The sequence below is a fragment of the Triticum urartu genome, chromosome 5A, assembly GCF_056163025.1.
Source record: "Triticum urartu cultivar PI428250 chromosome 5A, HENAU_Tu73, whole genome shotgun sequence".
In the NCBI taxonomy this organism is placed as follows: Eukaryota; Viridiplantae; Streptophyta; class Magnoliopsida; order Poales; family Poaceae; genus Triticum; species Triticum urartu.
This window is the reverse complement of record NC_141877.1, coordinates 550,865,430-550,928,337: the sequence shown is the minus strand read 5'-3', so window position 1 is coordinate 550,928,337 and position 62,908 is coordinate 550,865,430. Positions and strand designations below refer to the sequence as shown.

The 62,908-nt window shown below is 44.2% G+C and overlaps 5 protein-coding genes across 5 annotated transcripts; all 5 read right to left on the bottom strand.

Annotated features, from left to right (window-relative positions):
* Positions 1–10,286: 10,286 nt before the first annotated feature.
* Positions 10,287–27,112, bottom strand: EMB3012 (embryo defective 3012). The gene is made up of 36 exons (XM_087521680.1): positions 26,765–27,112; positions 25,825–26,090; positions 25,150–25,319; positions 24,826–25,042; positions 24,050–24,396; positions 23,030–23,209; positions 22,741–22,879; positions 22,506–22,654; positions 21,050–21,161; positions 20,362–20,960; positions 20,147–20,270; positions 19,731–20,011; positions 19,390–19,506; positions 19,243–19,305; positions 18,961–19,152; positions 18,596–18,655; positions 18,432–18,500; positions 17,696–17,821; positions 17,500–17,619; positions 17,125–17,244; positions 16,768–16,923; positions 16,605–16,667; positions 16,415–16,542; positions 15,673–16,081; positions 14,804–14,906; positions 14,601–14,731; positions 14,161–14,232; positions 13,667–13,748; positions 13,191–13,298; positions 12,739–12,880; positions 12,073–12,156; positions 11,774–11,984; positions 11,642–11,696; positions 11,467–11,561; positions 11,326–11,386; positions 10,287–11,028 (listed from the first exon to the last, which is right to left on the bottom strand). Exons 1-36 carry the CDS (start codon positions 26,962–26,964, stop codon positions 10,676–10,678), a joined length of 5,904 nt encoding a protein of 1,967 aa, XP_087377806.1. The 5' UTR covers positions 26,965–27,112; the 3' UTR covers positions 10,287–10,675.
* Positions 27,113–28,130: 1,018 nt separating this feature from the next.
* On the bottom strand, positions 28,131–31,420 carry LOC125510476 (Tetratricopeptide repeat (TPR)-like superfamily protein). The gene is made up of 4 exons (XM_048675669.2): positions 30,968–31,420; positions 30,514–30,666; positions 29,382–29,587; positions 28,131–28,711 (listed from the first exon to the last, which is right to left on the bottom strand). Exons 1-4 carry the CDS (start codon positions 31,334–31,336, stop codon positions 28,504–28,506), a joined length of 936 nt encoding a protein of 311 aa, XP_048531626.2. The 5' UTR covers positions 31,337–31,420; the 3' UTR covers positions 28,131–28,503.
* A 2,079-nt stretch (positions 31,421–33,499) lies between these two features.
* Positions 33,500–34,699, bottom strand: LOC147972777 (uncharacterized). Its single transcript, XM_087524452.1, has one exon. It carries the CDS (start codon positions 34,697–34,699, stop codon positions 33,500–33,502), a length of 1,200 nt encoding a protein of 399 aa, XP_087380578.1.
* A 1,428-nt stretch (positions 34,700–36,127) lies between these two features.
* Positions 36,128–37,008, bottom strand: LOC125507324 (dehydrin DHN1-like). The gene is made up of 2 exons (XM_048671939.2): positions 36,633–37,008; positions 36,128–36,552 (listed from the first exon to the last, which is right to left on the bottom strand). The coding sequence occupies exons 1-2, from the start codon at positions 36,837–36,839 to the stop codon at positions 36,337–36,339; spliced, it is 423 nt and encodes a 140-aa protein (XP_048527896.2). The 5' UTR covers positions 36,840–37,008; the 3' UTR covers positions 36,128–36,336.
* A 4,608-nt stretch (positions 37,009–41,616) lies between these two features.
* On the bottom strand, positions 41,617–42,449 carry LOC147972776 (dehydrin DHN2-like). Its single transcript, XM_087521679.1, has 2 exons — positions 42,145–42,449; positions 41,617–42,048 (listed from the first exon to the last, which is right to left on the bottom strand). Exons 1-2 carry the CDS (start codon positions 42,349–42,351, stop codon positions 41,824–41,826), a joined length of 432 nt encoding a protein of 143 aa, XP_087377805.1. The 5' UTR covers positions 42,352–42,449; the 3' UTR covers positions 41,617–41,823.
* Between the last annotated feature and the right edge of the window lie 20,459 nt (positions 42,450–62,908).

Genomic DNA, 62,908 nt, shown 5'->3' with positions numbered 1-62,908 from the left:
CCCGGGAATTCTTAAAACGTTTTTAAATTTAGAAAATGTTTTTGAATTTCAGGAAATGTTCCTCGCTATACAATCTTGAATTAAAAAATATTCATGAATCCGGAAAATGTTCTCGGATTGCAAAAGAAGTTCCCCGAAATTCAGAATTGTTCAAAAAATAAAAATACTCATGAATTTAAAAAATGTTCATGAATTTAAAATTTTGTTTATCCATCAATATAGTAGTGCCACGTCAGTGTGTGAATAAAAATCCAACCGTAGCCCAAAGTGGATCCACTTTATGACATGTGGGTTCCATAAATGCAAAAACCACCGGCAAGACACAGGCTGCGACACTCAATGCCAGATGTGTGCGTGGCTGTGTGCATATGCAAGAGTTAGGTTCGAAGGCATCGATTTGGGCCAACCAGCTTGTGCCTGGACCTTGATGGCTTCACCTTTAGACTCAAAATGAAATACTCCCTCTGTTCTTAAATACTTGTCTTTCTAGGCATTTCAACAAGTAACTGCATACGAAGTAAAATGAGTGAATCTACACTCTAAAATATGTCTACATACATCCGTATGTACTAGTCATTTGAAATGTCTAAAAAGACAAATATTTAGGAACAGAGGGAGTACATGGTAACAAATCTTGTACCGCAAAACACACTTCTGGATCCAGCTTGCACCCTTAAAAAATTTCAGTTTATACCAAGGCTTACTCACACTGACCAGTGGGGTCCACCATGAGGCCAAAGCCTGGATCACTCACGGCTCCCTATTTCCAGGGAGCTTAGTATCTCTAGTGATGCGAGAACACAGGGTGGCACAAACAAAGTTGCGGTCAAGTGGTGCCACATGCACAACCGTTGCTCGTTTTCAGACACAACTAACAACACGCGACCTGCTCGTTGTTTGTCTCACCAACCTCTTCTCAGGAACTCTGTCTTTCTGTCCTGACACTTGACAATAGTTGAGAACAGTTTGTGCTTACTCACCAGTCACCGGCTTCTGTTCCAGCCGCCCAAGTCAGTCTATTCTTGCACTTGGACTAAATCATGCGAGTTAGTGCCCGGGTTCAACAAAACTAGCTTAAGTTGTTCTTAATTACTTCCGACAAGCATGATTTTGAGCACCGATTCAAATCTGGATACCGAATAGCATCGAACTTATAAAAATGTACTTCCTCCTGTCCATATTACTTGTCGCTTAGGCGGATGTATGTAGCATTGAAATATATCTATATACATCCATTTCAGCGATAAGTAATCTGGATCCGTCCTACAACATATGGCTTAGCAATGGTGCAACCGCACCTTATGATTTGATATTGATTAACTAACTGAGTAGCACAGTAACTAAGTTACCACATGTAAGGCAGGGTCCTCCAAGGCATGCACAAGCTTGCAGGAATTGGTAAGTGTGGGATCACACGACTGCAACACAATCATTGATCAAAGTGTTGGATGTCATTTCAAGCACGATTATTCCCAGGATAGAAGGCCTTTGAAATTTCAACAGGTTTTCAAAAATATACCTCATTTGTGCTTATTATAGGCAATTTAGAATTGTTAGAATGACTGTCTCTTTAGTCAAACAAATATTTCAATATTTTGGCTGGTTATCTTTCGGGTTACATCCTGGATCTTTACGTGTCCATTACTTTAGCGTGTGGACACTCAAAAGTATAAGATCTTTGGGTGCAGCTGTGTGGCCTTAGCCGCCTCCCGCGTGTGGCATTTCCTTTTGATGTCCAATACATTTTTTTACGGAACAACATGCTTTTTATTGCTTAACGAGGCTCATAGAAGTTGCTACAATGTCATGAGGCTCCACGAGCCAAACATGTCTACCAAAATTCAAAGACAAAGAAAACTTAGCTAAATTATCTGCTTCAAAATCCCTCCTCTTGCTTTTGTGAATGAAATACATGCTTCAAATCTCCCACTCGAGCATTCAAAAGTTACTTACCAACGATGATCAGAGGTAGTGAACCAGTGGTTGGATGGTTAGGAAGATAGTGGTATCTCTAATCCATCAGAGTTCAAGTACTGGTGCTCGCATATTCCTAGATTTATTTCAAAATTTCGGCGATGCTTCTACAGTGCCTTTGTAAATCTCAAGATGATATACCGGCCCAGTCTCTCGAATGTGCTCATAGGGGTAGGATCTACATGCGTACGTTTATAGAAACGAGTGTATGCGCATATATATGAGCGTCTGTGTTTATACTGTATTAAAAAATAAGCGATGATCAGAGGTAAACACCATTTCCGTCACGGCAAACATGATGTTTTGGCGTTCAATACGTGAAATTGCACGTTCGTGGGCCGGCCCATTTCGGGTTTTCTACTGTGCCCAACAATTTTACTTGTATTTCTTTTCACTTTTAGCATGTATTCAATCGGAATTCATCCATGAAAATATTTCAGGATACACTTTCAGCTGCGGAATTCATCCAGGTTGCAATTACTCTGTGGGCTCTCTGGTATGCTCGTCGGCAGGCTCTCCATGAAAATATCTTCCAAAGCCCACTTTCCACGCATAATTTTATCATGAGATATATTAGAGAGTTGGAAGATTGTAAACCCAAGAAGATTGGGCCGCCTGCAACTAGAAGCACGGAACAACCAAGGCAAAGGTGGATTCCACCACCGCCGGGTCTCTCGAAGATCAGGGTAGACGGTGCGGTTTCCAGAGATAACCTGTATGGCTCCTTCAGCGCCATATGCAGAGATTCTTCGGGTCAGTTCTTGGGTGCTTCAGTAATCAAAACATATGGCATCACGGAGCCTGCAACCCTCGAAGCGCTAGCTTGCCGGGAGGCGCTTGCGCTAGCTTCAGATTTGGCACTGTCCGATTTCATTGTTGCTTCTGACTGCCAAGGTGTAATAAATGATATCAAGCATGGTATGGGAGGGACATATGCAAGCACAGTCAAGGAGGTTGTTGAGACATCAAGAGAATTTCATCAGTGTACCTTCATCTTCGAAGGTAGAACCACCAATATTGAGGCGCACAGCCTCGCTAAACATGCTTTCGGTCTAGATATTGGGCGCCACTTGTGGCTAATAAACCCACCAGACATTCATTGTATCCCTATGAACTTATGTGATTAATAAAGTGTGTTTAGACTAAAAAAAATGTATTCGATCGGCAAGAAGGTAAAAGCAAAATGAAAATAGCTAGATTGGCAGCCACGTCGCGTGTGGCCGACACAGAGCAATTTCCTTGTAAGCATGCGTTGCATTCAGCAATTGCCTTGTAATTTGGAAAGCAATCGATCTGAGCGATTCATATGTACGCCATGCATATGCACATCTACCATAGCAACGAACAAACGAAGCAAAAAAGAACTTCCATTGACTTCTCTAGATCGAGGAGACACAGGCCATCCATGCCGTGGCGGCATCCCTGCGTTTACGTTTGCACCTCCATGGTGCTCATCGCCATGGTGGCCGTCGTCGCCGGCACCGTGTGGCTGCTAGACGAGAGCCACCACCGGCCGCCGCCGAGGTACTATGCAGCGGTCCTTGCCGCCGACATCAGCGAGACGTCGGCGTCGTTCGTCCTCTCCCTCGGCGTGGCGCTGCCGGGCCCGCTCCTCACGAGCGGCGGGAGATGCCTGGAAAGCGGCACATCCGTGGCGGTAGGATATGGCGGCGTGCCGCTCGGGCGCGCGCTGGTCGCCGGCCGGGAGGAGGTCTGCGCCGAGTGGTGGCGGCCGCCGCGGATGCCGCGATGGACAAGGGTCACCGCGCGGGGGAGTAATGCCACCGGCGACGCCGTCGCGCGAGGTGTACGAGTGTTCGACGTGTCGCTCTGGACGGCGGACGGGAGGGCGGTGTGGTGCGGGGCGCGGCGGGTCGGCGACGACAGCAAGGCGGCGGCCGCCTGCGACGTGCACTAGCTGGGAGCGTAGCACGTTCGTTGTCTGATTGTGCATGCTGACATGTTATGTACCACACGGATCGATCGAATATGTATGGAGTTAGGTTTTCTAGCTAGCAGCTGATTTTTCTTGCATTTGTTTATGCTTGGTACTTGTTTCTTTTCTTGGTTTTGCTATTCATTTTTTTATGTATAATATGGTGGAGAAATGCTAGTAATCTCAAGCGTAGTCTCTTTCACCTTTTTTCTTTACTAGCTGAATGCCCGTGCGTTGTCACGTAACAATAAACTTAGACATGAGACATTGCTAAAAAAATCAAATAAATTTTCATTCATATATGTTTTGAGAATAGAGTTGGATGTGCCATACATGTATTTCTTGCAATCAATTCAAAACAAATCAAACATATATCCCTTCCATGTAGTTCTTTGGGAAGTCAATTCGCTGCATGCAAGAAAATTAGAAAGTAGGTAGTTGGCTAAGGTTTAAAATGTAGAACCGGCAAACTTGATGATATGCATGCTCATAGTTTCATGTCGATGGTGTGTTGCTCCTCTAGTTATTGAACATCCGATCTTGTTGCCAGCCTCTTGAATAAGTAGATTCATTTGCAAAAGCTTAGCTTCTTAGTGTCTGAATTCAGGAGGAATTGTACATAAGTACTTGGGCTGGTGTAGTAGCAGTACACACGTAGCACGTTTTCCACTCATATCTAGACACGACATAATGCTCGCTATCTTTGAACATTGTCCATTCTGCAAGGCTATTTGACTGTCGTCAATATGACTGCACTTGGTGGCATTGGTATTGGTACCAACAAAGGAAAGTGATTTTTACCAATTCATTATCCCATCTGAAACAAACCATGTGGCAAACAACTAAAAAAGCACATCTCACTTCAAAATACTTAAACTATATTTGTTCCTGATTTAAAAAAATATAAATTTTATATGTGATGAGTCAAATATAAAAATTATCCCATTTGATACACTACAATCACAACCCTAATATTACACATCAACTTTCAGTTACTCTGATCCAGAAGACTGGTTACAAACTGGTCAAAGAAGCAAACAAAAGAAAAACTCATCACTGAAACAAAAAATGAATATGATTTAAACTTCGTTATGCAGTTACTGTCTTTCGCTCCAAGGATGTTGAGAATTATATAAAATATGGTTATGGTTTATCTATATTAGCAAGACCACAAATGACCCCTCACTTGAGAGTACCACAAAAGTCCAAAACAATTGTTCTCGGAGGGCTCTTCTCGGGGTGAATTAAACTTTTTCCGCCTGCACTATGCAATAAATTAAAATTTCTCAACAGTTTTTCAATGGCACGAGAGTTTTAGTACTATCCTCCTAGAACTAATTTTGGTACTATCATGTTTGTTACTAAAGGCAAGTTAAGAGGAGGTCATAATATACTCCCTCTGTTCGATATTAGTTGTCGTTTATTTAGTACTTGAACTAAATCAACAATAACTAAAAAGGAGTGTCGAAGGCTTCATGTAACTTCAGTATACACTCAAAATTTGAAACGAGATTTATCTTCTATTTCTACATGCAGTTGAATACATTTCGCAATCAACAAAAATAATATGGGCTTAAAATAGACTATGACAACCATAGAAATAAAAAAATGGGAAATATTTTTGTCCTTACCTTGATACCTCAGCAGCCAAATTACTATTCCATCGCCAAACACAACCTAAAGAATGAATCACATTACTGCTATAGTTGGTGAGATGTTGTCAAGCTTAGTGACAAACAAAAAGATCAAAATGTACCATACCTTCAGCTGGTGACCTCTTGAAGTTAAATAAAGATAATTTCTAAAACGAAAAGTGAGATGTTGTATCTGGTGCCTCACCCAAATATACTTATGTTCGTTCTCTTGTAAGAACTGTATATATTCAGTAGCCTGCAATAGAAAATGGTGTCAAGAAAACCCAGCTTAATAAAATGGGTTGCAGCGTATAATCAATAACCTTCTAGGTGTGTGCCATATTACTTTTATGAAAACCAGAACAAAGTTATTTATATGCATCTCTAATTAGAACCCAACCGAAATTAATAAAATATCTGAGGCGAAGAACACATACAAATTAATGGACTAAAAAAATAGCAGGATTGAGCAGAACAACCCCACTGTTGCTTGTTGGAAAGGGTAATCATTAAGACTTTAAGGTCGACCCGTCACGAATCAAAGCCTGCACAAATGGTCAAATTCTGTACAAAAAAATCAATACAGACTACCGTTAACTAATACCTCAGGGAGCACTTTGAAGCAGGGAAAATATCATGACAGCTTTATTAACATGATTCTCGACAAGTCGGGTATTATACATTTTTCAAGCTTGACCTCCTATATGGAGTATCTTATATAGCAGACAAGGTAGAAATAACAACTGGGATAATAAAAGGAATTACTACTCAAGTCGACCGACCAAAAGCTAATTCAAATATGTGATTTCAGAATCCGCTCTATTTGCTAAAAATGGAAAAGCAAAACATGGATTATATCAATAACCTTTAAAATAGTTATGTTACATTTACATGATAGCTTAGAACATGTTTAATGAAAGCTCTTCTACGCGTCCTCGTACCCCATCTGCTCCGTCACATGTGTCCTCCCCATGGCCACCTGCGATGAAGACGACCCGTCGAATTCACATAGAGGACGCACACCCTCGGACCCTCCTCGCATAGTTCATGCCTGCCACAAACCCAAATCGTGGAAGCTGACGGCCGCGGAAGACGTCTTGGAGCAAGTGGATGGAGGGCGGAGGCGGAACATGGCTCAACAGCGAGAAAGCCAGACGGCGAGCCGTCGGCCATCTTCGCCACGGCCGAGTCGAGTGAAGTTTCTCGGGAGAGATTAGATTGGAATCGAGGGGGGTGGAGGGAATTGAGACGGAGAATAGATGATCCTCATGCAGATGGGAGTGCCGGGCCGGTGGCGACGTCCACGGCCAGGACCGCAGCCACGACGACCAGGAGAGGACGATGAGGGGAGCAGCGGCGGCGAGTTTCTCGAGAGCGGAGAGATTGGTTGGGTTGTTTCTCTTTTCTTTGGGGTGAGGGGAGATGGAGGATGGGACGTGTGTTCGTGGGTGGGTCGTGGGCTCTGTTTTTCTTTCCTTTCTCTGCACTGTTTTTTCCGAAGCGGTGGGTAGTTTTCCTGATTTTTCTTAACGTACGAAGGGTGGGGGAAGGAGTATCGATAAAGTAGGAGGTCGAATCATCACGACGTTCGATCCTCCGTTAATAATAGAGATAACGAAGCTATCTCTTTTAGTACGTGCTTTGATCTATATATGACTGTTCCTCTAATTGTTGGCCCCTTTACCTTTGGTCGATGTATCACTATTTTCTTATTTCTAGATCAACGGTCGATCTTTCTAGAAACAAAGATGGTTAGAGCTTTTTTGCATAACTAATGGACCGTGTTATAAATCTGATGTTAAACTTTTAAACATGGCAAATCAAACATTTTATGAAAATTATGTGTCCCGAGCCTGGCAATTCTCTTCAGCAAGCATGGCAAATCCTGACATAATTTTTTCTCAACATTTGTCAATGCTTGCTCAAGGGAATTCTCATGCTCGCGACATGAAAATTGTTATAAAAACATTTGATTTGCCATGCTTAAAAATCTGGCTTAAGATTTTAGCATTTCTGAATTGTTGTCACTGCCAGCGGATCCCCTTACATGTGGGTGATGGGGAACGTAGTAATTTCAAAAATTTCCTACGCACACGCAAGATCATGGTGATGCATAGCAACGAGATGGGAGAATGTTGTCCACGTACCCTCGTAGACTGAAAGCGGAAGCGTTAGCACAACGCGGTTGATGTAGTCGTACGTCTTCACGATCCGACCGATCAAGTACCGAACGCACGACACCTCCGAGTTCTGCACACGTTCAACTCGATGACGTCCCTCGAACTCCGATCCAACCGAGTGTTGAGGGAGAGTTTCGTCAGTACGACGGCGTGGTGACGATGATGATGTTCTACCGATGCAGGGCTTCGCCTAAACACCGCTACGATATGATCGAGGTGGATTATGGTGAAGGGGGGCACCGCACACGGCTAAGAGATCAAGAAATCAATTGTTGTGTCTTTGGGGTGCCCCCTGCCCCCGTATATAAAGGAGTGGAGGAGGGGGAGGGCCGCCCCTCTCTATGGCGCGCCCTAGGAGAGTCCTACTCCCACCGGGAGTAGGATTCCCCCTTTCCTAGTAGAACTAGGAGCCCTTCCAAGTATTAGGAGTAGGAGGGAAGTAAAGGGAAGGGAAAAGAAGAAGGAAGGAAGGGGGCGCCCCCCTCCCCCTCCCTAGTCCAATTCGGACCAGCCCATGGGGAGGGGTGCGGCCACCCTTTGAGGCCTTTCTCTCCTTTCCCGTATGTCTCATTAAGGCCCAATACGAATTCCCGTAACTCCCCGGTACTCCTGAAAATATCCGAATCACTCGGAACCTTTCCGATGTCCGAATATAGTCGTCCAATATATCGATATTTATGTCTTGACCATTTCGAGACTCCTCGTCATGTCCCCGATCTAATCCGGGACTCCGAACTCCTTCGGTACATCAAAACACATAAACTCATAATATAACCGTCATCGAACTTTAAGCGTGCGGATCCTACGGGTTCGAGAACTATGTAGACATGACTGAGACGCGTCTGCGGTCAATAACCAATAGCGGAACCTGGATGCTCATATTGGCTCCTACATATTCTATGAAGATCTTTATCGGTCAAACCACATAACAACATACGTTGTTCCCTTTGTCATCGGTATGTTACTTGCCCGAGATTCGATCGTCGGTATCTCAATACCTAGTTCAATCTCGTTACCGGCAAGTCTCTTTACTCGTTCCGTAATACATCATCTCGTAACTAACTCATTAGTTGCAATGCTTGCAAGGCTTAGGTGATGTGCATTACCGAGAGGGCCCATAGATACCTCTCCGACAATCGGAGTGACAAATCCTAATCTCGAAATACGCCAACCCAACAAGTACCTTCGGAGATACCTGTAAAGCACCTTTATAATCACCCAGTTACGTTGTGATGTTTGGTAGCACATAAAGTGTTCCTCCGGTAAACGGGAGTTGCATAATCTCATAGTCATAGGAATATGTATAAGTCATGAAGAAAACAATAGCAACAAACTAAACAATCAAGTGCTAAGCTAACGGAATGGGTCAAGTCAATCACATCATTCTCGTAATGATGTGATCCCGTTAATCAAATGACAACTCATGTCTATGGTTAGGAAACATAACCATCTTTGATCAACGAGCTAGTCAAGTAGAGGCATACTAGTGACACTCTGTTTGTCTATGTATTTGCACATGTATTATGTTTCCGGTTAATACAATTCTAGCATGAATAATAAACATTTATCATGATATAAGGAAATAAATAATAACTTTATTATTGCCTCTAGGGCATATTTCCTTCAGTGGGTGCCTACGCAGGTGAGGTGAGGGCAGCCCCAATTTGGATTTGGTTGAAGATTGGGTTAACCATGTTGTTCGATTCATGCAATGGTCTATCGTCCTCACCGCAAAAGCAAATTATAAGTTCATACAACTCCGGTCAATAAATAAGCAAATATATAAGTTCATAAAGCTTGAGATATCCATTGGTTGAATTTGACTCTGTCGGTTTTTGTCCTAACGTGAACACACGTCAATACTTGGTTGAAAAATTATTCTTGATGTAAGATATTTTTTCAAAATAGTGACCTAGTGATGTCTGTACTCAACGATTGTTGTTGAAAAATAGCATGCTTAGTCACGAGTGAGGATGTCCTGAACCCATTTTTTTAAAATGCATTTTAAACATGTTTTAAAATGTTAAAAAATCCAAAACAAAATTCCACGCATACATCTTCACAAAATGTGTGCATGGCACAAAGTTTTTTAGTTTGCCTCCATGAAAAAGACAAATTTCAGTTCTAAATAGCATTCCACAATAATTTTTTTGTCATTTTTGCACAAGCCAAAGAAAAAGTTGTTTTCCATGAAACTTTGTGCACGGACATAGAATATGAAGATGTACACTTGCACCTTTTTTTTTCAAAATTCTCTAGCATTTAGAAATGTGTTTTTCAAAGTAGGTTTATACGTACCCAGGCTCATAACGCACACATTTCAGAACCGCTTTGCACAAGTAACACCTTCTACGGCGTTTTCCAAAAAAAAAGGTGCATGGAAAATACATATCTAACACATTATATACATATCTAATGGCTTACAGCGAGAGGACAAGTATATACTCCCTTCCTTTTAAAATAGATGACCCAACTTTATACTAACTTTATACTAAAGTTAGTACAAAGCTGAGTCATCTATTTCGAAACGGAGGGAGTACATATCTAACACACAACGTCCAAGAAAGATAAAAATGTCCTGGTGCACACTAACACATTAATGGCTTCTCGACCAAATTAAGCAGGTTCCATAAGATAAAACAGGGCTGGGTGGTGCTTGGGAGAGGTGGAAGAGACACTCCATTTACATACAGAGCTCCCAGGCTCTTACAATTACAAAGCTATTACAAAGAGGAACTGCTATTGGTTGAATGATCTCTCTAGCTCTATAGCTCTAAGCAAAAACAGAACCAACCATTGCTCGTACAGATGCCGCCACGACTCGAAAATTGACAGCGTAGTATCAACAATACACGGATTTTACAGTACAGGGATAACAGGGCTACCCGTCTAAATCATACACTAAGGGGGAAACATGCCAGAAGCGACTCTACTGCCCAGTTTACATGCGCTCAGTACGTATTTTGAGGGTTGAATCGCCTCCTCGCGTCACGCTTGTAGTAAGGCGTGTCGTCGACAGTCTTCCTCACGTACTCCATGAAAGGCTGGGGCGTGCGAGGAGAGAACTCGCCGATAGCCGGGGAGGCAGGGTCAGGCGCAGCGGCAGGCCCCGCTGCTGGTGCCGGCGCGTGCCGTGGTGGTGCCTGTCGGGCCGGTTTCTCCAGCAGCTTCATGATGACCCAGAGTGTACCTGCTGGCACGATGATGCATGTGAGGATAAGACCAAATGTGGTTAAGCCTGACGACGACGATGGCTCTGTTCTGTCTCCTGTAACATAATTAACTTCTAATTCTTCAGTCTGGCCTGCACAAGGGGAAAACAATTTAATCGAGTTAATCATCATGGAGCAATTCCTGTTGGTCAGCAAAAACTCAAATCAAATCTTAAAAATATACTATTAGGGGGAGTTTTTCATCCAAATATTAGGTGGACTTGGTATGGAAATAAGTTTTACCAATCGACAAGGTTCAAGAATCAGAACGATGTTTTTTTTAGGTCAGGAATGATGCTCATCAGACCACGAGATGCAATTTCCAGATAGCCAGTCAGCTTGTTACAAGGATATGGCCAAGAAGATGCGAAGAAGATAGAATGGCATACCAGTGGCTGGAAGAATTATAGTGACCTTGTCAGCGAAAGGTTGCCTTTTGAGTGCTTCAACCTGGAAAAGGATGGAAATCAGAATTTGTTTACAGCATTAAGCATTGATGCAAAAATGATGATTTGTCATCTGTGGCTCACCCGGTAAACAACTTGACTAGGACCACCAATGTTCTCATTTGTGTCAACAAGACTGACCGACATTAAATCTTTAGCACTCCAAAATAACTCAACATCTGGGGGAGGAATACAACTGGAGCTTTAGAAACAAACACAGCCAAAGGTAAGTTTGCAGAAATAATAGGCTTTGTAATACCAGTGTTCCCTCCAATAATGATGACGCTATGGTTGCAGCTTGGAGTCAAGTTTAACTGCATGAGATAGACAACTAAGAGTCAGTTGGAATAAACAGACGAGCTTGTGTGAGAGGTTGGGAAAGGGCGGCTACCATTCCAGGTTCTTTAATGTAAAACCCTTTGACAAACAGTGCATGTGCAGATCCGGTCACCATTGAATCTTCTTTTAGATTTGCACGAACTGAAATGTGTAAAATTCCGTCTTTTGGGTTCGACTTAACAGGCAACAGCTGTGCAGGCGAGTACGGATGAAATACACAGTATGATTTCTTCACAGCACGGTCACTCCATGGCTCAACAAACCTAAGGAGAGAAAACAGTGAGACTTCCATGTATCCCTGAACAGAATAACGAGGCACAGGTGGTCGAATGGCCATTATGGGAAACTTACCCAACAAAAGAAGGTTCGACCTTGCAGTCAAATGGGGCATTTATCTGATTCACAGAGGACTCTGTGCTATGCCCGGCTGAATCACTACTTTCAACAAGGGAATAAAAGGTTAATCTCCATGGACCACAAGTAAATCCAAGAGTATCAAAATGTAAACAGAAAAAAAGTTAGTTTACTGCATTCCTTTTAGACTGGAGGTACTAACAGTGATTATATTGTTTATAAAGACTATTATATAACACAGGAGTACTGGCCTAGTTTTCATTACAACTAAATGCTTCTCTGCCCTCTCACTCTTATGTAGCGATAATTATATTTGCTGAGTATGACCTAATGCATATCTTATGCTACCTATTTTATACATATTATGTCTGAAACCTCTAGTCTCAGATCATATTAGCAGGCAGTATCAAAAGCAGCATTATGATGACATCAGGGCCCGTTTTTGTAACATTAAAATTCTGGAATACAGAATGTCAGTTTGATATGCTTATGCTGCACCACAAACCTATGATAACCTATTGTTACATTATTCTCACATAAGATCATATCTAATTTATGATGCTAGTATAAACACCAGGACAATCTACCCAGTAGTGACTTTGAATTTGACTACATATTAATCAACACATGTGGAAGGAGTATGATGATATGAGCACTACAGACCTTAATTTCACAGAGAACTTGTATCCATCAGGTGGGGCAGCAGCATTCGTCAGAATCTCCGCAGGAGCATCAACAACTATCTGGTTCACCTTGAGCACATTGACAGTTGTTCGCAACTTCAGATTTGGGCCTTTAAAAATCACTGTACAAGGAAAGAGCTTATCAAAACCCAAAGTACTAGGAATGAACTGTGTCGAAGTTCAACAATGCATTCTACTCCCTCCATTCCATAATGTAGTGCATATAGATTTTTTGAGAAGTCAAAATTTGCAAACTTTGACCAAGTTTATATATAAAACTATTTATATCTACAATATCAAATATATAAAATATGAAACTACATCTTATGATGAATCTAATGTTTGTGAGGTTTGACTTTTTCGAAAAATATATATGCACTACATTATGGAACCGAGGGAGTACTAAGCAAATATAGGTTTTTACTTCCATACCTTCTGCTATACCTTCACCACGTGCATGTGCTTCACCAGTTATTTGATTAACATGCATAACTTTTTCATTGGTACTTAACCACTGGCCAGGTCCACGCGCATCCATGCCTACAACAACAATTGGCCATGGTTAGGAAAACAAGAAAAATTGACAAACTCAGAACATTGCACCAACTGTCTACTTCGTGCAGGATATTAAACTAAACATATTTTGCTCCCTTTCTCTAGCAACGCCTTTTGCTTTATGAATCATGTATTAACTACCAACTTCTGTGCATTTATAAAGTATTCAAAAGATCACTGCATAGCGCTAACTAGAATGCAATCACTGCATGGTGCTAACTTGGAATGCAACAAGCAAAGTGCACAAATAAGGTTAAGCACACCGAAATGATGTGACCAGAGATAATATCTGATACAATATTAAAAGATAATCACAACAACTACTAGTAAGAAAATGGATTCAGTGAACATACGGTCCCCGATAATAGTAAAGTTCAGGTGTTGGCCAGAATGAATCACCACATCTCTAGGATACATTCGCGCACCAACAGATACCTGAGAGTTAAAAAACAAGTGTTAGTCAGTATATGTCACCACTTCAATACGTACATCCGATCAAAAGAAACCATAAAAAACTGCATCTTTGTTTAGTAGGAGTATTTGTTTTGCCAGTTCAATGGCACTGCCAATTACTCCATCTGTTTCAACCCACCATGCACACAAATGCACTAAAGTAAGGGTAGATATTGCATATTTGCATTAATTCTCTTGATTTCCTCAAAGGGCACTTATCCTGAAACGTACTATTTTAAGAGCTTGGGAGATACAAGTAAACAGTCCTACATAATTATGCCTTGTAAGTTAGAATAGCAGAATAACCCACCTTTTGTACAAGTTTAAATAGCTATGCATCCTAACATATCAAACATAGGAAGAGCAGATTCAAGAATGGCAAAAAGAATCATACCATTATGAAATCTGATTTTCTGGAAGGATGGTTGATGTGCAACCTTACAAGAGCTGTCCCATGGCTTCTCGCCTTCAAAAAAGAAATATGAAGCAGTTTGCACAGAAGACTAATGAGAAATATGATCAACCAACTCATATGCTTGTCACAACTGAAATTAGCAGAACCAAGCTTCCAAGTAATAAACCCTTATAGGTTGTGCAGGTTTTTTCTTCCTTCTTTGTGATGTTGAAGGGTAAGATGTAAAAGTGGTATTCCCAACCTAAAACTTCAATCTGGATGTATTGCCTTGTGTCTACAGGAAATCCTTAACCACCTTGCACACACACAACACACCCACACCCACACACGCACACGCACACGCACACACACACACACCCCCGCGCACACACAAAATATAAGAAAAACTTAAAGCTTGGGTTTCGGGAAGCAACGCATACCTGTAGCACAAAACGTTGATGTGCGCCATATGTACCATTGACATCTCTGGGCATGACAATTGACAAAACATCAGGATAGTTTGTCTCAATCTTCACAGGTGCTACTCCAAGTGCTTCACTAAAGGTATAACCTGGTGGAAGGCAGGAAGATTAGAAATGAGTCAAAGAATTGATTAAGCATTCGATACTGGTAAATGTGTTACCTAATTCATCAGCATATTTTACATCCAGTTCAACTTTATCATTTACAGAAAGATAGGCTGTCTGGATTGATGATTCTGCAGCAGCTACCCGTACTTGTGCAACCTGAACAATAGATCACAGCATCAGCACGAATAATGCATAGAGATGTAGAAAAGGGCAATTGTTAATCACATGGTATCAGCAGTAGTTAGAACACCTAGCACATAATAATAGTTACTCCCTCCGTCCCAAAATTCTTGTCTTAGATTTGTCTAGATACGGATGTATCTAACACTAAAATGTAACTAGATACATCCGTATTTAGACAAATTTAAGACAAGAATTTTGGGACGGAGGGAGTACAAACTACTCCCTCCGTTCCTAAATATAAGTCTTTTTAGAGATTCCAACATGGACTACATACAGATGTATATAGACATATTTTAGAGTGTAGATTAACTCATTTTGCTCCATATGTAGTTCATATTGAAATCTTTAAAAGGGCTTATATTTAGGAATGAAGTGATATAAAGGAGAACTCCTTGGGTGTGATCTAGCTATGGGTTTCCTTCGGCATTGCACTAGCTTTCAGGAAGCTCTTTTGTTTTGACATGTCCAGATAGACTAATCCATGGATGAGGGAAGCACAACACAGCAATATGAATTGACAAACTAGCCCCTAATCTCATAACAGGGCAAGTAGGAATTTCCTGTTCCTCAATCATAAGAGGTGGCATCTATGGCTTCAATCGTACCAAGGAAGGTATTGAATAAGTGATGGTTCAAACGAATAGTGAAAACAGCAATAATTCCAAAATAGACATCTTGGTAGGAATATCTAGTCGTACATAACTTAAAGACTAAACAAACCAACACAAGTCTTTCTGACCTCAGCAACTCGTAGGCATGATGCTATTTCTGTTCTGCCAGTTGAGTGATCTTTTGCCTGAATACAATCAATTGCATTGCTTTCTCCAGTCCTAATTTTACTTCCATCAATAGCATTAGCATTCTGCATAGCAGGATCACTTCTACCACTGCTCCTTAACAGAGAATATCCAATAGTAGTATCCAGGCCATTTGAGTCTTGTTCTCCAAATGAATTAACGGATCTAGGTAAAAGGTCTGTGGTGGTATAAAAGGGTGGTAATAGCCATGTTATAGGAAGTCCACGTGCAAGGGGGGGATCTGGTACGACCAGGATTGTCTTGGAGGCATCATAAGATACAGATCCAGAACTGCCATGTAGCGAGAAATCACAAGTAACTGAAATGGATATCTTGGTTTTCCCTGCAGATCTGTAACAACAAAAACCAGACATTAGGGCTCACTTGTTATTCGATATAATATGTGAGAGCATTCTTTTATGTGTTCCAAACAAGACATTTGAATTATAAAAATGAAGCGTAAATAGAAACACTTGTACAATATGTTTTAAAAGAGTTGTTGACAATCTACAACTTTGAAAATTGGCATGATATCTTTTTTCTAGAAGGATGACTAATTTCCCTTTGATATGATATAAAGCCACAGAACCAAAAGAAGTCCATCAGGTTTAGGAAGGTTAGAGCATTCAACACACTCCACATAAGCAATCCAGGGACCAAGGTATATTGTTATCCAAGCAGTACCTTCCAATCACATGATTGATAAAAGCATTGCTACTTCCATTGGATAACCATGGATAGGTTTTTCCTTCTGAATAAAGACCTTGATCAAGTCCATTTTGCCAAGATCTAGCCGATTGGAATGTCACAACCTAAGGTACAATAGTTTGTTAGTGCATGGATACAATGGGAATAGAGTAAAGAGTATTCTGACCTTCTGATCTGCTATCATCCAAGTGTAACTTTGACAAGTTTCATAGAAGGAAAATGGATCCCCCTGGGCAGCATATGTGACGTAAGATAAAAGTAAAAAACATTTGTGTGAAAACAAACAGGGACTAAACATTTGTATGAAAACAAACAGGGACTAAACATACCTTAGGCACGGAAGGGTAGACTGGCATGCTACAGCCAACACAAAGACGGTCACTTTGAGTACTCAATGCCATAGCCACTGGGATACCCACTTCAACTCTTCCAAAAGCTTCACAAATGACGGTGCCACCATTTGCCAAAACAGCTGCACGTACAGTCTAATGGTGCACTAGGTCAGTAACTAATATAAACCCAGAACTTAATGAAAATTGCATGCTTCAAGCTTCAAATAGAATAGATACTTCAAAAGCAAGGTGCTAAATATGTATGACCAAAATATTATAATGTAAGTTTTTGCAATGACAAAATAAAGGCACATGCATGTAATGCAGTAAAAGATGACTCAGGCTATGACTTACAGAGTTTCCTACAGTCTTTGCAGACAGCTTTCCAGTAGCACTTTGAACTTCCAACGTTCCCACGTTCAAACTTGTGTACTCAATGGAAACTCCAATCTTCGGACCACCTTTAACAGAGAGCTAGAGGAAAGAAGTACTCAGAAGCCATTTGTTCTTTACATAAGTACAACCAAATGGTAGTGATGACAACTAGAAATGCTAGCAGTATATATACGGCCTGTATTGAAAACAAAACTTGCACAGGGAACAGGGAACAGTTTGATTCTCAGTTTTTCAAGGGGGGATGCAATGCCCCCCCAAGAACATTAAAGTCTTGAGGAAATGCAATAACCACATATAGGCGACATTAATTTTAGGGGTCAAGGTAATGATTACCACAAAAGAGGCACCCGGTGTGAGGTAGATGTACTCAGGATGTATTCGCAGTGGTTTGTACACTTCCACATTTATAACCTGACTCAAAACTCTTTGCCCAGAGCGTTGCTTAGTACTAACCTGAAGATTGGAGACATAATGAGGGCTGCCAGACAATAAGCATCTCAAACCAACAATATATTGATTGTCAACTTACATAAAGAGATGTTGTCCCAGTTTTTGCAGCTTTAACTGAAAATTTTGGTCCATCCAGCGACTCGCTTGGATTAACATGATCCAGAATTTCATCACCAAGATGTACCTCAATTCCCATGTACTTGTACTGCAAAGAAAGAAATTGGTAAATGGAAAGAGGTGAAAGTAATAAATACCAAGAGATCATTTTCTACCCCCAGAGGGTACCTAGCAACCTAGATCCAGCATTAGTTCTTACTCTGAGATTCACATATTTTGTGTCCCTATACTGTGCAGCACTGTACTCTGTGATGAACTTAATAACTTATACATATACAGCTTGTACTGACCGATTTTCATGCATGCTGGGCATTGAAAATGAATGCACAGTTAAGTGATATTTGAATCCAGACCACATTGACCAGTCCTAGAAACAGCAACAGTGTACATTTGGCTTTATTAAGGTGAAACGAGGAGGTGGTATTACTCCCAGATGATAGCAGCAAATTTCTGTAACAATCAAACACATGGAAGGCCAACAGGGGGCAGAAAAATGCATTCACTTGAGATGCTACAAAGTTTTGGAAAGAGAGAAGGATTATAAAAACGTGGATTGGACCTAAAAAATTACTTGAGATTTGAAGATATTAGATCTGGTATAGTTGATTGAACAGAAGCTTGCCAGTGCAACGAGAGAAGAATTAACACCAACAAATACAATCAATGGGGGGAAATTGTGCATAGTGGCACTAGCAAACCTGAGAATCTCCGAAGACTTGTCCATCTTGGGTCCCAGCTGAAATTTGAAAATCTTTTGTGGTTCCTTCCTAGAAACAAAGCAAGGTGTCAATGGAAATAAACCCCAACAAGGTTTAGCATCTGGAGAAAATAAATTTGCAACAATGAAAGCATATCACTGTACCATAATGCTGATGTGCTCTTCTGACAATATCTGAATCCAGTCAACATTTGCAACTCTAACCTGCAATAGCATATACAACATGCAAGTTGTTGTCATTTTGACAAATAGTGGGCAGAAACGAAGATTCATACGCCTGTATTGCTGCGAAATAATTTGATGAGAGTTAGCATGGCCATTAATGATGGCAGGTGTATACTACAAGTTTTATCATCTCAAGAAATATGCTAAATGGCTAAATGGGAGTGCGATAGGCGTAACAGGTCAAACATGGCAAGCAATAAAATACACTTGGTTGATACAACTCATAACTCATAAGCAAAACGAAATACTGAGAAAATCAGGGGCACAGTGGCAAAGGAATATACCAGAGAACTAGTCGATACTCTAGGAGAAAGGCCAATGTCCTGAATTGTCACGACAGCACTGCCTAAGCCTCTAGCACCAAGAATCAACTGGGAACATAGGGCCTTCCCTGGATGTTGAACTATTTGGACCACATGTGTGTCATTGGTAGAGGCATCTAGAAAGCACGTGCCACCACTGACAGCTAAGGTTTCCTGTAGCACAAATACATCAGAGCACAAGTAGAAGAAGAAAAATGATAAATTATTCTATGATGCAGAGAATTTAGAATTGCCATTACATACCTGTGCTTCACGATGGGAAACTAACAAGACATACGCTGGAGTGACTCTTAACGAAGAAACAATCTGGGTAAACCAAAAATGAGTAGACAAACATGTTAGCAAAATCAAGGAAATAATCAACCCCAAAAGAAATCTAGTATGATTTACCTGCAACTGAATAGCATCTGTGAGATTGTCATGTTCACTTGGAAGAAACATGTGTTCTTCACGGGTTTTGCTAGCAATTCTGGAAGAAAAGCCAATGACTGTAGCACGGGCAGTGCACTGGAAGTTCAAATATTGAAAAAGGTTAAATTATGCATCAGAACTTTAAACCACAGGAGGACATACTATTCTTAATTAGATCCTCAACATTCTGCAAACTACTGTACCATTGCTCATATATAGAAGTGGATTCATCAACAAAATATGAGTGCTAAGGACAAGTATCTACTTGATGTTAAATTCAACATTCAAAGCAGTTGGTGTGGACTGCAAGCCATACTAACCATTCCCGTCGAATTGTGTAGGACAAGAAACCTCTCCCAAGATGACTGTTCTAACATTTCAGCATCTTCGTCTTGATCCAAGTAAGCAAGTCCCTCACATTCAGTGACTTCCCATCTCAAGCAAAGAGAGGACGAATTGGAAAAAAATCTTCCATTTTGATGTACACCAGCAGCAGCTAGACGGATGCTTCTTCCATTTGAGATTACAACAGGAGATACTTGCAGCCTATTGGGGCTACGGTCAGCTTTACTTGCCGCTTCCAAAATATCAAGCCGGTTTTCTGTCAAAGTGTCAAAAATGGATATAAATGCCACATCTAAGCTTCACAGAATGAGACTGTAAAAGGTACTTATCAAAGGCATACAGTAATTTATGAATCATACTGGATTATCAATGAAAAAGAGCATGATCATACCATTTTCATTTGCAATCAATGTTACTGCTGATGGTAAGTCACAAACAATCGATAGCTCTGATTTGGCAACAGCAGGCACAGGATGATCCTTCCCAATCATGTTTCCGCGCGAAAACAACAGTTTCTACAGAAAAAAAATGATAAATTGAATGTATTCAGCAAGGAAGCAATGCATTAGAATTGAATCAACTGATAGCAGTATTGAAAGTGCTTACAAAGATCCCTTTGCTTTGGCAAGAAACTCGGTATAGTCCACTAGATATTTTTTGCACAGCAGTAGAGCCAATGATATAATTTTCTAGTGCGCCAACAACATCAACAGTTTCTACAAAATCAACCACTTTGTCCCACTGTTCAGGCCCTCCAAAGAGAAACACATCCATGGTTGATCCAGGAACCAAGTACAGCTCCATGGGAGAGTTGTTACCCATATTCTGAATTCCACTCTGTAATCTAGATAAGTCAACCCAGTAACCACCAAACTGGTTTCCATTTCCTGCTTGGAGTACCAGAAGAGGATAATATGCAGATACTTTTGATGTGGCCTTCAGAAAAATAGGCTCATTAAAAGTCTCAAAATAGGAATCAGACTCGGAGGAAAACGTCGCAACTATTGTGGCTCGACCAGCAGCAGATGCATTTAGAGATATCCAGGCACAAGGATTGCCATATTGTGCCGAAGAACCACTATGATGCTTTAAGGCCTCAACAGTCAAAGCCTCGGATGCATCAACAACTTCAAAAGTTTGATTCTCAGATAGTAAACTCCACCTTATAAAAGCATTAAAATAATCACATCTCGAGTACGGGTGTCCTGCAAAGAGAAACATTATGAACAGCTATTAGAAATAAATAACAGTGTTTTCAGATCACAAAATAGCCAGCCTATATCATGTTAATCACCATTAGATGTTTTAAATGCCACAGCAGCATGAAGTTGTGTTCCAACAGCCACCTCCACAGGAAAGATTGGCAATATAGCCAGTGCTGAAGGAGAGGATACTTCAATAATGATCTGTGTTATGAAGCAAACATAATGAGCTGAAAAAACTGACTTGGCAACTTGCTTAAATGAAAGACGAATGAAAACATGTAGGTGGAGTACTAAGGCCGTACAGAAGAAAGTTCACTCATAAAAGAAAAGAAAGAAACAGACCCTACGCAATCAAGTTACAACACAGTTAAAAGTAGACCAGAGGACATGCCTATTAAGTGATTGGACCACATGACTGCATGCATAGTTGCATACACAAATAGCATATGCGAGCGTGGTGTGCTTGTGCATGAGCTAGTGCAAATAGGTATTAGATGGAAAAGATACATCAGGCAGCCGGTTAGTACGTTTTTGCATCTTTAAGAAGATGCATAGACTACTAAATAATTTGGTTCACTGGATTCTAAAAACGCAGGAATAGGAAAAACACAGAATATGATAGGAATGCATGTGCAAAGCAGAGGACTGGTAAACAAAGGAATTCTATCAACTTTGGTGTTTGGTTCATAGAAATTGGAAAAACACGGGAATCCTAATAAACACGGTCAAATCAAAGTCAAACCACACGAAAATATATAGTTAGAATGTTATTATGCCACTAAGGATCTTAGTCTCGTTCTTCGTGCATAGGTATTTGAGAAGGACCTCCTACGTTTTTCCTTTGAACTGAGATCAGAGGGAAATTTCCTTAACTATTTCCTTTATCCCATTCCTTCGAACCAAAGGCATGAATAGTATCACCATAGGAATATTTCCTATTCCTACGTTTTTCCTCCATTTTTCCTTTGAACCAAAGGAGCCCTTATTAGGTGTGCCCTCTAATTTGAAGTTTTTTGCTACACAGAAGGAAAAGTCCAGAGGAGAAAATAGTGGAAGAGAAACAAGGCATATATTATTTGACTACTAAAGCATTATTAAACAGCAGGAACAATACACATTCTCTACATAATGTTTTAACAGTAACTATACACAGCAGTAAGATTTTAGTTTACGGCTTTTGCTGGCCACAGGTGTTTGTTTGCAGAGAAGCAACAGGCCAACAATTCCCATTCTATTATAAGTCATTATTTTAATGTATTTTTGCTACTAAGATGGCATTTCAATCAAAAAAAGGCACACACAAGCAGGTGTGTTATAAAGAACAGAAAGGAAAAGTAGGCAAAGCAGTCTTTCTTAAGTTCAAAGTACAATAGTTCAACACAAAATATAGATCTCGCAGATCCCAAGCTTAGTACTAGTGCAGAATGAAATAATTAGATTTCCTAGCGAGTGACCTTTACATGTTTAAAGTAGATAAGAGTAAAGACCAGTAGTTTAGGAGAGATCAGAATAACAATATACGAAGGAGATTATATATTCACATACCTCATCAAAATTCAGGAAATCAAAGGTAGAAACTACTTTGATGACAGCTTGACCAGGCTTTTTAGCACGCACAGTATGGGAATCAGACACAGAAACAACACTTTCATCAGACGAAAATAACTTGTAGTCCTCCGGCGTCTTACCACAACCTTCAGTTGAGTACAAAAAGAATACCAGTCAAATCCATTTACAAACCAAAAGTGGGTTAAGACTGAAGATATCACGACAAACATACCTCCAACTGCCATCAGTTCGACCTCCTGATAAACTCCAGGAACCCAGGGTAGATAAATAATATTGGAGTTATCCGTTCCCTCATCCCAGGTTGCCTTCACTTTACTGCATACATTAACTTTTTGCAGCAGCTTGAGAACCTAGAATGGAATGTGCCAATCCAGCAATCAGAAACCTTTGTTGCTTAATTATGAACTGCCAACACCAATTTAATGTTCTTTGCATACAATACAAGTTAGAACCACCCCGAGAAGAAAGCTAGAAATAACATGAATATGCATGAAATGTACCTTTGCTGATCCAGATGCCTCTGCTTGGTAGGTTAAGGCAGCAACTAAATATCCTTCTCCCTGAGAAATGGGGAATAGCAATCTAGAAGTTTGCACTTCATAGGAACCTAAAGAGTTATCTGGAACCTGTGATAAGTTCCAAAGTTCCACTGTGCTGCTCTCCAATCTAAGATTGTTTTCCTGCCAACAAAAAACAAGGGTATTAAATGAACAAAATAAGATTCCATGTAGTATATGGCCAGAACAACGAATCCATAACCAAAGTGCTCAAATGGTAAAATCACTATAGCTGTTCAGGTTCATTTTCTCAACATAAAGGACGTGGTGTTCCTTCTCCATACATTCATCTATTATGCATACGCGTGTACTAAAGAATGCATGAGTACATGTATAAAGATGAGATGAACAGGATTTACAGGCATGAATACTGAAGATTGTTTGTTAACTTCATGTACAAGGGCGGATAGAAGCATGCACATGCATGCAAAATATTTGATGTGAATATTCAGTTCTGCTGACACAAGCATGCATGACTGCATTTATCCGCACGAAGCACAGGAGTGAACTTATTATGGAAAATACATCTAGAATTCAGAGGCTGGCACTTGTGGCTTGCTGATGTATTGATAAATTCGTATTCATATTAATCAGTAAAACATAGTACTTCACGCATAATTTTGAATTTTGGTGTTCATGTTAATTTCTGTGCATGGCCGGTCACCCAATTACTTCACAGAACAGAATCATGTAAATGCAGCTTTGCAGAACCAAGCTCACTTGGTTAAATAGAGGTGCTGGTGCCCACAGGTGTTCAAGGCCTGCCAACAGGTGCTAGTGCCTGTTGGTCAATGTTATATTTTTTTGCTAAATATTTTGGCCATAGTAAACTAAACATTGCAAGTATTACGCAAGACCTTTTATTTAGATCTAATGATCGTCTGTGCATTATTCGTGTGTCCAATAGTAAGTAACCAACAAAGAGACTAAGTAATCAAATGCATAAGATCAGATGAATAGTACCTCTGTAATAAATATCTCTCTAGCATCAAATCCCTCTGCGAAAGCTTTCGCAAGAACCATATACTTTTGACCAGGAAAAACGTACCACACTTCTGAGGATGGAATACTTGTTATCCCATGAAAATGACCAGAATCATCCATGACAGGAACTAGATAGAGGAAGAGTGTCCGTGGAATAACAACACGTAGAGATGATACTTGTTGGTGGCCAGAAACTCTTGTGTCTTCAACAACGACATCAGTAAATCCCAGACTCAAAGTATGTACAACACCCAAGGAACTATCCACTTGGGCCACCGAAGAGTTCTTCACATGCCAAAGATGGTATTGTGATGGTAAATTAACCACTAACAAAAAGGGAGAAGACCTGTTAGCTTTCATTAGCAGATATCCAATAAAAAAAGTTTTAGCAGAAGTTTTCTTAAAATTATACTAAAGGAGCATGCCACTAAACCAAAGTGCAGCATTTAAAAATGGGGATTTCAGTGCAAGCATCTAAACCAGTTTCTTTGTTTTCCATTGAATAAACATTCTGTTGTATGTAAATCGTTTATCTGCCATGGTAGCGTAACTTTTAAGTGTGGTCCTCTTCTGATGTGCTTTCATATATGACATGGCACCACAGTTTACTTTCTGATTAAACTGAAATTGGTTAAGGTACACTTAATATATGACATGACACCACACTCCACTTTCTGAATAAAATCAAACTGGTTGGTATGCTTCAATAGATAATTAGATGTCTTGTGGCAACAAAATCAACATTTAGAGAGTACCTTGGGCAATCTTTTGTCGAAAAATTTTGAGTTTGAAATTCACCAAGACACCAAGAGTTACAAGGACGGGTGATGGGGGCTCTAGCGACATAGCTTCAGCGACAGTTAAAGTGATCGTGTCACTCACATGCTCAAACTGTGGTTCAAATAACTGAGCACTAACGACCTCTTGGCCAATCCCAACACCCTTCACAACAAAGAAATCAGAACCAAGATCCTGCCAGAAGTATTACAACAGAATTCAGAACATATATTTTTATATGAAACTGAATGTTTGCTAGAGCTAAAGCGAAAACAAGATAGTGTGTAAATATATTATCATACCCTATCTTCAAGCTCAAACCGCGCATTCATCTCAACACAAAAACCACTGCAGTCACTTAAATGTGTTTCTTTCAGTGGAATATGAGCAAGATGATGGTTACTGTTATCAAGCGTCGTCGGGGTAAGCTGCCACATAAACTGCAATCCCACCAATGTCGAGAACACGTTTTCTGAATCAAAATGAAAAAATTAAGCCATACAACCCAGCATTGAAATACTATTATAAAAAGTAACCGGATGGAGAAAATGGCTAATGGAACTATGCAATTAATTATTCCACTAGCACGTTTTTAGACCAAGGAAAAGAAGCAGTAACAGTCAAGAACCAGTGTCAGGAGAAACTCAACCACAGAGGGGGGCTCATCAGTCTAAAGAATTCTAGGTTGTGCTTACCAAAACTAAATAACCAATAACTCATATACTATAATATACAATGGTGCTTATTAATCGCATGGAACAGACTTCATGAATATTTGGAATTTGGAATGATCCAACAAACAATAACATGGATGCCCCATCAGCAACGTGCAAGACTAATGCAAAACAGCAAAAGCAGTATCACAGTTTATAAAGTACTTTCAGTGAGGCATAAACAGGGCAATGGGTCTTTCTGTTGCAAGAGTGACACATGACTATTGTTCTGTTAAAGTATGGAAAGAGTATACGAAGAATAACCTTCATCATCAAAGGCATGAACACGCAATGTGGCGATTTCATCCAGGTCAATTTTAACAGAATGATGGAAAATCCTGATCCGAGAGATTTTGTCGACGAAAACTTTGCAGTGTATTGTGATTCCACTAATAATATCAGTGGCGTAGACAGAGGTCTCCTTGCGGCCACTGTAAGGGGCGATTGATGCCAAACGAGCGCTCGTTGAGCATCTGCTGCTGTCGTTGTACTCTGGCTTAACTGATATAATATCATGATGATCCAATGACCTGTAATTTTAACCTCATCAAAATGTACACTGAAACACTACCCCAATGTCCATCTAAGGGATTGGAGCATGGTCCAAAAACAGTCTCAAATCATGAAGTATCATTCTACAACTGGCTACAGAATCTTAAAACAAGTAGCAAACAACCACATTGATGCGTAATCCAGATTCAAGTGCACAAGATACAGGAGCTTCAAACGGTGTAGACCACCTCAAATTTGAGCAACTTCGATGGATCAATGGTGTATGACAGAAGACAGCTACTAAATTGGGAATTAAGGTACACATGGCATGTTTCCCAGTCTGCAGTCACTAAATAAATCAAAGGTGTATGACGGAAATATAGCAAAATAGTCCAGTTAACTTGTCGATTAAGAGACTAACGAAACCACTCACTCAAAGCACACGAGACCTTCAAACCTCAAGCTAAACCGAGGAATACTACCGCTGCTGCGTCATCGCCAGGATCGGCATCGATACACCCCCAAACATGCAAGCGAGCGCACTAAACAACTCACGCGACATGAACCACCCTAATCGCAGGCCCCGGCACAGCCAGTAACCACACAGCGCCACGGATTCGCGCGGCGTAACAGAGGCAGCGGCGAGGCGCGCCGCCCCACGGACAAGAGCGAGGAGAAGAAGTAACCGAAGCGTGTGAGCGCGCGCGCGTACCAGGTGAAGCAGCCGTCCCCGCCGACGAGTCGGTACTCGACGGGCCTGGTCATGCGCGGGGGCAGCAGCACGCTGAGGTCCGCCATGTGGGGCCCGCCCGCCGCTGCCGCTGCCGCCGAGGCGCACAGCAGCGCGGAGGCGGCCACCACCAGCGCCACCGCCGCCGCCGCCGCCGCCGCGACGGCCGGCCGCGCGGCCATCGCCCGCCCGCCCACCCGAAGCCGCTGCCGGAGTAGCAAGTGAGCGAGCACGGCCGCTAAACCCTAGAGAAGAGGGAGGGGAGAAGTGGGGGTTCAAGGTGGGGAGGGAGAGCAAACCGAAGCGAAGGCAGCGGAGGGGAACGAAAGTGAGAGAGGAGGGGGGTGGTGGGTTCTGCGGCCGCTGGTCCCGGAGGTGGTGGGTCGTGTCGTCTCGGTCGCCTCGCCACCGTCCTGGGCCGGACCATTCCTTTCCAGGGCCCAAAATGGGCTTCTTCTCTCTCTCTTTCTCTCTCTCTAGTCTCTCTATACCTGCTTCTTCTATTTTCATTTTTCAGAGAGAACCTAAAAAAACAACGAGAACAGGTCAAAAGGCACAACAGCCACGTTCCATCCTTCGTCCTCTCATCAAGAAATAAAATAAAGTAACTGATAAGTAGAAGACAGGCATGATTTGATCAGATTAAGCATGAGGAGAATTTAAAAAAAATGGGAATGTTTCATATTGAGCATGAGGAGCATACATAGAAAATCATATAGGCCATGTTTGGTTCAGTTTTTATCAACGGATTTCGTTGGCGCGCAGCAGAATATGAACCAAAAGGCGAACCTAGCAGAATCCGATTCCAGAAATCCGCTGCCAAAATCTGAACCAAAAGCGTAAGTAGCCCAGGACGTGCTTTCTAAAATCTGATTCCGCTGCGGGCCAAAATCTGAAAAATCTGTATCAGCTGGTTTGCCAAATGACCTACATCTTTTTCACATCAGATTTTCCACAATTGTTTTTCCATAACAGATCTTTTTACAGCTGCTTTTAGAAATCCACAGCTGAACCAAACAGGGCCTATTAACAAAACAAATTCCAACATCTTCATGAAATACCCCAGAGATAACTTTGTTATCGAGAGTGGGGAACAAGGTGTAGCTCGGCACCATCGTGACCAAGAGCTGGCATACAAGGCAGATATATATTTTTTGTTATCTACTCCCTCTGTTCCGAATTACTTGTCTTGGATTTGTCTAGATACGGATGTATCTACACTCATTTTAGTGCTAGATACCTCCGTATCTAGACAAATCTAAGACAAGTAATTCGGAACGGAGGGAGTATATGTTTTTGTGTGTGTGTGTGGTGGCACTGAGCTCAATTTTCTCTTACCACAAGCACATAAGAACACGTTTCTTTAACATTATATTCATAGCCGAGTTTTCTAAAGAATCAATATAGGACCAATAAGCATTTTTTTGTTAGATTACATCTCTAATTGGTATTTACATTCAGTGGGAAAATAGTATTTTCTGGGCTATGCCAGTACACAAGGGAATATGTATAGCTTTCCTCTTTTCTTTCTTTTTTTCTTTTTAAGGAAATGTATAGCTTCCCTGGATAGCACACCTAAAATAACAAATGCAATTCTCCTTCAACGCCTGCAGTGCCGATGCAGGCTCAGGACATCCCTTGCTGCAATCTCACTGTTATCCGCGCGAGCGACCATGGAGGATGAGAGTGTCAATGGTCTCTTCAGGACTTGCAGGAGTTGTTCATCTCTGCAGATAGAACGCTGTCCCGATCAGCACGGCCCACAGGGTGACGATCGCCCAGGCGCTCTTCTTCCACTCGCTCGGCGGCCGCAGGAGGAACAGGTTGCCGAAGACGTTCGTCGACGGCTCCGGTTGGCTCGCGGCGGCCACCATCTTTCTTTTCTTGTCCTCTTGCTCTTGGATCTTGTCACTCCATGTCCCAGCGTACCTGATTAATGCAACAGCACGTGGCAAGTTAGAATGTTTAATCCAGAAGAACGAATTGACAGATAGTTTCCATTGCATGAAATGGAAGGGTATGATATTTCTATGTAAGCTGTAACTACATGGAAAATCTCTTGCAGAATGCAGACAATGTTGCCTACTCACATGGTGCTGTATGTCATAGTTCTGACTCCAGTTAAAGTGTTCAAACCAAGAGTACAAAAGGAAACTAAATCCAGGATGTATAATTAGCTAGAAAATGAGGTCAATCAAAATTAACAGACATTTACTTATGATAAGTAGCCAAAATTATTTTGTTGTGGAAAGAAGAATTTAATAAAATGCTATACTTGCAACCAAAAAACTATTTAGTTACACAGTGTCATATGTGGTAGCATAGCAACAAACAACCAGTTTACAGTATAAAATAAGTACAGTTCAGCAGCGTTTAATACTTCATATACTAGCCCCTAAAGCAGATATGTGACTGAAAATAAAAAATTCTCCTTTACGCATTGTTGACAGCCAAGAAAAGTCCATTTTATTTGTTTAATGTTTTGCTTGAAGGTGTCACTTAACTCAAACAACGCTCACATGCAGAGAGAAACCAAAGTAGCTGTCAGGCACAGAGATGGTGAGAGAACAAATAGTAAGGTGTCAGAAAGATAACTAACCAGTCCCAGCTAGATCCAATTTGCGGTATCGTGACCACCTCATCGTTGGAGATCTTCAACTTGGGCGCCTCAGCAATGTACCGGAATTCAGCTGCTTGTCTCCTGATGCTAATCATTGGATGTGTATTCTCCAATTCTTTGTACAATGCTATGGATTCCTTGTGCCGCCTATTGGCATCGTATGCCATTGCAAGCCAAATTTGAATCTGGAAGTGAGGGCAGGCAGTAGATGTCACGAAGGCACCTATACAGGATCTTTCATCATAGTTTACAGCCATGATCAAGGTTCATTGAAATCAGTGAACTGGGCCGGGTGACACAAGCTGCTCATATGTTGATCATACAGGATGATGCTAGCTTGATCTTAATATATGCACACGAAGAATAATTTCAATTCTCAATGCAAAATGCCGGTCTTTCTCGTAGGTTGAGATGCAGCTAAGGTTGTGATAACAAGCTAGCAATGAAATGTGCCAACCGCCACTAAGTCCATTCATTTTGCATACTTACCTGCAGTGCATTCAACTGCCTGTAAACTATACCGAGCATCAAGAGCATTTGCTTTCGGCATCCCTGCTCACCAAACGAGAAGGAACTCCAACGTAATTCCAATTATGTGAAGCTTTCTAGTTCCCAGTTTACCACAAAGTAAATAACTTCTATGCTCAGGCTTAATTTAGTCATTCTCACCGATTTAAATGTTCACTCCCATCACTTTATTCTTCTAAATACCAGTTTGGAAAAGTTAGCAATCAGGTGCGCAAACTTCTGTCCATGGTTTTGAAGGATTCATATAAGTAAGGGATGCCTATATGAGTGAGTTGTGAAATTTTCTAAGAATAAATGAGGGAGCGATGCACCTTGGCGCGAGTGCTCTCTGGAAGAAATATTTCGGTTCTCCCTGGCTCTAGCTATCTTCTTGTTCCACATAAGTGGTGTTGGTTTCATCCTTCATTAACTCGCTTAAATGACCATTTAGTACATCTGATGTCACTTCACTATGTATAACATAGGCAACACAAGACACCGGCATAGCTAGCATACCAGTGAGCAGACTACAGGTAACCTCATACGCATGGATCTCAATATCTCATAGCAATAGCATGATATGTCCAATATAGATAGATACTACCTCACCGCCGAGGAGCGAGGAGGGACGTATGATGGTGAGTGCGGCCTCCAAGAACTCGATGGAGCGGCCATACATCCCTTTCCCATACGCCCTTTGCCCCAGATCGAACATCTGTTTCCCCGTCGCCCTCCTCTCGGCCTGCTCCTTGGCCACCTGCAATGCAAACACACACCCAGTATGATCATCCTACTTCCCCATGTTCTGCAAGTATCCAATTGTAGAACAATGTAGGTACAGATGGGATGATAACAAATTATAAGCAGTAAACTAGCTAGTGGTGTGTAGCTTGGTTCTATCCAATTCTAATCCCCCCCCTCTTCATGCTAATTTGGTTCTGCGGCGTCAGTGTCAGTGTGGCTGTGCACATGTGCTGCAGTGCTACTAGGCAATCTGCAATCAACAACGCGGCGGTGGCGGTATGAAGCTGTGGCCGTGGAGTAGAGAGGTCGGGGACCTTCTGAAGCTCGCGGCGGACGCGCTCGCGCTTCTCCTCCTCGGACTCGTCGTCGGGGGCGGCCCGGCTCTGCAGCTCCTCGGCGGTGCGCTCCAGCTCGTCCATCTCCTCCGCCTCCTTCAGCCGCCGCGCCATCTCCGCCTCCCTCTCCCGTCGTACCTCCTCCTCCGAGGGCTCGTCCCATCCGCCCCGCCCGCCGCCCGACGCGGACGCGGCGAACCTGGCCGGCGCGCGCCCCCGGCCGCGGGAGAGGCGGCAGCCGTGGTGGGGCCTCGGGGCCCAGCCGCAGAGGTGCAGGCGCGGCCGGCAGACGGCGATGCGGGCGCGCGGGGCCGCGGCGGCGTCGCCGAGGAGGAGACCGGCGGTCATCGCCGGAGGAGGGGGGAGGAGAAGAATGTAAATTTCTTGCTCGCTTTTTCCACACGTCAGTTAAATAGCCTTCGCACGGAACTGCTGCGGATGACAGTGGGCCCGGGCGCTGATATTTCTCGAGGAGGAAGAAAGGATGGGTGGTGCTGGCTAATTTGAAAGGTGTGTAGCCACCGCCCACCATGTTTCTCACCAGAAGAGCATGGAAAACAAGCAAATAGTACTAGTAATTCAACAACCCCTCAAAAGAAAAGTAGTAATTCAACAAACGCTATGACTAAAGAAAAAGTGTGCTTTTTTTTTGTTTTCTCTGATAATTCCAGTGGGTTTCTCTCCATCCTCTTGCCCAGTTGCTCCGGAGAATTTGGGCTATTTCTTGTGACTGTTCAAAACCATTTGCTATGGAATCTCAATACTCTATGGTGTAAAGCGGTCATTTCCGGAGTTGTTAAAAATCTCGATGGTCGAGGGCAAAAAAAAGGAAAATCTGCTTTCCTTTGATACGAAGATATAAAATATTGAAAAATGGCAATTGGGGTCCAGTTAACATTTTGTTGTGTGCCCCAGTTAACATTTGTTTCTGGAAAAATGCCATCAACAAAAAGAGGACTCTGATTGCCATGATCTGAATTATGAGAAATGTCATGCTACTTTATAAAACTACCATTTATCTAATTTATAAATTCACAATGAGTATGATCAAAAGAAAAGAAGGTCCTGTGATCTAGGGAAAAATAAAATTTGACATGCTAAAATTAAAAATTGCCATCCTCTAGATAAAAAATATTTTTATCTCAATAGGCCTAAATTAGATTCTATATTTTTTCCGAAAATATAAAAAAACACAGGAATTCCCATGGTCAAAAACGAAAAAATTGTCATGCCATAAAAATAAAAATGGCATCCTCTTAATAATAAAAATGGCATGCTCTTAATAATAAGAACACCATCCTCTTAACAATAAAAATGCCATGTTATTGATTATTAAAATTCCATGCTCTTAATAATAAAACGGCCATCCTCTTATTAATAAAATGGCATGTTCTTAATAATAAAAGTGATATCCAGTTATTAATAAAAACTTCATGTTATTAATTATTAAAATGGCATGCTCCTAATAATAAAATTGACATGTGAAGTAAAAATGCCGTGTTTTGGAAGACACGAAAGATGTCATGGTTTTAATAGAAAAAAGAAACGGGTTTTTGTTCTTTCAAAAGTGAAAAATAAATTGAGATTTTTGGTTATTTTAATTCAAGCCGAATTTAAAACAACCTTCAAAGCATATATATAGCAACTTTTACTGCATTGTTCACAAGACAATTTCGGGCCAAGTGGTAAACGCCATGCCATTCCTTAAGGAGGTCATGGGCGGCACCATCCTTGCTCCGCGATTCGTGCCAGAAGATCGAATGATAGTCGATGCGTTCGTTGGATAAATGCCAGATATCTGACGTTCGTCGGATATTTCCAAAAAATAAAAAGTCTGATTTCAACCGTTTCATTGTTTCAATAATTTGTTTTCAACCATTTTTATATATTTCAATTATTCTAGAAAGATTTCATATTATTTAAAAGTCATAACAACTATTTAAAACCTGCAAAATTTCCAAAATTTTAATTTCATTAACTAAACACTAGGAACTACTCCTATTTCACAAATCACAATTAAAATACATATCCCAACTATTTTAGAAACTGAAACTTCTGCATTTTCACATATTTTGATATTTGTAATTAATAGTTTCCCAGCTATTTTTCTAATTTCGAAAGGCTGAAATTTCAACATTTTCACAGATTTCATAAACTGGATCATAGAAATGTCTGAATCATACGCATACACTAGCCTCACGCATGTTTCACATACCACAAATTGTATTTCACATATCACGAAATTCACTTTCGTTCACAAACTGCACGTATGATAAATCATATTCCGAATATGGTTCAGATCATAGAGTAATGAAAATAAGCAGACATGCTTGATTTATCCTCTCCTCTTCTTGTTTTTTTTTTGTTGCTGTAGTAGTCATATAGTTTATCACCATAAGCAGACACTAACTTTGTCAAATACGAAGCAAAGTTATGACTGAATTTTCTTCACAAAATGACGAGTAAAACTTTTTTTGTGAGCTAAGTTTCATATATATTCCTCTGCTTTCCTCACCGACGGATGGCGTCGTACAGTACACGTGAGAGGGTGTGCTTGAATTGGTGGTTGTCATTGGAAGGCGGCAAGGCAAAGGTAAGAGGAGAGAGCAGGGTGAGATGGTAACCCCCATGGATGCTCCAGCGGCATTTCGAAGATCTCCATGCTGATGGTATCTCTGGGAGCCGGAGCTGTTCACTTATCGGCGGGCGTCCTCTCTTGTCATACTTGTGCAGGGTGTTGCCGTGCATGTAGCATAGCATCTCGCCGCCATCATCGGCCCAGGCGCTCCAAGGCTTGGTCGCGTAGAATTCGTCGATGTCAAACCTATGTCGCGGTTCCCAGAGCGGCGCTTCGTTGCCGTCGTCCTCCGGCGGTGGCGACATCATGACCCAATGGTTGAGGCCCCGGGGAAGGTCATGGATGATTTTGTGGATGGCGAGGCACAGCCGGCCTTCGAGCTCAAAGGCACCCACTAGCGGCACGCCATCAAAAGTCTTTACATCGGGGAGACCGTACGAGCGGCACGTCTCGGTGACCACGTCGACCACCAGCACCCGCTTCCAGCAATTCGTCGGCATGTATAGCTTGCCGTCGATCAGCAATGGCGCCCAGGCCGTGGTTTGGGTTGGACAAGACGACGAGCTGCGCAAATGTTGCCGCCACCCGGCGGTGTCGCCTAAGGTGTACACGTCCATGGAGAAGGGCGAGAACCTGAACAGCTTGTACTCGTTGGTGGGCGGGCTGAATCCCAGGGCGAAGAGGTGCTTCCTGCCCTTGGCGGCGAGCGGGGGCGGCTTGGGCAGCGCCAGCGTCTCGCCCGTGGCCGGGTTGCACACCACCGCCGGCGCCTCGGGGCCGCCGGCGCGGTGCACGTAGCAGAGGAGGCCGTGGCAGACGTTGGCGAGGTCGTAGCCGCCGGGGACGGCGAAGGAGCGCAGGTCCTTGCCCGAGGACATGCTGGAGACGCTCACCTCGTCGCCCAGGCCGGGCTCGCACGTCTTGGAGACGAGCAGGACCTCCGCCGGGGGCGCGGCGTGGCCGGCCATGGCCATGGCGTTGGCGTGGGCGGTGCGGAAGGAGGGGTCGCCGACGGCGGCGCGCCACTGCCTGGAGATGCAGCAGGACCGGGCCACGTCCCTGGTCGTCAGCTTCATCAGGATGTCGTGTAGGATCTCGCTGGGGATCTCCACGTTGCGGCGGCGACGCCCCATCATTGTCGATAGATGGGCGACGGCGGCAGTCTGGCTGGCAACGTGAAACCAATCGTAGGGTTTCTATTTCTATTTTGGCAACGTGATGAAACCAATCGTAGGGCTTTTCTATACTGGCTGTGTTTTGGCTGCGTGTGTAGCGCGTCTCTCCGGCCGTCTCCTTGGATCTATCGATTCGAACGTGTCCGACTCCGACTATGAATATGGTCAGGCTCGCGCCGTCGTGCGACCTTGCCGCTCGTGGGCCAGCCTCCCGCCGGACCTGCTCGGCGACGTCCCTGGCCGCCAACTTTGTCCGCTTCCACGTGGTGGCGCGACACGGCGACGTTGAAATCCCCGGTGTCAGGCCCCGGTTTCGGCCGTAGCTCCTCGCACCACACAACACCGTCGTCTCTTCCAGCACGACGAAGAGCCCTCGATGCCGGAGGAACCCCACCCCGTGGAACTCCGGCGATCACCTGAGTTGAGAGAGAGGGAGAGAGTTTTTGCACTACGAACAACGTGCAGCTTTTCTTCTGCTGCTGCTTTTATTCCGTGGTTACAAACTCTAACCTAAAACGAAAAAACAGGTTCGTGAGTACTACTACTGCCATCCCAGCACTCCCCGCTCGGCGCCTGTCATGTCGCCATGACCGTTGCATCGTGCCATCCCACGATCAGGTCAAGGCGCCGAGGAAATCTGGCTAACTAGGGCATCTCCAATGGGAGACGCCTGTGCAGGCGCTAATGAAGGAAAAAAATAAAATGTTAGAAAATTACGAGCACACCTAAGCGCCTGAGCTTCCAACGGTAGACGCTAATAACCTGGACTAAAGCGAACAGCCTGTGCGCTTATTGCGGGAAGAAAAACACCCAAGCACTCGACGCATACTTTGGCAGCGATGCCACTTCCGACACCAGGATTTAGCAGCGCAACTGCTAAATGGGCTGGAAATAAATCCTAGCGCCTGCACAGGCGCCCGGCGTTGTAGCAGCCCGGTTATTTTCCTTGACGAAACTGAAGAAAATAAACACTACAATACTATTTTTTCCGTTCGGAAATATTTGTTCTAGAAATGGTTGTATTTAGACTTGTTTTAGTTATAGATACATCCATTTTATCCATTTCGAAGACAAATATTTTCAAACGAGGGAGTATTTTCCTGACGAAACTGAAGAAAAGAAAACACTACAGTACTATTTTCCTGACGGAACTGAAGAAAACAAAACAGTGCCGTCGAGACTGTCGTAACTGAAACCCGACACCTAACACTGACGAAACTGAACCTTTGTTTATCTGCAACACTCGATGCAGCTGCGCGCGAGTCGTCGCCGAGCTGCCTGCGCCTGGCGCACTGTCGGTATAATCTTGCCTAGCCTGATGATGAGTTAGTCGTTCGTGCCAGTGTCAAAGTACTTTATACTCCAATACGTACATAGCTTACCACAAAAACACAACAACACAAACGTTTTTCTATTACGATGTATGTACACACATCATACCGTATACGAATACACAAATGCGTCACACGGACGCGGTCGTGCACACAACGTACATCGGAGTCCATTGTACTTATTATTTATTATCCGTAGTAAAGCATGGCTGCAAATGCTAGCCGAGCTTTGACGGAACATAGAGACACGCATGCATAGCTGGCTCAGTGTTGTCCGCCGGGAAGCTTCTCCTTGATCTTGTCCATGACGCCCTTCTTCTCGCCGGTGGCCTCGGTGCCGTGCGTGCCCGCGTACTCGCCCGCCACCGCCGTGTGCTGCTGCCCGGCGGTGGCGTCCTTGTGGGCTCCGCCGGGGAGCTTCTCCTTGATCTTCTCCTTCATCCCCTTCTTCCTCCTCCCGCCCACGCCGTCGTCCTCAGACTACGTACGTACACAAGCACAACAAGTTAAGATGATGGAATACACGGTATATGCAGCGCTAGATCTGCCCGGGAGCTTACCGAGCTGCTGGAGCTGGAGCTGCCGGAGCGGCGCAGAACGCCGTCGGTCTTGTGCTCGTCCCGCGTCGCCTGGAGCTGCGCGCCTCCGGCTCCGGCAGCGCCGTGCGTCCCCGTGGGGCCGCCGGTGGCGCCGCCGTGCCCGGCCACGGGCTGGCCGTACTCCTCCACCTTGTCGGTGGCGTGGCCGTGCTGCCCCTGGTACTCCATATCGTCGGACGTGGTACGGACTACGAAATGTGATCGATCTAGAGGTGATACGTGTGGTTGTGTAAGTGTGTTGAACTGTTGCGAACTGCGATGGAGATAAGTGCAAAGCTGTCCGGATGGTCTGTTTATAATGGTCGTAGGTGTTCGAGCAGGTGGAAGGACGTGTGCGTGCATGTATAGTGGAGCGGCTATCCTTCGGCCAATAAACAAAGCCGGCGAGAGTAAAAGGTGCGGCTGCATGCCACGCGGAGTCGTCTGCGGCGCCACGTACGTCTTCGGACATTCTCGAAGGGCATGACTACCTGACTAGTCCATCGACGCGTTCATGGATGAACAGATGTTAGCTAGGTACAGCGTGCGTGCTACGTGGAAATTGTCTTACTCCTCGATCGACAGGCGTAGAGTTTTTTTTTCAAAGGAATATAGTGTACGATGCAAGCGTTCATATATATATACATGCATACACTCAGCTTTATGAACATAAATATGCATTTCCTATCTTTATGAGCACATCCGAAAGACTCGTCGTCGACGGGAACGTCTCTTTTTACTGAAAGCACATCGCTGAAAATTCTAAAATAAATCCAAAAATAATGCAAGCATCAGGACTTAAATCCTGATGGACTAAGAATACCACTGTCCTCCTAACCATCCAACCACAGATTGGTTCGTGGACGAAGAATTTTAGAATGAAGGATCAAGACATGAGTCCAACTTTGAATTAAGAAATAAGAAAGTCACAAGCACACAAAATGACTAAACAATATAAGAATGTTGGGAGCATCTACAGCTGGACTTGACAAATCCGGCTCCTACACATCCACGGGCATGTTGACCCCTTATAAATGTGGATCATTACATCCATGCATGTTGATCATAGGTTATAAATTCATCACATTCAATAGTTTGAAACAAATATGACAAAACAAAACAAATCATAGTTCAACAATCATACCAACATGAAATCGAAGTCCAAGCGTGACGGATCACCTGCTGGCCGGATCATTCGTCGGACGTCATCCATATTATCTGCTCCATGGCCATCCTTGTATCCTACTCCGCATGCATCTTTGCCTCCTCTTCCACTACTGCCATAGTCGTCCTTGCCGCCTTGTACGTCTTACGTTCGTTGATCTCCTTCTTCATTTCCACAAGCCACTTTTTTGCATGTTCATCCAAGAGGCTTCCGTTTGTCAACATTATCTTAGCATCCTATGCGCCTCGTGCGATTGACAACCTCTCCTTCTCATGCTCAATCTCTCCAAATGTTTTGACCTTTTCGAGCTCCCATCTTATCAACGCCTCTTTCCTCCCCAACTCGATCTTCTCTCTTTCTCTCACAATTTGCAACTTCTTGTCCGTCCTCTTCTAGTCTCAATTTATTGCTTTTGCGCATCCAACATGAGCTTGTGCCTTTCCTCTTTCTTGTTCTCCCTGACAGAAAAATGCACATCCATGTGAAGAACATTTTTGTACCCGTGACGTCACGGAAGGCCCTCAACTTCTCCCACTTGTGTTTCCATCACTTGCCGGTCATCCTTTGGCACGGTGGCTCTTTCATTCTCAGTAATGGTATGATCACGGTAGCTCAAGCTCCTACCATTAATGATAATTCAGACTCATACCATAGAGCTTGAGCATGAATCAGAGTGCCCTCATGGTTCCGTACTCCTAGCCTAGTACCTCCCTGATGAGTCTCCTCCAGGAAAGAGGCATCAACATTAATCTTTATGAATGGATCTTTAAGTGGCTGCCAACTCTGCATATGTTTCACTGGTCTGAGTATTTGATGTTTACCGGCCTATGATAGGTCCGTTGCTATGTCTATAGCCCATTTCACAGATTGTTGAATGGTTCTAGTCGTCTCCCCATGAACGCGCGCAGTGCTCTCAGTCCAGACTGCCCAAACGCCACATAAGACGACACAAGCATCAGCTTGTTTCACTGCCATTTCGTCAAGCATAACCATCGCCCAAAAGTTTGGACGTAGGTTTGGTATTTTGACTCATGTGATAAGTTTCACCTCTTGCCCGAAAAGTTTCGCCCAAATGCAATCAATCAATGCATGCTATATACTTTCTTCCTGACCACAAGTTCCATAGAACCCAATATGCTCCACACGTCTTGGACACAAGACTCATCTAGTTGGTACAAATCCTTTAATAACTCGCCACCAAAATTCCGGACTTTTAGGGGTATCGGAAGGCGTTTGAGGGTGATTTAAAGAGTAGATGCTCTGGCTGAACAGTTAAACAAGCAACACATATTACGAACAGAACAAAGTCGGAAAATGATATGACGCATCCAAGGAGTACACTGCCCATACGACACCGTAGCCACCCAATCCGGAACTCTTTTGTTCAACTGATACAGAATTTGATTTAGTTTCTTAATCAATTCAATTCCAATATTTACATTTAGATGTCACATGAAAACAATTATTTCCTTAATAAGTTAGGTATGCTACGAAAATTTGTTGCTTAGAAGACATGATCTCTTACACAGCCGTCTTCTACCTATGAGGGTTCCTCTGCCGCCCTCCGGCGCTGTCGCTGGCCCACTCGTCTCTGGGGGCTTAGGGGCGCGCTGGATCCGGCGCTTGCCAGTGGGAGAGTTACATTTTTAAGTGTTTCTTGAAGTCTTGTTACGGTTTGTGTCCAGCTCATAAAAACGAGACATCGGCGGTTCCTTGAAAATGTATAATTTTCCTCGCGTAGCCCTTGTTTCGGTGATGTGTCTAGCATCATGAAGGGCGTATGAAGGTGTGTCTTCGGCGGATTTGGTTGTCGTATGTCTTCGATCGTGTGTTTTCAGCTTGGATCTTCCGATCTACGCTACTCTTCATCGGCAACGATTGTTTTTTCATAGCACCACGATTTTTCAACTGACTTACCGATTGTCTAATACAACAACTTTTGCTCGCGGCTCCGGCGAAGAAGGGGCGATGACGGTTGCGGACCTTCGTCTCGCTTCAGTGTTTGTAGTCATTGCTAGGTGATCTAAAAATCTGGATGTAACTTTTATTATTTCTGATTTCGTTGTACCGCCATGAGTGAAGATAGATATTTCATCAAAAAGAAAAAAATTGTCAACTAAAAACAAAAATTTGAACCTTGTGTTCTCATGCAAAAATTACAAAAATCAGCTGAAACTTTACCAACGGACCAAAACTGCATTCGACCGATTGAAGTTTACATTAGTCGTTGCATCGGTCAGGACTTTTTTTCATAATAATATGTGTCTCACTCATATTATAAAGAATAAAGTACAAGTTACGTAAGAACCAATATGACAAAACTGAAAAGACAGCAGAATATCTTTGAGCTTGACACTAACGACCGTCACCTGCCTCCGGCACCACCACAGTAGTCACCGAAGAAAAAAATGACGGATCACCTTCTCACCCGAGCTCGACGCGGCTCCATCACTGATGTGCAGCTTTACAGACCTTCAAGGTGGCTCACCAAAAACAAACCATTGTCGTTGAGCGAATCAGACCGGGAAAACACCCCGAACACGCCATCGAACTCCAGATCTGGCGTCCCACCATGACTAAGACGTCGAAGGAGGAAACCATACTTGCCATCCATGAACCATCAATCCAGCACATGTTCCGTCTTCCAGATGTCGTTGATGCAGATCACAATCTGCATTCGCTCCTGGACTACCTCCCAAGCTCCACGCTCATGCTGGAGCAAACGCCGTCGTAACAGCAGAGCCCGAGAACATAGTTCCACCACGAGGATGCCGCTGCCGCCATCCTTAGTTGAAAAGACTAGTTTCTAAATCCATCCCATCCATAGGACCGATGGCCTCGTCAGGGAAGAATTCGAAGAATCTTTATTCAGCGCCCTTATCGTCGCCGTTGAAGCCAAGACGATGAACAATCTAAAAACCTACCGTAGAAGAGAGTAAAATTGATCAACGCGCTTGGATCCGGCGACCCCCTCATCACCGACGACCGAGGTCACCGAAGAGGGGAGCTGTCGAAGGACGGCGCTGAAAGATGGCCTCTCCTAGCGGCGGCTAGGTTCCAGCCGCCAGGAAGGAGGAGAGAAAAACAATATACGTGTATTGCTTTAAAAAAATTTAGCATCATAAACTTTATTCATCAAATGATAGCTAGATCGTTTACATAATGGTGAAGAATAAAGTTAAAAATGACAGTTTCCCATGCTTCAGACTTGCCAGAACTAATACAATGTTTTGCTAAATCATCCGCGGCCAAATTGGCCTCTCTACTACAGTGATCAAAAGTGATACTAGCAAACTCCAGTGCCGAACACTCGGCTATGATTGGTACGCCTATTCCCATATGTGTTTGGATCAGAGACGGGCTCAAGTGCATTGACATAGTCAGACTCGACTGCCAAATTTGTGCACCCTAGATTTGCTCCAAGATTTAACCCACGTCAAATAGCGATTAGTTCTGCTACTTATATACTCGCCATATGCGGTAATAGATGAGTCGCTGCACTTAGGAACTTACCGTGATCGCCACGGGCAATGACATCACAAGATCCCGTGAACCTATCCACATGAAGAGAAGCATCAACATTTAATTTAACAGCTCCCACCGCAGCCTTCTTCCATACATGATCCCGCTTGCGAGTAGGCTGATTTGGAGTGTTTACTTGTAAGAAAATTGTTGCTAGCACCCAGATCGTCATAGCTGCTTGTTGAGGCATCTGAACTATCTCACCTTTTATATGAATACTCCTTTGCCACCAAATAAACCACATTGCTAAAGGGCGAGCTCAGCTATAGGACCAAAACACAAATACAAACGAGCGCTTTTTACGATGGAGATACAAATACACGTACACAGGGTCCACAAATACGTCACACACACAACATATATACTCCGGCACCTCGAACAGCGCTCATTATTTATCCGTAGGAACGCATGCAGAAGTACGCATGCTACCGAGCTTCGACCGAACGCAGACACAGCACAGGTCGATCGCTAGCTGCCTAGCTTACCCTAGTGCTGTCCGCCGGGAAGCTTCTCCTTGATCTTCTCCATGACACCCTTCTTCTCGCCGGTGGCCTCCGCGCCGTGCGTGCCGGTGCCGGTGCCGGCGTACTCGCCGGCCGCCGGCGTGTGCTGCTGCCCGGTGGCGTCCTTGTGGGCTCTGCCGGGGAGCTTCTCCTTGATCTTCTCCTTCATCCCTTTCTTCCTCCTCCCGCCAGCGCCGTCGTCCTCAGACTACATTTTAAACACAACAAGAAGCACAACGAGTTAAGATGACCGATCGAGTGAGTCCATCTATACAGCGGCAGGCAGATCTGTCCTTGGGCTCACCGAGCTGGAGCTGGAGCTGCCGGAGCGGTGCAGGACGCCGTCGGTCTTGTGGTCGTCCCTGGTCGGCTGGAGCTGCCCGGCACCCGCGGCGGCGGCGGCGCCGTGCGTCCCCGTGGGCCCGCCGGTGGCGCCGCCGTGGTCGGCCACGGGCTGGCCGTACTCCTCCACCTTGTCGGTGGCGTGGCCGGTCTGCCCCTGGTACTCCATCGTCGCGTAAGACACCGGTCGATCTACAGGTGATGTGTATGGCTGTGTAAGTGTTGAACTGCTGCGGGTTGCGATGCAGCCAAGTGCGACTGCAGGTGGCTATTTATAGGTCTCAGAATGGTCCAGGTGTTCGACTTCGAGAAGCACACTGACACCAGTACAAGTGCGTGGAGTGGTCATCCCGCCAATATACAAAGCCACACGGGCTCGTCGGCGGCGGCACGTAGGGCTTCGCACTCTCTCGAAGGGCATGACTCCTCCATCCACGCATGCATATGCATGAATAGTAGTGGTACACGTTAGCGAGAGCAATGCTACACGTACACGAAGTTACAGGGAGTTTATAGGGCTGATGGGCTGTGATTGGCAGAGATTTAATTAGAAGGGCGGGCCCATCCATGATCCATGAAAATCAGGGGGGGCCAATTAGATGAGGCCACGTTCTCAACCTGTAAAGTTTTGTATCAATCACATGTACGTCTAGTATTATTGCGTTAGCGACAGCGTGGGTGGTAACGTGGAAAATCTGTGTTCTACTCGAGCGCCCATTATCTTTGAAAATATCTTTTGCGTAGGTCCTTTTTTTGGGGACTGCTAGATCTTCTTCCAACGGCTAGAGACAGACCAATGTACATCTTCTTCCTCTCTTCCTTCTTCCTTTGTGTGCAACGGTTCCTCGTCCGCGGCCTACCCAGTCTTAACCGTTGGCCTCTGCCCCTGGCATCCGATATAACTTTTGCCTCTTGGAAGACATCAAGTATAAAGAGAAAAGGCTAACTTTTGAAGAGCGAGCGGTGCGCTGGTAGGCTTGAGCTAAAGTTAACCCATGTGGGCCGCCCCCGACAGGGACGCTTGGGTGGGTGCGGGGGGGGGGGGGGGGGGAGGGGGGGTCTTGTAAGCCACTGCATAGGATAATTGATCTGCTGTAAATTCCCGACGTTTTAAACCTCCTCTGATACAGTGAAGTTTGTCTGGCTGGCGTCCTTGGTTTTTTCTCCTTCGTGTTAAAGGGGTTTTCCACATTAAATTCCCGTATCCCTTGCTTGTTTTCGTTCTTCATCGTGTTCTATTGTGTGTCGTATCTCTAACATATGAAGCTCCACCACTAGTGATCTATGTCTTATCATGCACACTCTACAAGCGCAATCAAGTGCTGCTGAAGCGGAAATCGACCCTCCACCTTCCATCATAAAATATGTCTCCAAAAATAGAGTGAGAAAGGAAAAGGTTGACAGAAATGTGGAAATAGAGATGCTAAATTCATCATATACTATGAACACTTGTGGACATAATTGGTGCCATAAAACCATCTCCATCAACTCTATCTCCATGCAATCTTTGTAGATCGAAGCTCATAACTCGTTATCAATGTTGTCTCTATATATACTGTTGGTTGGCACATTCTGATTTATTGATGGATTATTTGTATTTTAAAGATAATTTAGATAGATAATTTTTTTTAAATGGCTAAGCTAGTGCCGCCAACATTCCGAATACAAGATATATTATCGGAGAAGGTCAATGCATTTACATTCATCCTTCCATTAAACAACGATGCATTTACTCAACTTAATATTTATCTTGATAAATGTATTGCATTATTGCTTGTACATCTAGACATGAAACTAAAGAGCAAATGAGTTGGCACGGAAAGCATCCGGCAGCCATGTTGCAGAGGAGAGGGAAGAGAGAGTGTCACATACAACATTTCGGTCAACATGCTCGACGTTTACAATGATCAAACCAAAGACATGCTTGCAACGTCTCTTTCATCTAAGAATTACGTTAATTTCTTTTGGTCCTTTATATGTTTGAAATATTATCAACTTGTGAGAATGTGTATATGTTTGGATCTAGGTTTGAGACACACCTTCACGTGCCCTTCGAGGGTGCTAAACGCACCACTGGTGCGAAGATAAGGCGAGAATGACATTATTCTGGCTCGGGGACATCGCCCCTGCCTTGCTAGCCCGGACCAGGACATGGAGTGTCGCCGCCACCATAGCCATGGTCAATGCGCCCACGACTTAGCAACCCTAATTACAAGGAAGAATCCCAATCTACTACTGTCACCGGATCCACAACACCGCCTTTCCCCTGACATTGTTGAGGCCTACAGAGGAGGGGGAAGATTGGCGATGCGATGGGTGGTACAAGGAAGAATCCCAATCTACTACTATCACTGGATCCACAACACAGCCAAGGGAGTCCTGGATTAGGGGGTGTCCGGGTAGCCGGACTATACCTTCAGCCGGACTACAGGACTATGAAGATACAAGATTGAAGACTTCGTCCCGTGTCCGGATGGGACTTTCCTTGGCGTGGAAAGCAAGCTTGGCGATGCGGATATTTAGATCTCCTACCACTATAACCGACTTTGTGTAACCCTAACCCTCTCCGGTGTCTATATAAACCGGAGGGTTTTAGTCCGTAGGACAACTTCATCATACAACAATCATACCATAGGCTAGCTTCTAGGGTTTAGCCTCCTTGATCTCGTGGTAGATCTACTCTTGTACTACCCATATCATCAATATTAATCAAGCAGGACGTAGGGTTTTACCTCCATCAAGAGGGCCCGAACCTGGGTAAAACATCGTGTTCCTTGCCTCCTGTTACCATCCGGCCTAGGCGCACAGTTCGGGACCCCCTACCCGAGATCCGCCGGTTTTGACACCGACATTGGTGCTTTCATTGAGAGTTCCTCTGTGCCGTCGCAATCAGGAAGGATGCCTCTTCCCGTCTTTAAAGACGGCGCCGTTACTAAGGGAGCCTTGGCTGTCGGCCAAACTCTCCGGCTAGGCGGTTTTCTCATGACCGCCTGTTCGGCCGTTGCGCCGACGGTGACCTCTCGGGTCATCAAAAGCAATCTTCACGTCAGCTCGGAACTCGTCGAGCAGTTAGATCCAATGGAGCTCTCTTCCGTAAACGAGCTCTTGGATCGCATCGCCGCCTTGGGGGTCACTACGGATTAAGACCAGGTTGGGCTTAAACCCGATCTAAGAGAAATTAATGTTGGGGAACGTAGCAATAATTCAAAATTTTCCTACGTGTCACCAAGATCTATCTATGGAGTCATCTAGCAACGAGGGAGGAGTGGATCTACATACCCTTGTAGATCGCGCGCGGAAGCGTTCAAGAGAACGGGGTTGATGGAGTCGTACTCGTCGTGATCCAAATCACCGATGATCCTAGCGCCGAACGGACGGCACCTCCGCGTTCAACACACGTACGGAACGGAGACGTCTCCCACGCCTTGATCCAGCAAGGAGGAGGGAGAGGTTGATGGAGATCCAGCAGCACGACGGCGTGGTGGTGGAAGTAGCGGGATTCCAACAGGGCTTCGCCAAGCGCTGCGGGAGGAGGGAGATGTGTCATGGGAGGGAGAGGGAGGCGCCAGGCCTTGGATTGGATTGCCCTCCCTTTCCCCCACTATATATAGGGCCAAGGGAGAGGGGGAGGGCGCAGCCTTGCCCCTTCCTCCAAGGAAGGGTGCGGCCAAGGGGGGGAGGAGTCCATCCTCCCCAAGGCACCTCGGAGGTGCCTTCCCCTTTTAGGACTCTTCCTTTCCCCTCTTCTCTTGGCGCATGGGCCTCTTGGGGCTGGTGCCCTTGGCCCATATGGGCCAAGGCGCACCCCCTACAGCCCATGTGGCCCCCCGGGGCAGGTGTCCCCACCCGGTGGACCCCCGGGACCCTTCCGGTGGTCCCGGTACAATACCGGTGACCCCGAAACTTGTCCCGATGGCCGAAATAGCACTTCCTATATATAATTCTTTACCTCCGGACCATTCCGGAACTCCTCGTGACGTCCGGGATCTCATCCGGGACTCCGAACAACTTTCGGGTTACCGCATACTAATATCTCTATAACCCTAGCGTCACCGAACCTTAAGTGTGTAGACCCTACGGGTTCGGGAGACATGCAGACATGACCGAGATGACTCTCCGGTCAATAACAAACAGCGGGATCTGGATACCCATGTTGGCTCCCACATGTTCCACGATGATCTCATCGGATGAACCACGATGTCAAGGACTTAATCAATCCCGTATACAATTCCCTTTGTCTAGCGGTACGATACTTGCCCGAGATTCGATCGTCGGTATCCCGATACCTTGTTCAACCTCGTTACCGGCAAGTCTCTTTACTCGTTCCGTAACACATCATCCCGTGATCAACTCCTTGATCACATTGTGCACATTATGATGATGTCCTACCGAGTGGGCCCAGAGATACCTCTCCGTTTACACGGAGTGACAAATCCCAGTCTCGATTCGTGCCAACCCAACAGACACTTTTGGAGATACCTGTAGTGTACCTTTATAGCCACCCAATTACGTTGTGACGTTTGGCACACCCAAAGCATTCCTACGGTATCCGGGAGTTGCACAATCTCATGGTCTAAGGAAATGATACTTGACATTAGAAAAGCTTTAGCATACGAACTACACGATCTTTGTGCTAGGCTTAGGATTGGGTTTTGTCCATCACATCATTCTCCTAATGATGTGATCCCGTTATCAATGACATCCAATGTCCATGGTCAGGAAACCGTAACCATCTATTGATCAACGAGCTAGTCAACTAGAGGCTTACTAGGGACATGGTGTTGTCTATGTATCCACACATGTATCTGAGTTTCCTATCAATACAATTATAGCATGGATAATAAACGATTATCATGAACAAGGAAATATAATAATAACTAATTTATTATTGCCTCTAGGGCATATTTCCAACAGTCTCCCACTTGCACTAGAGTCAATAATCTAGTTCACATCGCCATGTGATTAACACTCACAGGTCACATCGCCATGTAACCAACATCCATAGAGTTTACTAGAGTCAATAATCTAGTTCACATCACTATGTGATTAACACTCAATGAGTTCTGGGTTTGATCATGTTGCTTGTGAGAGAGGTTTTAGTCAACGGGTCTGAACCTTTTAGATCCGTGTGTGCTTTACAAATCTTTATGTCATCTCCTAGATGCAGCTACCACGCTCTATTTGGAGCTATTCCAAACAACCGTTCTACTATACGAATCCAGTTTACTACTCAGAATAATCTGGATTAGTGTCAAAGTTTGCATCGGCGTAACCCTTTACGACGAACTCTTTTACCACCTCCATAATCGAGAAAATTCCTTAGTCCACTAGTTACTAAGGATAACTTTGACCGCTGTCCTGTGATCCATTCTTGGATCACTCTTGTACCCCTTGACTGACTCATGGCAAGGCACACTTCAGGTGCGGTACACACCATAGCATACTGTAGAGAGCCTATGACAAAAGCATAGGGGACGACCTTCGTCCTTTCTCTCTATTCTGCCGTGGTCGAGCTTTAAGTCTTAACTTCATACCTTACAACTCAGGCAAGAACTCCTTCTTTGACTGGTCCATCTTGAACACCTTCAAGATCATGTCAAGGTATGTGCTCATTTGAAAGTACCATTAAGCATTTTGATCTATCCTTATAGATCTTGATGCTCAATGTTCAAGTAGCTTAATCCAGGTTTTCCATTGAAAAACACCTTTCAAATGACCCAATATGCTTTCCAGAAATTCTACGTCATTTCTGATCCACAATATGTCAACAACATATACTCATCAGAAATTCTATAGTGCTCCCACTCACTTCTTTGGAAATACAAGTTTCTCATAAACTTTGTATACACCCAAAATCTTTGATCATCTCATCAAAGCATACATTCCAACTCCGATATGTTTACTCCAGTCCTTAGAAGGATTGCTGGAGCTTTGCATACTTATTAGCATCTTTCAGGATTGACAAAACTTTCCGGTTGTATCACATACAACCTTTCCTCGAGAAAATCGTCGAGGAAACAATGTTTTGACATCCTATCTGCAAGATTTCAAAAATAATGCAGTAATCGCTAATATAATTCCAACAGACTCTTAGCATCGCTACGAGTGAGAAAGTCTCACCGCAGTCAACTCCTTGAACTTGTCGGGAAACTTCTTAACGACAAGTCGAGCTTTCTTAATGGTGATACTTACCATCATTGTCCGTCTTCCTTTTAAAATCCATCTGTACTCAATAGCCTTACGACCATCGAGCCGTTCTGCCAAAGTCTACACTTTGTTTTCATACATGGATCCTCTCTCGGATTTTATGGCCTCGAGCCATTTATCGGAATCCAGGCCCACCATCGCTTCTCCATAGCTCCTAGGTTCATTGTTGTCTAGCAACATGACTTCCAAGACAGGATTACGTACCACTCTGAAGTAGTACGCATCCTTGTCATCCCACGAGGTTTGGTAGTGACTTGATCTGAAGTTTCATGATCACTATCATAAGCTTCCACTTCAATTGGTGTAGGTGCCACAGGAACAACTTCCTGTGCCCTGCCATACACTAGTTGAAGAGACGGTTCAATAACCTCATCAAGTCTCCACCATCCTCCCACTCAATTCTTTCGAGAGAAACTTTTCCTCGAGAAAGGACCCGATTCTAGAAACAATCCCTTATTGCTTTCGGATCTGAGACAGGAGGTATACCCAATTGTTTTAGGTGTCCTATGAAGATGCATTTATCCGCTTTGGGTTCGAGCTTATCAGCCTGAATTTTTTTTCACATAAGTGTCGCAGCCCCAAACTTTTAAGAAATGACAGCTTAGGTTTCTCTAAACCATAGTTCATACGGTGTCATCTCATCGGAATTACGTGGTGCCCTATTAAAGTGAATGTGGTTGTCTCTAATGCCTAACCCATAAACTATCGTGGTAATTCGATAAGAGACATCATGGTATGCATCATATCCAATAAGGTGCAGTTATGATGTTCGGACACACCATCACACTATGGTGTTCCAGGCTGTATTAGTTGTGAAACAATTTCCGCAATGTCTTAATTCTGTGCCAAACTCGTAATTCAGATATTCATCTCTATGATCATATCATAGATCTTTTATCCTCTTGTCACGACGATCTTTCAACTTCACCCTGAAATTACTTGAACCTTTCAATAATTCAGACTCGTGATTCATCAAGTAAATATACTCAACATCTACTCAAATCATCTGTGAAGTAAGAACATAACGATGTCCACTACACGCCTCGGCACTCATTGGACTGCACACATCAAAATGTATTACTTCCAACAAGTTTCTTTCTAGTTCCATTTTACTGAAAAACGAGGCTTTCAGTCTTCTTGCCCATGTGGTATGATTTGCATGTCTCAAGTGATTCAAAATCAAGTGAGTCCAAACGGTCCATTTGCATGGAGTTTCTTCATGCATAGACACCAATAGACATGGTTCGCATGTCTCAAACCTTTCAAAAACGAGTGAGCCCAAAGATCCATCAACATGGAGCTTCTTCATGCGTTTTATACCGATATGACTTAAGTGGCAGTGCCACAAGTAGGTGGTACTATCATTACTATCTTTTGGCATGAACATGTGTATCACTACGATCGAGATTCAATAAACCATTCATTTTAGGCGTAAGACCATTGAAGGTATTATTCAAATAAACAGAGTAACCATTATTCTCCTTAAATGAATAACCGTATCGCGATAGACATAATCCAATCATGTCTATGCTCAACGCAAACACCAAATAACAATTATTTAGGTTTTAATACCAATCTCGATGGTAGAGGGAGCGTGCGATGCTTGATCATATCAACCTTGGAAACAATTCCAACACATATCGTCAGCTCACCTTTAGCTAGTCTCCGTTTATTCCGTAGCCTTTATTTCGAGTTACTAACACTTAGCAACCGAACTGGTATCTAACACCCTGGTGCTACTAGGAGTACTAGTAAAGTACACATTGACATAATGTATATCCAATATACTTCTACCGACCTTGCCAGCCTTCTTATCTACCAAGTATCTAGGGTAATTCTGCTCCAGTGGCCGTTCCCCTTATTACAGAAGCACTCAGTCTCAGGTTTGGGTTCAACCTTGGGTTTCTTCACTAGAGCAGCAGCTGATTTGCCGTTTCATGAAGTATCCCTTCTTGCCCTTGCCCTTCTTGAAACTAGTGGTTTCACCAACCATCAACAAATGATGCTCCTTCTTTATTTCTACTTTTGCGGTGTCAAACATCGCGAATATCTCAAGGATCATCATATATGTCCCTGATATATTATAGTTCATCACGAAGCTCAAGCAGCTTGGTGGTAATGACTTCGGAGAATCATCACTATTTCATCTGGAAGATCAACTCCCACTCGATTCAAGCGATTGTTGTACTCAGACAGTCTGAGCACAAGTTCAACAATTGAGCTTTTCTCCCTTAGTTTGCAGGCTAAGAAAATCGTTGGAGGTCTTATACCTTTTGACGTGGGAACGAGCCTGAAATCCCAATTTCAGTCCTTGAAACATCTCATATGTTTTGCGACGTTTCAAAGCGTCTTCGTTGCCTCAATTCTAAACCGTTTAACCGAACTATCACGTAGTTATCAAAATGTGTATGTCAGATGTTCTCAACATCCACAGACAACGTTCGAGGTTCAGCACACTGAGCGGTGCATTAAGGACATAAGCCTTCTATGAAGCAATGAGGACAATCCTCAGTTTACGGACCTAATCCGCATAATTGCTACTATCAACTTTCAACTAAATTTTCTCTAGGAACATATCTAAACAGTAGAACAGAAGCGCGAGCTACGACATAATTTGCGAAGACCTTCTGACTATGTTCAAGATAATTAAGTTCATCTTATGAACTCCCATTCAGATAGACATCCCTCTAGTCATCTAAGTGATTACATGATCCGAGTCAACTAGGCCGTGTCTGATCATCACGTGAGGCGGACTAGTCATCATCGGTGAACATCTTCATGTTGATCGTATCTACCATACAACTCATGCTCGACCTTTCGGTCTCTTGTGTTCCGAGGCCATGTCTGTACATGCTAGGCTCGTCAAGTTAACCTAAGTGTTTCGCGTGTGTAAATCTGTCTTACACCCGTTGTATGTGAACGTTAGAATCTATCACACCCGATCATCACATGGTGCTTCGAAACAACGAACTGTCGCAACGGTGCACAGTTGGGGGGAACACTTTCTTGAAATTTTTATGAGGGATCATCTTATTTACTATCGTCGTTCTAAGTAAACAAGATGCAAAAACATGATAAACATCACATGCAATCAAATAGTGACATGATATGGCCAATATCATATAGCTCCTTTGATCTCCATCTTGGGGCTCCATGATCATCTTGTCACCGGCATGATACCATGATCTCCATCATCATGATCTCCATCATCGTGTCTCCATGAAGTTGTTGTTGGAGAACGTTGCAGAAAACAAAAATTTTCCTACGGTTTCACCAAGATCCATCTATGAGTTCATCTAGCAGCGAGTGATTGGATGTATCTACATACCTTTGTAGATCGCGAGTGGAAGCGTTCAAAGAACGGGGTTGATGTAGTCGAACACGACGTGATCCAAATCACCGATGACCAAGCGCCGAACGGACGGCACCTCCGCGTTCAACACACGTACGGAGCGGATGACGTCTCCTCCTTTCTTGATCCAGCAAGGGGGGAGGAGAGGTTGATGAAGATCCAGCAGCACGACGGCGTGGTGGTGGATGCAGGGCGTCACAGTAGCAGGGCTTCGCCGTGTACTACGAGGGAGAGATGTAACAGGGGAGAGGGAAGCACCAAAGGCTGAGGTATGAAGTCCTCCCTCTCCTCAACTATATATAGGAGGGCCAAGGGGGGGTGCGCCAGCCTAGGAGATCCAATCTCCTAGGGGTGGCGGCCAAGGGGAGGTTTCCCTCCCCCCCAAGGCACCTAGGGGTGCCTTCCACTAGTGGGACTCCTCCCCTATGGAAACCCTAGGCGCATGGGCCTATAGGGGCTGGTGCCCTTGGCCCATATAGGCCAAGGCGCACCCCCTATAGCCCATGTGGCCCCCCGGGGCAGGTGGCCCCACCCTGGTGGCCCCCGGGACCCCTCCGGTGGTCCCGGTACAATACCGATGACCCCGAAACTTGTCCCGATGGCCGAAACTGCACTTCCTATATATAATTCTTTACCTCCAGACCATTCCGGAACTCCTCGTGACGTCCGGGATCTCATACGGGACTCCGAACAACATTCGGGTTACGGCATATACATATCTTCACAACCCTAGCGTCACCGAACCTTAAGTGTGTAGACCCTACGGGTTCGGGAGACATGCAGACATGACCGGGACGACTCTCCGGTCAATAACCAACAGCGGGATCTGGATACCCATGTTGGCTCCCACATGCTCCACGATGATCTCATCGGATGAACCACGATGTCGAGGATTAAACAACCCCGTATACAATTCCCTTTGTCAATCGGTATGTTACTTGCCCGAGACTCGATCGTCGGTATCCCAATACCTTGTTCAGTCTCGTTACCGGCAAGTCACTTTACTCGTACCGTAATGCATGATCCCGTGACCAGACACTTGGTCACTTTGAGCTCATTATGATGATGCATTATCGAGTGGGCCCAGTGATACCTCTCCGTCATACGGAGTGACAAATCCCAGTCTCGATCCGTGTCAACACAACAGATACTTTCGGAGATACCTGTAGTGCACCTTTATAGTCACCCAGTTACGTTGTGACGTTTGATACACCCAAAGCACTCCTACGATATCCGGGAGTTACACGATCTCATGGTCAAAGGAAAAGATACTTGACATTGGAAAAGCTCTAGCAAACGAACTACACGATCTTGTGCTATGCTTAGGATTGGGTCTTGTCCATCACATCATTCTCCTAATGATGTGATCCCGTTATCAATGACATCCAATGTCCATAGCCAGGAAACCATGACTATCTGTTGATCAACGAGCTAGTCAACTAGAGGCTTACTAGGGACATATTATGGTCTATGTATTCACACGTGTATTACGATTTCCGGATAATACAGTTATAGCATGAATAAAGACAATTATCATGAACAAAGAAATATAATAATAATACTTTTATTATTGCCTCTAGGGCATATTTCCAACAGTCTCCCACTTGCACTAGAGTCAATAATCTAGTTACATTGTGATGAATCGAACGCCCATGGAATTTTGGTGTTGATCATGTTTTGCCCTAGGGAGAGGTTTAGTCAACGGATCTGCTATATTCAGGTCCGTATGTACTTTACAAATATCTATGTCTCCATCTTGAACATTTTCACGAATGGAGTTGAAGCGACGCTTGATGTGCCTTGTCTTCTTGTGAAACCTGGGCTCCTTGGCAAGTGCAATAGCTCCAGTGTTATCACAGAAGAGTTTGATTGGCCCCGACGCATTGGGTATGACTCCTAGGTCGGTGATGAACTCCTTCACCCATATTGCTTCATGTGCTGCCTCCGAGGCTGCCATGTACTCCGCTTCACATCTAGATCCCGCCACGACGCTCTGCTTGCAGCTGCACCAGCTCACTGCTCCACCATTCAATATATACACGTATCCGGTTTGTGACTTAGAGTCATCTAGATCTGTGTCGAAGCTAGCGTCGACGTAACCCTTTACGACGAGCTCTTCGTCACCTCCATAAACGAGAAACATTTCCTTAGTCCTTTTCAGGTACTTCAGGATATTCTTGACCGCTGTCCAGTGTTCCTTGCCGGGATTACTTTGGTACCTTCCTACCAAACTTATGGAAAGGTTTACATCAGGTCTGGTACACAGCATGGCATACATAATAGAACCTATGGCTGAGGCATAGGGGATGACACTCATTTCTTCTATCTCTTCTGACGTGGTCGGGCATTGAGCTGAGCTCAATCTCACACCTTGCAAAACAGGCAAGAACCCTTTCTTGGACTGATCCATTTTGAACTTCTTCAAAATCTTATCAAGGTATGTGCTTTGTGAAAGACCTATGAGGCGTCTTGATCTATCCCTATAGATCTTGATGCCTAATATATAAGCAGCTTCTCCAAGGTCCTTCATTGAAAAACTCTTATTCAAGTAGGCCTTGATGCTGTCCAAGAGTTCTATATCATTTCCCATCAAAAGTATGTCATCTACATATAATATGAGAAATGCTACAGAGCTCCCACTCACTTTCTTGTAAACGCAGGCTTCTCCATAAGTCTGCGTAAACCCAAACGCTTTGATCATCTCATCAAAGCGAATGTTCCAACTCTGAGATGCTTGCACCAGCCCATAAATCGAGCGTTGGAGCTTGCACACTTTGTCAGCATTCTTAGGATCGACAAAACCTTCCGGCTGCATCATATACAATTCTTCCTTAAGGAAACCATTAAGGAATGCCGTTTTGACGTCCATTTGCCATATCTCATAATCGTAGAATGTGGCAATTGCTAACATGATTCGGACGGACTTCAGCTTCGCTACCGGTGAGAAAGTCTCATCGTAGTCAACCCCTTGAACTTGTCGATAACCCTTAGCGACAAGCCGAGCTTTATAGATGGTCACATTACCATCCGCGTCTGTCTTCTTCTTAAAGATCCATTTATTTTCTATGGCTCGCCGTTCAACGGGCAAGTCAGTCAAAGTCCATACTTTGTTTTCATACATGGATCCTATCTCGGATTTCATGGCTTCCAGCCATTTGTCGGAATCCGGGCCCGCCATCGCTTCTTCATAGTTCGAAGGTTCACCGTTGTCTAACAACATGATTTCCAAGACAGGGTTGCCGTACCACTCTGGTGCGGAACGTGTCCTTGTGGACCTTCGAATCTCAGTAGGAGCTTGATCATAAGTATCTTGATCATCATCAATAACTTCCTCTCTAGTCGGTGCAGGCACCTCAGGAACATTTTCTTGAGTTGCGCCATTTGCCGGTTCAAGAGGTAATACCTCATCAAGTTCTACTTTCCTCCCACTTACTTCTTTCGAGAGAAACTCTTTCTCCAGAAAGATTCCGTTCTTGGCAACAAAGATCTTGCCTTCGGATCTTAGGTAGAAGGTATACCCAATAGTTTCTTTAGGGTATCCTATGAAGACACATTTTTCCGACTTGGGTTCGAGCTTCTCAGGTTGAAGTTTCTTGACATAAGCATCGCATCCCCAAACTTTTATAAACGACAGCTTAGGTTTCTTCCCAAACCATAATTCATACGGTGTCGTCTCAACGGATTTCGACGGAGCCCTATTTAAAGTGAATGCGGCAGTCTCTAAAGCATAGCCCCAAAAAGATAACGGTAAATCGGTAAGAGACATCATAGACCGCACCATATCTAATAGAGTGCGATTACGACGTTCGGACACACCATTACGCTGAGGTGTTCCAGGCGGCGTGAGTTGTGAAACTATTCCACATTTTCTTAAGTGTGTGCCAAATTCGTGACTCAAGTATTCTCCTCCACGATCTGATCGTAGAAACTTGATTTTCCTGTCACGTTGATTCTCAACCTCACTCTGAAATTCCTTGAACTTTTCAAAGGTTTCAGACTTGTGTTTCATTAAGTAGACATACCCATATCTACTCAAGTCATCAGTGAGGGTGAGAACATAACGATAGCCACCGCGAGCCTCAACACTCATTGGACCGCACACATCAGTATGTATGATTTCCAATAAGTTGGTTGCTCGCTCCATTGTTCCTGAGAACGGAGTCTTGGTCATTTTACCCATGAGGCATGGTTCGCACGTGTCAAATGATTCATAATCAAGAGACTCTAAAAGTCCATCTGCATGGAGCTTCTTCATGCGTCTGACACCTATGTGACCAAGGCGGCAGTGCCACAAGTATGTGGGACTATCATTATCAACCTTACATCTTTTGGTACTCACACTATGAATATGTGTAGCAATACGCTCGAGATTCATTAAGAATAAACCATTGACCATCGGAGCATGACCATAAAACATATCTCTCATATAAATAGAACAACCATTATTCTCGGATTTAAATGAGTAGCCATCTCGTATTAAACGAGATCCTGATATAATGTTCATGCTCAAACTTGGCACTAAATAACAATTATTGAGGTTTATAACTAATCCCGTAGGTAAATGTAGAGGTAGCGTGCCGACGGCGATCACATCGACCTTGGAACCATTCCCGACGTGCATCGTCACCTCGTCCTTCGCCAGTATCCGTTTATTCCGCGGCTCCTGCTGTGTGTTACAAATATGAGCAACGACACCGGTATCAAATACCCAGGAGTTACTACGAGTACTGGTAAGGTACACATCAATTACATGTATATCAAATATACCTTTGGTGTTGCCGGCCTTCTTGTCCGCTAAGTATTTGGGGCAGTTCCGCTTCCAGTGACCCTTCCCTTTGCAATAAAAGCACTCCGTCTCAGGCTTGGGTCCATTCTTTGACTTCTTCCCGGCAGCTTTCTTGCCAGGCGCGACAACTTCCTTGCCGTCCTTCTTGGAGTTCTTTTGACCCTTGCCCTTCTTGAACTTAGTGGTTTTACTTACCATCAACACTCGATGTTCCTTCTTGACTTCTACCTTTGCTGATTTCAGCATTGTAAATACCTCAGGAATAGTCTTTTGCATCCCCTACATATTGAAGTTCATCACAAAGCTCTTGTAGCTAGGTGGAAGCGACTGGAGGATTCTGTCAATGACCGCGTCATCCGGGAGATTAACTCCCAGCTGAGTCAAGCGGTTATGTAACCCAGACATAGTGAGTATGTGCTCACTGACAGAACTATTTTCCTCCATCTTACAGCTAAAGAATTTGTCGGAGACTTCATATCTCTCGACCCGGGCATGAGCTTGAAAAACCATTTTCAGCTCTTCGAACATCTCATATGCTCCATGTCTCTCAAAAAGTTTTTGGAGCCCCGGCTCTAAGCTGTAAAGCATGCCGCACTGAACGAGGGAGTAGTCATCAGCACGTGTCTGCCAAGCGTTCATAACGTCTTGGTTCTGTGGGACGGGTGGATCACCTAGCGGTGCTTGTAGGACATAATCTTTCTTGGCAGCTATGAGGATAATCCTCAGGTTTCGGACCCAGTCCATATAGTTGCTGCCATCGTCTTTCAGCTTGGTTTTCTCTAGGAACGCATTGAAATTGAATACAACGTTGGCCATTTGATCTACAAGACATATTGCAAAGATTTTAGACTAAGTTCATGATAATTAAGTTCATCTAATCAAATTATTAATGAACTCCCACTTAGATTAGATATCCCTCTAGTAATCTAAGTATTACATGATCCGGGTTAACTAGACCGTGTCCGATCATCATGTGAGACGGACTAGTCAACGTCGGCGAACATCTTCATGTTGATCGTGTCTTCTATACGACTCATGCTCGACCTTTCGGTCTTCTGTGTTCCGAGGCCATGTCTGTACATGCTAGGCTCGTCAAGTTAACCCTAAGTGTTTTGCATGTGTAAAACTGTCTTACACCCGTTGTATGTGAACGTAAGGATCTATCACACCCGATCATCACGGCGTGCTTCGAAACGACGAACTTTAGCAACGGTGCACAGTTAGGGGAGAACACTTCTTGAAATTGTTATGAGGGATCATCTTATTTACTACCGTCGTTCTAAGTAAACAAGATGCAAAACATGATAAACATCGCATGCAATCAAATAATAAACGTGACATGATATGGCCAATATCACATAGCTCCTTTGATCTCCATCTTGGGGCTCCATGATCATCTTGTCACCGGCTTGACACCATGATCTCCATCATCATGATCTCCATCATCGTGTCTCCATGAAGTTGCTCGCCAAATATTACTTCTACTACTATGGCTAACGCGTTTAGCAATAAAGTAAAGTAATTTACATGGCGTTTCTCAATGACACGCAGGTCATACAAAAATAAAGACAACTCCTATGGCTCCTGCCGGTTGTCATACTCATCGACATGCAAGTCGTGATTCCTATTACAATAGCATGAACAACTCATACATCATATATAGATCATTCATCATTCATCACAACTTTGGCCATATCATATCACAAAGCGCTTGCTGCAAAAACAAGTTAGACATCCTCTAATTGTTGTTGCAAGTTTTACGTGGTTGAAATAGGGTTCTAGCAAGAACGTTTTCTTACCTACGTCAAAACCACAACGTGATTTGTCAACTTCTATTTACCCTTCATAAGGACCCTTTTCATCGAATCCGCTCCAACTAAAGTAGGAGAGACAGACACCCGCCAGCCACCTTATGCATCTAGTGCATGTTAGTCGGTGGAACCGGTCTCACGTAAGCATACGTGTAAGGTTGGTCCGGGCCGCTTCATCCCACAATACCGTTGAAGCAAGATAAGACTAGTAGCGGCAAGTAAGTTGACAACATCTACGCCCACAACAAATTGTGTTCTACTCGCGCAAGAAGAACTACGCATAGACCTAGCTCATGATGCCACTGTTGGAGAACGTTGCAGAAAACAAAAATTTTCCTACGGTTTCACCAAGATCCATCTATGAGTTCATCTAGCAGCGAGTGATTGGATGTATCTACATACCTTTGTAGATCGCGAGCGGAAGCGTTCAAAGAACGGGGTTGATGTAGTCGAACACGACGTGATCCAAATCACCGATGACCAAGCGCCGAACGGACGACACCTCCGCGTTCAACACACGTACGGAGCGGATGACGTCTCCTCCTTTATTGATCCAGCAAGGGGGGAGGAGAGGTTGATGAAGATCCAGCAGCACGACGGCGTGGTGGTGGATGCAGGGCGTCATAGTAGCAGGGCTTCGCCGTGTACTACGAGGGAGAGATGTAACAGGGGAGAGGGAAGCACCAAAGGCTGAGGTATGAAGTCCTCCCTCTCCTCAACTATATATAGGAGGGCCAAGGGGGGGTGCGCCAGCCTAGGAGATCCAATCTCCTAGGGGCGGCGGCCAAGGGGAGGTTTCCCTCCCCCCCAAGGCACCTAGGGGTGCCTTCCACTAGTGGGACTCCTCCCCTATGGAAACCCTAGGCGCATGGGCCTATAGGGGCTGGTGCCCTTGGCCCATATAGGCCAAGGCGCACCCCCTATAGCCCATGTGGCCCCCCGGGGCAGGTGGCCCCACCCTGGTGGCCCCCGGGACACCTCCGGTGGTCCCGGTACAATACCGATGATCCCGAAACTTGTCCCGATGGCCGAAACTGCACTTCCTATATATAATTCTTTATCTCCGAACCATTCCGGAACTCCTCGTGACGTCCGGGATCTCATACGGGACTCCTAACAACATTCGGGTTACTGCATATACATATCTTCACAACCCTAGCGTCACCGAACCTTAAGTGTGTAGACCCTACGGGTTCGGGAGACATGCAGACATGACCGGGACGACTCTCCGGTCAATAACCAACAGCGGGATCTGGATACCCATGTTGGCTCCCACATGCTCCACGATGATCTCATCGGATGAACCACGATGTCGAGGATTAAACAACCCCGTATACAATTCCCTTTGTCAATCGGTATGTTACTTTCCCGAGACTCGATCGTCGGTATCCCAATACCTTGTTCAGTCTCGTTACCGGCAAGTCACTTTACTCGTACCGTAATGCATGATCCCGTGACCATACACTTGGTCACTTTGAGCTCATTATGATGATGCATTACCGAGTGGGCCCAGTGATACCTCTCCGTCATACGGAGTGACAAATCCCAGTCTCGATCCATGTCAACCCAACAGATACTTTCGGAGATACCTGTAGTGCACCTTTATAGTCACCCAGTTACGTTGTGACGTTTGATACACCCAAAGCACTCCTACGGTATCCGGGAGTTACACGATCTCATGGTCAAAGGAAAAGATACTTGACATTGGAAAAGCTCTAGCAAACGAACTACACGATCTTGTGCTATGCTTAGGATTGGGTCTTGTCCATCACATCATTCTCCTAATGATGTGATCCCGTTATCAATGACATCCAATGTCCATAGCCAGGAAACCATGACTATCTGTTGATCAACGAGCTAGTCAACTAGAGGCTTACTAGGGACATATTATGGTCTATGTATTCACACGTGTATTACGATTTCCGGATAATACAGTTATAGCATGAATAAAGACAATTATCATGAACAAAGAAATATAATAATAATACTTTTATTATTGCCTCTAGGGCATATTTCCAACAGTTGTCTCGCCAACTATTACTTCTACTACTACAGCTAACGGTTAGCAATAAAGTAAAGTAATTACATGACGTTTATGTTGACACGCAGGTCATAAATAAATTAAGACAACTCCTATGGCTCCTGCCGGTTGTCATACTCATCGACATGCAAGTCGTGATTCCTATTACAAGAACATGATCAATCTCATACATCACATATATCATTCATCACATCCTTTTGGCCATATCACATCACATAGCATACCCTGCAAAAACAAGTTAGACGTCCTCTAATTGTTGTTTGCATGTTTTACGTGGCTGCTATGGGTTTCTAGCAAGAACGTTTCTTACCTACGCAAAACCACAACGTGATATGCCAATTGCTATTTACCCTTCATAAGGACCCTTTTCATCGAATCCGATCCGACTAAAGTAGGAGAGACAGACACCCGCTAGCCACCTTATGCAACTAGTGCATGTCAGTCGGTGGAACCAGTCTCACGTAAGAGTACGTGTAAGGTCGGTCCGGGCCGCTTCATCCCAAAATACCATCGAAACAAGATTGGACTAGTAACGGTAAGCATATTGAACAAAATCAACGCCCACAACTACTTTGTGTTCTACTCGTGCATAGAAACTACGCATAGACCTAGCTCATGATGCCACTGTTGCGGAACGTAGCAATAATTCAAAATTTTCCTACGTGTCACCAAGATCTATCTATGGAGTCATCTAGCAACGAGGGAGGAGTGGATCTACATACCCTTGTAGATCGCGCGCAGAAGCGTTCAAGAGAACGGGGTTGATGGAGTCGTACTCGTCGTGATCCAAATCACCGATGATCCTAGCGCCGAACGGACGACACCTCCGCGTTCAACACACGTACGGAACGGAGACGTCTCCCACGCCTTGATCCAGCAAGGAGGAGAGAGAGGTTGATGGAGATCCAGTAGCACGACGGCGTGGTGGTGGAAGTAGCGGGATTCCAACAGGGCTTCGCCAAGCGCTGCGGGAGGAGGGAGATGTGTCATGGGAGGGAGAGGGAGGCGCCAGGCCTTGGATTGGATTGCCTTCCCTTTCCCCCACTATATATAGGGCCAAGGGAGAGGGGGAGGGCGCAGCCTTGCCCCTTCCTCCAATGAAGGGTGCGGCCAAGGGGGGGGGGGGAGGAGTCCATCCTCCCCAAGGCACCTCGGAGGTGCCTTCCCCTTTTAGGACTCTTCCTTTCCCCTCTTCTCTTGGCGCATGGGCCTCTTGGGGCTGGTGCCCTTGGCCCATATGGGCCAAGGCGCACCCCCTACAGCCCATGTGCCCCCCCGGGGCAGGTGGCCCCACCCGGTGGACCCCCGGGACCCTTGCGATGGTCCCGGTACAATACCGGTGACCCCGAAACTTGTCCCGATGGCTGAAATAGCACTTACTATATATAATTCTTTACCTCCGGACCATTACGGAACTCCTCGTGACGTCCGGGATCTCATCCGGGACTCCGAACAACTTTCGGGTTACCGCATACTAATATCTCTATAACCCTAGCGTCACCGAACCTTAAGTGTGTAGACCCTACGGGTTCGGGAGACATGCAGACATGACCGAGATGACTCTCCGGTCAATAACCAACAGCGGGATCTGGATACCCATGTTGGCTCCCACATGTTCCACGATGATCTCATCGGATGAACCACGATGTCAAGGACTTAATCAATCCCGTATACAATTCCCTTTGTCTAGCGGTACGATACTTTCCCGAGATTCGATCGTCGGTATCCCGATACCTTGTTCAACCTCGTTACCGGCAAGTCTCTTTACTCGTTCCGTAACACATCATCCCGTGATCAACTCCTTGATCACATTGTGCACATTATGATGATGTCCTACCGAGTGGGCCCAGAGACACCTCTCCGTTTACACGGAGTGACAAATCCCAGTCTCGATTCGTGCCAACCCAACAGACACTTTCGGAGATACCTGTAGTGTACCTTTATAGCCACCCAGTTACGTTGTGACGTTTGGCACACCCAAAGCATTCCTACGGTATCCGGGAGTTGCACAATCTCATGGTCTAAGGAACTGATACTTGACATTAGAAAAGCTTTAGCATACGAACTACACGATCTTTGTGCTAGGCTTAGGATTGGTCTTGTCCATCACATCATTCTCCTAATGATGTGATCCCGTTATCAATGACATCCAGTGTCCATGGTCAGGAAACCGTAACCATCTATTGATCAACGAGCTAGTCAACTAGAGGCTTACTAGGGACATGGTGTTGTCTATGTATCCACACATGTATCTGAGTTTCCTATCAATACAATTATAGCATGGATAATAAACGATTATCATGAACAAGGAAATATAATAATAACTAATTTATTATTGCCTCTAGGGCATATTTCCAACAATTAATTCTCCCCAAGTCACCCATCATGTTGTCGTGGTAGAGGCACAGTGCGGCGACTCTTCATCTATCTTAAGGACTAGCTACGTCCGGATTCCCGATCCCTCCAAGCCGGATACCCGCAGAGGGGAGGACGTAACTCAAGACCTAAACTTAGAATCAGGCAACGGGC

Coding starts and splice junctions, on each gene's coding strand:
- LOC147972776 (XM_087521679.1), bottom strand. CDS start 42,351: ATGGAGTACCAGGGGCAGACCGGCCACGCCACCGACAAGGTGGAGGAG. Junction 42,049..42,144: donor GCAGCTCCAGCTCCAGCTCG/GTGAGCCCAAGG, acceptor TTTAAAATGTAG/TCTGAGGACGACGGCGCTGG.
- LOC125510476 (XM_048675669.2), bottom strand. CDS start 31,336: ATGACCGCCGGTCTCCTCCTCGGCGACGCCGCCGCGGCCCCGCGCGCC. Junction 29,588..30,513: donor CCTCGCTCCTCGGCGGTGAG/GTAGTATCTATC, acceptor CCTCACTTCCAG/ATTCAAATTTGGCTTGCAAT. Junction 28,712..29,381: donor ATTGGATCTAGCTGGGACTG/GTTAGTTATCTT, acceptor TGCATTAATCAG/GTACGCTGGGACATGGAGTG.
- LOC125507324 (XM_048671939.2), bottom strand. CDS start 36,839: ATGGAGTACCAGGGGCAGCACGGCCACGCCACCGACAAGGTGGAGGAG. Junction 36,553..36,632: donor GCTCCAGCTCCAGCAGCTCG/GTAAGCTCCCGG, acceptor GTACGTACGTAG/TCTGAGGACGACGGCGTGGG.
- EMB3012 (XM_087521680.1), bottom strand. CDS start 26,964: ATGGCCGCGCGGCCGGCCGTCGCGGCGGCGGCGGCGGCGGCGGTGGCG. Junction 20,012..20,146: donor ATTGATTGCAAATGAAAATG/GTATGATCATGC, acceptor ACACTTTGACAG/AAAACCGGCTTGATATTTTG. Junction 14,907..15,672: donor CATGCCTACGAGTTGCTGAG/GTCAGAAAGACT, acceptor TCTATTGTTCAG/GTTGCACAAGTACGGGTAGC.
- LOC147972777 (XM_087524452.1), bottom strand. CDS start 34,699: ATGGGGCGTCGCCGCCGCAACGTGGAGATCCCCAGCGAGATCCTACAC.